The 62,056-nt window shown below is 33.8% G+C and overlaps 3 protein-coding genes across 7 annotated transcripts; 1 reads left to right on the top strand and 2 right to left on the bottom strand.

Moving 5' to 3' along the window:
- Positions 1-3,514: 3,514 nt before the first annotated feature.
- LOC132626007 (callose synthase 3-like) lies at positions 3,515-22,588 on the bottom strand. 2 transcript variants are annotated; one of them, XM_060340708.1, is made up of 36 exons: positions 22,434-22,588; positions 19,766-19,990; positions 19,151-19,251; positions 17,821-18,717; positions 17,651-17,727; positions 17,471-17,564; positions 16,281-16,400; positions 16,069-16,186; positions 15,104-15,438; positions 14,963-15,015; positions 14,808-14,868; positions 14,078-14,159; positions 13,945-13,994; positions 13,751-13,837; positions 13,006-13,143; positions 12,780-12,874; positions 12,589-12,673; positions 12,099-12,259; positions 11,879-12,002; positions 11,634-11,734; positions 11,412-11,541; positions 11,184-11,335; positions 9,182-9,291; positions 8,885-9,040; positions 8,629-8,697; positions 8,353-8,539; positions 8,124-8,277; positions 7,742-7,861; positions 7,551-7,669; positions 7,357-7,440; positions 7,062-7,174; positions 6,722-6,951; positions 5,639-6,436; positions 5,510-5,560; positions 4,993-5,178; positions 3,515-3,961 (listed from the first exon to the last, which is right to left on the bottom strand). In XM_060340708.1, the coding sequence occupies exons 2-36, from the start codon at positions 19,947-19,949 to the stop codon at positions 3,713-3,715; spliced, it is 5,871 nt and encodes a 1,956-aa protein (XP_060196691.1). In that variant the 5' UTR covers positions 19,950-19,990; positions 22,434-22,588; the 3' UTR covers positions 3,515-3,712. The 2 variants fall into 2 exon arrangements, with proteins under 2 accessions (XP_060196691.1, XP_060196692.1); XM_060340709.1 differs by lacking the exon at positions 22,434-22,588 and adding an exon at positions 20,084-20,155.
- Positions 22,589-35,889: 13,301 nt separating this feature from the next.
- On the top strand, positions 35,890-47,344 carry LOC132626006 (uncharacterized). Of its 4 annotated transcripts, none has more exons than XM_060340707.1 (9): positions 35,890-36,676; positions 38,534-38,763; positions 39,002-40,359; positions 41,442-41,670; positions 41,941-42,577; positions 43,756-43,900; positions 44,674-44,934; positions 45,471-45,786; positions 46,889-47,344. In XM_060340707.1, exons 2-9 carry the CDS (start codon positions 38,562-38,564, stop codon positions 46,897-46,899), a joined length of 3,159 nt encoding a protein of 1,052 aa, XP_060196690.1. In that variant the 5' UTR covers positions 35,890-36,676; positions 38,534-38,561; the 3' UTR covers positions 46,900-47,344. The 4 variants fall into 4 exon arrangements, with proteins under 4 accessions (XP_060196690.1, XP_060196689.1, XP_060196687.1 ...); XM_060340706.1 differs by having other exon boundaries at positions 36,061-36,676; positions 43,756-43,867; positions 46,882-47,344; XM_060340704.1 differs by having other exon boundaries at positions 36,067-37,205; positions 46,882-47,344.
- Positions 47,345-48,425: 1,081 nt separating this feature from the next.
- LOC132629265 (uncharacterized) lies at positions 48,426-49,992 on the bottom strand. The gene is made up of 2 exons (XM_060344970.1): positions 49,564-49,992; positions 48,426-48,458 (listed from the first exon to the last, which is right to left on the bottom strand). Exons 1-2 carry the CDS (start codon positions 49,990-49,992, stop codon positions 48,426-48,428), a joined length of 462 nt encoding a protein of 153 aa, XP_060200953.1.
- Positions 49,993-62,056: the final 12,064 nt, after the last annotated feature.

Here is a 62,056-nt window from a genome sequence, read left to right as displayed (position 1 = left end):
TCTTCGTGAATTTACTTCTTTATATTTTGACACCCCTTAGTAAAAATTCTGGCACCGGGTATTAGGAGCATTACCAGGTATGTAGGGTTCTATCTACGTGTGGAACATCTTTGTTCTTCCCCATGCCATGTTCTTCCATGATTATGTAAGAGTTCACTAAACTAGGGTTTTTAGCCAAGTTCATGATAACCCTAAGTCCATGCACCATGATTTACCACGTTTGAAATATATATATATATATATATATCTGTTGTTGTATTCCTAATCTTCCATTTTGGCTATTGGGAATCCGTCCGTAATCCATGAAAGTCCATGTATTGCATTCCATGGGTTCCTACATGCAAGTCATTAAAAATTGTGCTTACTTTCATGAATATCCTACATGTCTACACGTTTTCATGCAAATAAATTATATAATCTTTATCCATGATTATGAAACAAGATATCCATGTTATACTACAAGTCATGTTTTTACGAAATTCATGGGCTTCTTAGCCAACTTTATCATGTTCATGTTTTTGGGAGTTGCACAGATTACCGAGAAGGTTTTATACCTGAAACTACGTATGCCAACGTAGGATAAGGATCGCTCCGCCCAGTAGGACGATTGCTTCATATATTCCCCATTGAGGAATATAGATCCATTAATGTGATGTTCATGTCTTGTACCCTGGCAAGGTACAAGATAGCTTAGCTGATCGGGCAGAGATCAGACGCCACGTGTCAACGTGGTGGTTACATGTCGGTTATACTAATGCTCTCCCACAGATATTTTTACTCATGTTATTTACATATTTATTCATGTTCATGCTCATGACCAGGTTTAAGTTTCAGTTTCAGCTCTTATCATGTTATTTCATGTACCATGCTTATTTCATTCAGTTGCTTTACATATCAGTACATTCAATGTGCTGACGTCCCCTTTTCTATTGCCCGGGGGCCTGCATTTCATGATGCAGGTACGGATTTACAGGTCGCCGCATCTGCTCAGTAGGATTTACTCGTATCAGCTTGTTGGTGAGCCCCATCTTATTCGAGGTGTTATCCTTATTTATTTTCATGTCATGTTTAGCAAGTTAAGGTATGCTGGGGGCCTTGTCCCAGTAAGTATGTTTTACAGTTCAGATTCATGATAGAGGTTTCACAGACTGGTCAGTCAGTTATGTCAATACTCAGAGTTGTGTAGCCATCTTTGGCTTAGTTCAGGATATTTCCGCATTCACTTTTTATACAAGTATTTTATTAAATATATTATGACTTCTCATGTTTTGTTAAGGCTCATCATGTTTCATGTTATATTCCGCTCATGTTTATGCCCCATGTTGATTCAGCAAGCCATGTGGTTCGCTCGGTCACATGCAGTCTGGCACCGAGTGCCGTATTATGCCCAGGCCATGGTTCGAGGCGTGACAATACCCATAATGTATCTGTCTTGTATGAAAGTGCAATTCTTATTCAAAACCAGTCCAGATCTATGTTTATACCCAAGTATACAATATTGTATAATTGTGTATAAATATGTATAAGTGCGTATTTTCGTGTATAATACTGTACAATTATATTTTTTAGTGTATATACGTACACATTATACACTTCAAACACCTATATACATAATGTACCTGTCTTTTGTATTTCAGTGTATAACACTCTATAAAGGTGTTTTTGGGTCAAAGCTTTGCAACATAAGTTTTGGGCTATTTTTTTTGCAATGTATGTGAGCAAATTGTAGATTGCTGAAATTTTCCGTTTAGTTATTCCACATTCTATACTGCATGGAATAATACATAGATTCTTTCATAACTTATACATATATTAGTTATCAGTGTTTCTAGATTACAAACCAAGCGCCGTATTAATTTTATACATGAGTAGTGATTGTGGGGTGAGGAACTCTTTAATTTGTAAGCTTTTGTGTTTGTTAGTGGTAATGTTTACAGTCTTACCAAAAAAAAAATTATACATCAATAACTTACCTCTTAACCAACCAAATATGGTATGACTTATGCAAGATTTAATACCTGTGCAACTCACCTCCAAAGCAGCTGCCAGACGAGTCTTACCCTACATGTTAAGCTTTTCATGTCTTAACCTTTAGTATGCTCTCTTTCATACTTCATTATATGTTCAATTTAAATGTCATGTATATTGCTTTTCTCTCTCACCTACATATAACTGTTTATGTGTTATACATGTAATTTGCTTCTATCAATTATTTATAAATCCTCTTATATGCATATAATACATGTTAAACTAATAATGTCATTACCTGTTAAATAATATTTCTTTATAATACTTCCACATTTAATTCTTATATTTATACGTGTCTTGTTGATCTTCGCTCTCACCTATACGATTTCTTTTATGTGTTATACATATAACTTGTCTCTATCAACTGTTTATACATGCTCAAGCCACTTCGTCTTTGTCAAGTGAAAATATTGTTCTTCGTTGGGAAGATCATGTCAATTGTGTAATCCTCTAGAGTCTAGAATATTTAAGGCTGTTTTATTTGCTAAAGTTGTGTCATGCGTGAGAAGATAATAAGATGGTTTTTGTTGGGAAGGAATGAAACTCTTGTAACATGTCTATGCGTTTCGTGAAGTGCAAGCTATCAATGTGTGGATTTCCATGGAAGAAGAACTCCATGCATATTTGCCTGAACTTTAGTCATACGTGCTTTAAATTCATGCACAAGTGCCTGAACTTCAACATGTGTAAGAAATTCAATCATATGTGTTGCCTCTTAACTTCAAACATCTTTTAACTTTCAGACATAAAATTTAACAACTTCAACTCCGCATGTCTGAAGTTATTCCAAATAACTAAACTTACAAAATGTTACTCTATTAGCTTTAGAACATACTCCCTCCGTCCCACAATAAGCGTCACCTTAACAAAAAAAAAATTATCACATAATAAGTGTCACCTTAGAAAATCAAGACATAAATTAACTAGTTTTTCTCAACTCTACCCTTAAGCTAAAATGACAAGTTAAAGTAGCATCTAAATGATGATTGAAAAAGCCACATAATAACTTAATAATGTTGGATTATCAATGTCAAAAGAATTACTACTTGTGCATGCTCTAATAAAAAAGAAAAAGTAATTTGTCTTTATTATATAGAGGCAATTTGATAAACTTCACATTTCATTATTAGTTTCTTAATATACGTGTTTTTAGCTAAAGTGACACTTATTATGGCATGGAGAGAGTAACTTAAATAGGGCCCCCAAATTCAGCTATTTGCGCACTCCTCCCTGTAATAAGTCAGTTAAAAACAAAACCAAAACCTAAGCCAATTTTACTTAACTAATTTTTGTTATAGTATCTTTGGTACATACAATTACATCAGAGGCAAAAGTTTCAAATGATCAACTTTGATGACATTGTTTTTTAAGAGTCCTAATAACAAAATCACTGTGGAGGAAAGTCGCCTCAAGTAACTGTCTAAAATCTGTTTGTTCATGACGCTTCTGTTTTCAATGCATGCAAGTCAGCTATAAATTGAGCATCTTTTCCCCTCATCAATGCAAAAGAGATTTCATTAAGAAATTTCTCAATGGCTTTTACAAAAATGGAATATGGTATTGCCCAAAAATACTGCCATTACCACTACATAATTACAAAAGCAGCAGCTTACAATAGGAATGAACAATGACAAAACATCGAAGGATGAATGTTAATAATGTAGCTCTGTTCATGCCAGCAATTCTAGTCCTTGTTTCTAGATGATCGATCTTTTCGTTGTCCACCAAGAATACGAGAAATCTGAAGACCTCTACTGAACGCTTGGTTGAACAGCATACGAGTTTGGAACTCAGACACAAATGGAAACCATGCCAGAAAAGCAACTGGAGTGAATAGAAGCAATCCCATCACAATCTCGTAGCCACGAGCTAGAGTCCGAACTGATCCCCAGAATCCAAATCTCCGAACAGCAGGCTTCAATGCTTGAGCAATCTGAAAATAAGAAGATGCAAGCAGAAGGAAATTACTAACAGCCTAAACTGCAAACAGGTTTCCTTCATGCACAAAGGCTGTAATGCCATCTCAGGTTCTTCAATAGTCGTACCAATATAAATGTTGTATTTTAAAACAACAACCAAATGTGAACCTTCTAATGTATATCAAGTGTTATCCTATTCTCCTTTTATCGGAATTTTTAGATTTTGATCACCATAACTCTGCTGTGTTTACACATCTTTGGTTGAAGTTCACAAAAAGAAAAGAATTATAGTTGAAGTTGAAAAGAGTACTTGGAAGTTAACGTTGTGTTTAAACATGAATTTTACTTGGGAAAAAGTTAAAAGAATTGCAAGTACATGCCATGAATTTTACTTAGAAAAAGTTAAAAGAATTGTGAGTACATGCCATTATATATAGTACTTGAAATACTCAAACAAGTTTTTCACTATCTGCAAATACTGAATTATTATTATCTATGGCGAAACAGTCTACTTAAAGCTTTTCAAAGGGTATGTTTGCTTCCGATTGTTTAATGAGTAATATGTTTGGTTTGCAACAGCATTAACTATATTTCTTAAAGTATAACTGCGTATTATTTCCCTTGCACTCCATGTAAATGGGAATTTTACTTATCTCTATACTAGTACAGATAGCTTAGTTTGTGCAGGCGTTAATATTGACTAATTCCTATCGACGAACAACATTTAAATGCAGCCAACAAAGAGGAGTACCAAATAGACCCTAAAATTTCCTTATACAACGAGTACGCCTCAAACCCAAGCAAGGTGGGGCCTAAATTTTCTTCATTGCAAGAAAATCACGCGTCATATTTGTATCCTTTTCTATGCTCTGCTCAGTTATTAATGGATCAACAATTCCGAGTAGAATAAATAGCACCAAAAGAACACTTGTTAGTGCTATGACATAAAAAGCCGCCGAGTATGGAAAATTTTATTGGATCACCGATATGAGATGTTAATGTTTAAATCTGGATAAGAAAAACATAAAAAAGGATGATGACTAACCAGAAGCATGCCCCAGCCAGTTGGCAAGAAAGCGAGAACACACACCAGCATGTCTTTAGGAGTCATATGGAGAAGTGTCATCAGAATCACCAGTGTTGCAATAAATGTTAAGAATATCAATCCCTTTATAAGACGGAACACGAGTTGCAGATTTGCACTGAATTTTCGCCGACCAACAGATATTGTCTGAAAAATATAGAAAAATAAATCAGAAAAAGATAAAAGCATAATAATACTTGTCAGGGTATGTTAATTTAAAGGGGTGGTTATTAACACTTTGTGTTGGTCATTGTTATCAAAGCAACAACAAAGAGAAGTCAGATGAGCCCATCCTATTTTATTTCGAAGCATTCCATATTTTTCAGGTAAAAAAGTTGAAAGTATCTCAAGTTCGAAAACAGTTTTCAGATATATAGAGATCCTTCCATTTCCTTTTGGATATACAATGAACCATCGGATGTCACAAGCAGAGAAAAATGCTCATTATTTTTGTATCATATGAAGAATTTGGTCTTACCTTCATGACAAATAGTACCAGAAATATTACCAACCATGATGCACCATAAACCTGTAATTCATGCAGAAATATTAGAATAGTGAACTGACGTCTATTTTAGAGCAAAAGAAGGGTTGATCCAAGGCATACCAGGAAACTCTGATTTTTTATTGTGATCTTCAAGTGATAGACGAGCCCATACTGATAGATAAAGAAGCGCAAAGACAACAGAATTTCAGCAACAATACCACGTATTCCGGAATGCCTAAGATGCTCTTGTTCCTCCTCCCACCATGATTCCCAACTTTTCTCTGGTGGAACACCAATACCTCCTCTGTTACTTATCCATTTATTCCAATCAGTCCAATCATCAACTATCTTTTGCCATTCAAAACCAGAGGGGTTGAAGAGGAAGGGAGCAAAGAGCCAGGTTCCCACCATGAACCACATCGACACAGTGATCAAGATATATGCAATAGCTCCTCTATATTCTTGTCCAAAAATTTGATACACAAGTAATAATATCATCAACTCGAGGCCCTTGACAAAGTGGCTACGAGAGTAGAACCGATAATTATCAGCAAACTTGGCATGAAACACCACGAAACCACGACCAGTAGGCCTGTATTTTGCACCTCCGTGAAGCAATGTTCTTCCATAATAATGGGTTTTTGTTCCAAGTGAAAACGTGAAGAATACTGGTGCCAACTGCAGTTGCATCAGTATGAATTCACTGAGTGCTGTGCGGAATCCCTTTTCCAAACCAATCTCCATCATCATAGGGAGGGCCATCAAAAACCCAATTTGCACAAAAGACTGCGAAGCAAGGGCCACTTGAAGAGGTTTGTTGTCCCGGATAGCTGGTTCATTACTGAGCCCTTCCTCAAGTCCACTGAGGACAAGGTAAAGGCGTCCATAGAGGAACACATACACGGTGAGGACTGTAATCTGCAGGGCCAAGCAGGAAAACTTATTTTTAAAAAAAGGGCATTTTTTTCATTTTTGGCCCGTATGCAAAAATTAATTACAGGCACTAGCCAAAATATACAAAATCTATACACTGACTATGTATATGATATCTATATTAAATGTATATTTATGTATATTATGTGTATATATATACTTGATATACAAGATATATACATTTGCAGGATTATTCTTTAGAGTGGTCCAAAAATGTAATCATCCCTTGGAAAAACCAATCAATAAACAGTGAAGGTTGAGCTAACATACCAAGGTACTGAAATAGAATCCAATGGTAGTGAAATAACATGATAACATTCTGAAATAATCAAAACGATGTCCAAGCCTGTATAAATCTCGACTCAGGGTCTGTTCTCCATTGCCATTGGCAATTTTGGCCTCAAATAGAGATATCTGATTAAGTCCCACATCCCTCCCTTTACCAACTTGAATGTATTCATGGTGAGTAACATTGCCTTCACGAAGTGTAGAATTAAATCCTACAAGAACCATAATGAAGAAATTAGGCTCTCAAGTCGAATTTCATAAGTAGGAAAAAGACAACCATTAAGGTAAAGACGTTCAAATTTCACACAGTTTGTGGACCTACCAGCAAATATATCCTCACTTAAGTTGATAATCTTAGAAGCTTTACTAACCCCACCCCTTGTAAGGTGGAAAAGTCTGTCAAAAATATCAGGGTGGCCATAATGGAATCGAACCCTGCAGAAATATAAAGTGGAAGTTGTTAAATATGAGTCGGGAAAGAGCCAACATTCATATCGGAGATCGGACTTTGACTTGGACAAATAGAAACAAAGTTCTCTTTTATAGAATATTTGTTAAAAACCTTGCTAAATTAGAAACAGAAATAAGGATGAGCACTGGAAATTTAAAGTTCTTACTTCAGAGGGTTTGCCAACAGTCTCTGACCTATTGTCACAAAACTTGTCTCTTGATTTGACATAAACCAAGCGAGAGAAGAAACACTGCATCAGACCAAACAAGAGATAAGTAATGTTCCAATAAAACAATTTAATATACTACTAATACTGAAAAAGATTCAGGACGCACGAAATACTATTATAACAATTGTTACCTTCCAGTAAATATGTGCTCCCTCAGCCCCAGTATCGTAGGGAACCTCACACCATCATGTTTCTTAAGAAATTCTTGGAGCAAATTCCTCACTTTTAAGGCTTCCTCCATATAGTTATCCTAGAAACAGATATTTAATGTAATGAATTGGAGAGATTGAAATCAACATCTCGTATTGTTATAATGACATACCTGATTCATATCTATAGTCTGCAGCCCTTCTCCGCGAGTGAATATAATAGCATGATTCTGGTTTTCAGGCTTTCCCTCACCCAAGATAGCAGGACCTGGAAGTTTTATGCGGTAGATAACCTAAAAGCAGAAAACAGAATTAAAATTTAGAAGGTATTGCCAATAATTATAGAAAAAAAAATACCGTTCTGGCTAGTGCAACTTCACAAGAATGTCTAAATTGCTTTGTAAATGGCATTTCAAAAACTGGCTTTTGGGTTAAGCTATATGACTCCTCAGTGACCATGTTGCTCCATTCATAGGGAATGATATCTTGACTCTTTTCCTACTAAAAGAAATATATGTAATAATCATGACATATTATTTCACACTTCCTTCTTACCTGATCCAAGTTTTGACCAGGCTCAGTAGAATGTGAATTTGGCAGGGCAGCTTTGACCAGAGTGGAATAGTAGACCTTTGGATTAATTTTCTTGGACTTGTCTTTGCTTGGTGCTTCAATCTCATCAATATAAGCAACACGCATAGATGGGTACCTGTTAACGAAAATATATAGAGGTTGTTAGCACATTGCCTTATCAGATGGACTATCTAAAAGAGTTGACACATACGTTGTCATAAGCCGAAGAATATCTTGTGCACGTGGATCACCAGATCGCTTGTGAATACCATATAGCTGGCATGAAACAACATATGTGAATTTCATATCAGCAACTGCTTGACATTGTGCCCACAGAGACCTCTCTCCCTTCATCTGATCCTCATTTAATTCGATAGCCTTATACCCCTCCATCAAATCTGTTATCAAAAAAAGTAAACGACTTCTCAATTCAGGTGAATACGATGTTAGAAGGTAACTCAAGGATTCTTTGATAGTAGCCAATTACCATCATCCTGGGCCATATCAAGGAAAGCTTGAAGCTCTAGAGCTCTGCGGTAATACATCATCCCTCTCACTAGAAATCAGACAATGCATCAATGTGTCAACAAATTGTAAAGGAGTCTTACTATGAATTGCTTTAGGTGGAGTGAGGAAAGGATTTCAAAGAGGAAGGGGATGAACTAGAAAATATCAGTGTAATAAAATGCAAGAACATAGTCTTCTTTATCCTCGTATGCACCAGACAAATATCGACTCCATACCAGTCCTTGTTAAAGTTTGTCCTCTATATGAAGCCCAATGACGGAGGTTTTCTTCTAACTCAGTAGCCCGGTTTTCGTCTAACTCAGTAGACCATTTAAACCTAAGGTCGTCTTCAGTGGTGCAATCCACACGCTCAAGAAAATTGTTCCATTCATCTGTACGCCACCATTATCAGTTTAGTGAAAAAGGAGAAGGAACCAGAAGATTACATTTATATATTTAACAGACACAGGGAAAAATTACTAGCAGTAGATTTTGTGACGAGCATCTTGATAAATCAAGGTTAGCAACCAAACCTGGATAAATTTTCTGCAAATAGAACAGAATGGAAACACCATCTTCATTTTGTTTATCCAAATCATCTGATGAGAAAAGCACCTCCTCCGTGTAGTATGGGCTCAAGACACTAAAGTAAGAAAGATCAAGAAACAAGTCATCAACCTCTTGTGATAATATAAAATCTCCAAAAATAAACTATATTCTGCATTCCATGACTTAAGTTAATATGAATAAGATAAACCAACTCACTTATGGTTGAAGCTGTTGAAATTGTGTGAACATCCTAGTATAAGCTTGATATATTAGAGAAAACACACTTTTACTTAATTATGTCTTCAACACGGCCCCTCATGTTGATAGTGATTTGCACATCACATGTTAGGACCTGATTCTTTTTCATGGGAACAGGTGAAAATCCTTTTGATAATGAGTGGTGATGAACTTGAAACCAAGATCTCTGCCTGCTTTGGTACTACTTTAAAATTGAGGCACCATCTTCATCTAATAGTTTATTAAACCGTTAGAGAGCACACTTTTATTTACTTAATTATATCTTCATAACCTATTAGAATTGTCCAACAATTGCTTATTCTCCCCGCTTTATACTGTAGTTTGTTGTTTATTCACAATATCATTCTGAGATTGCTGCATTTGTTAAGACGTTTAGTGGTGGATAGTAGTGTATAATCCTCTAGTTCATGTTGTGCGAAGCTTTAGGCTTTAAATGAACATTCCTTCATTGATCTCTATGAAGATGGATGACACTAATTGTTAAGAGAATGGACCTTGGGCCTAACTCAAACTCCAAAGGCTAGCTCATGATGTGAGGACTGTCCAAAACAATAATAAGGAGAGAAAACAACTCATCCCTCCACCAATGTGGGATACTTAACACTCCTCCACCAAGCTTGCCAACTAGGAGCCCGTTTGGATTGGCTTAAAAGTTGCTTATAAGTTACTTATAAGCTGTTTTCAGCTTTTTTGAGTGTTTGGCTGGCCAACTTAAAGTCATTTTGTGCTTAAAATAAGCTCAAAAAAATAATTGGGCCCATTTGACTCAGCTTATCTAAAGCAGTTTATAAGCTGAAAACAGCTTATAAGCCAAAAAAAATAAGTTAGACTACCCCAACTTATTTTTTTTAACTTATAAGCTGCAAACAGCTTATAGGCATAAGCCCATCCAAACAGGCTCTAGAGCTTGGAAAGCTAGCTCATGAGGTGAGAATTGCCTAAGACCATATAAGTAGAAACAACATATCCCCCTCAGCCCAAATGAACATGTCTAAATGTTTGCATTTCCTTTACAACAAATAATTCTCAACCCTCACTCTCCAAATGCTACATTTTTCAAAGTTTTTAGAATTTTTCAATGGCGGTATGCGAGTGGCTCAGCATGTCAACCCAATGAATTAAGATAAAGTGCTTTTACATTATAACTCACTACCCATTTCCTTACTTTCCGTAATTTCTATTTCAACATTCTCTAAGATTTTCTGCTTTTGGGACAAGCACTTTCCCCCTTAAAACCCCCACTATGTAAATATAAAGACGATCCGTCCACTATAGGCACACCACGAAACCTCATTTGCTCTGCCCGTTTTCCCTAATAATGAGTTCCTGCCTCGTTGACTTAATATACACTAGAACCGCGATGTTAAGAAATGAATGTTGGGCCTAACTCACCTCAAAAGCTAGCTCATTAAGTGTGGATTGCCCAAAATAGCTCATAAGGAGACAAGCGACCCCTCCCTTAACCAATGTGGGCCAACTTAGCACCTCTTCACACGCCCGGGCCTTCTAATTGGAGTGTGGACACAATAATATGAGGCCCAACATTGGAACACACAATTGGAGATAACGACATTGTCAAAACTACCTATAATCAACCTCCATCTTCAGCAACAATCACTTACCAAAAGTAATTGTGAAAATAAACATGAAAACACGATATCATTGGCGTGCACCTATTGATAACGGGAAAAGATAAAGACCATCAAAAAACAAGTCACGAGGACTTACGAGAAAGAAAGCATATTGCGGACTTTTGGTGCTGAGGGCATGTCCATGAACAAAGAATTGGAAAAGAAGGATATTCGCCTCCTAGCTTCTAAGTTGGATGGTACATCCATTGCAGACTCCTTTACTGTAAGCAGCAAATACAACCTTTTGATCTGTCGAAAAATAACAACGGTCAAAAAAGGAAAATGAACACTTAACTGCAAATATATTTCCCCTGACTTGACCTACCTTCTCTGTCCAAGCTTCTGATTCAGCAGGGGGGAATTTGATAGCTCCAGCAGAAGCAAATAACTGATATTGCTGATCGAGAGGGACCACTCCTTCATATCCTGGGACTCCATGTATGGAATCTACCAAGCTGTTTGGTTGAAAAGAAAATGTCCAAACAGAATTTATTCACCAAATTCATGAATAACCTGTATGATTAGCGATTATAGGCCAGAGAAAAACCTTGATACGTGATCTTCCATCATAATATCTCGCGTAACAACTTCTAGCATATCTTGGAATAGAAGTACAACTTGATCCCTGTCCTCCTGCCTATTTTCTAGCTGTAATTTTTTTTTTTTTTTTTTTTAAAAGTTCAGTTTCAGTTCAATATTCCCAATCTATCAGCAAGAAAAATTGGATGTGTAGAAATATCCATAAAAGTGACAATGAAAAGAATTCAACAAGAACGGACTTTGAAAACCTACCAAGTACTTGATGAGCTTAACAAACAGCTCATAGAGACGGGGAAGAGCACTCATCCTGAATTCACTAATTAAGTCACCAGCCTCAATATGCTTGTCAACTTCTGAAAAGATAGACTCTATAACCCTAAATAAAAACACATATTGAGAAGTTACAACGTGCGCAAAGCTTTCAGAGCAAAGGAATAGCAGCATTAATCACTATATTCTTGTAGAAACTTACTCCTTCTCACGACGACCTGAAACCAAAACTTTTATCACATTGCGAAACGAAGCATAGCACTCACAAACAGCAGATGACATATATGGATCAGCCTCAATCCTCTTTTTTAGCTCACGGTCCTTTCCGTTGCTATCCTTAGCCATATCCACTGCTATTGGAATCTATTCATACAATTCGAATGAGTCAGAAAATCAAGTGAAACAAATATGCTATCAGCTACTGAGTTTTGGATGAAGGCAGGAATAATCGTTCGGAATACACAACTATACTAAACCCCACAATACATCAATACTAAAAAGAAGACCAAATAAATCCGGTCTAATCAAACCGAATGCACAATCATTTACCAACACTGCGAAATAAGTTTCCCTTTTAGTGCCAAATTTAAAAAGTAAAAATCTTTTATTGAGATGCAGCAAGTATGAGACAAAAAACTACCCCTAAAAAGAGAGAGAGAGAGAGAGAGAGAGAGAGAGAGAGAGAAGAAAACCTTGCTAGCAAGCAAAAATGGTGGCCACTGCACGAGATCCAACTCACGATCAGCCCAGTAAGGAACAAGCAAAAGGTCCATCTCACTGAAAATGAATGCAAGCATAACAGTAGTAAGTAAATGCATAATTTCAATTGACAAATAATGATGACGGAAAGGCCAAAATGATGTGTGTGACATTTAGAACTTACCGATTGCTAATAAGATCTTCCTCCCTAAAACTTGTGATTATTTTATTCCATAATTGAGCAAACCTTGCAGCTTCCTTTTCCTTGTTGGATGGCTCCTAATATATGATGACATTACACAAAACTCACAAGTTAAACTTCCTGATCACTTCCTTTTCGTTATTTATATGCTTAAATAAGTTTATATATTAGATATTAGAGACCAATGACAAGGGAAAAGAAGCCTAACCCTGGCGAATTTTCGAGAGAATGTTGCTTTTAGTCCTTTCTTTTTAGGTTGCTCACTCTTCTCCTCTGGTATCAAACAAGCATTAAAAGCACCAGGCAAAGACGAAAACCTGGACCTCAACATTCCTAACGTTCGAATCTGAAAGCAAGACAAGACATTAGAGGCCAACAAATAAACGTATAATATTTCCTCAGAGCAATCAATCCATATGTAATTCTAAGTTAAAACATTAAACATCAAAGTACAAGTCTGCAAATAGCTGCTGGTGAGGTTCAAATCACAATTTGTCCAGAAACAACTAGCAACAGCAATTGGATTAGCCTCTAAACTTTACTATGCCATGGCAAATAAGAACGAAAACTGAAAAGATTCTAAGCTACTGCACATAAATTAAAACCAAGCATATGATTCCTTGCATAGCTTAAAAAGAAACGAACATAAGTTGGTTACATGTTCAGCATTTTAATATGAGATTTTGTTACTGGCACTATAGTCAATCAGGTTGCTAGAAAGCCAACCCAAAACAAGAATGGTCACATCTCCTGTTTATTAATGACAAAAGCAAATCTAAATCTATTAGCTTCTCATCTTATTTTGTTAGAATTTGCAGAAACAGCTTATACTTAAAAAATGAGCAATCTATATTATGTTCATTTTTCAATTAGAATCCAAGATTATCTACCCACAAGAAAATCCAAGATTAAGAGACAAAAAGACCACAGAAGTGAAGCAGTTAACCACTAACCTCTCCAAGCTTACGGAATGCTCCATAAATACCACCGAATATTGTAGAGAATATGGCATACCATATCTGAGCATCCATGAAATAAACCTACAATAAAGTAAATCCGAGCAGTGTTTTAGCTAAATTGGAACAAACTACAAGTATTACACCATGCCTCTGTTAAAGATTATCCAAACGCAGGAGGAGAATCTTACAAGGATAACTGGAGCCCAAAGAGCGATAACAACACCAATGTTGCTGCTTGCTGCAAATCAAAATAGCCACATTAGGATCACGAGGAGAGGAGCATAATATCAAATATCTCAAAGTTCAAGTCAAGTTCATTACCATGGGGGAAAAATTCATGCCACTGGTAAGTGGTAATGTGGACACTCATAATCTTTCTTGTTGGTTCCACTAAAGGCTTTATCTGCAGCAAACAACTTTTCATTGTCAGTATAACTCGTAAAGCAGGCAACTTTTATGAACAGATTATATTGATTTGTAAATAAGGAAATAAACGTGAGGAACTGGGTGCATTTTTGCCTTTTAGCATCTACTACTCCTCTCCTTCATCAGCAATTTCTTGTTAAATGCTTATTTTAATAAACCAGAAATCTGGTCAAACATTATTTTTGTATTGTAAGTATTACAGCACAACATTTCCATTATTTGCAAGAAAGCCAATCTATGAGCACAAATCATTTTCAGGAGAAATGCTTATTCTAGTGAATCCTAAAACCATATAAGGAGACCACAACCCATTTCCTCAACCAATGGGACTTGACAGCAAAAAAGCATCATACATTCATACTTAGCAGAAGAAAGTCAAATACCAATTTATAAAACACTTAAGTAGGACAAAAATGTCTCTAAAATAAGACAATAACAGCTATTGGCTAGCACGTAAGAAGCTGATCCATATTACAACTCAATCTTCTAATTTGAAAGTGACATTGTCCTTCCAAGAATCGAATACATCTAAACAGAAATCAATAAATAAAACAAAATGCTTCAAGATTATATCGCTTGCTTTGCTAGACTAAAAGGTAAAAGTTGACAACAGAAGAAGCATTACCTCTATGTAAAAACTGAATGCTAGTTTTGTCGCGATCAAAAGTACCCAGAACATAGTGTATCTGAAATTTCGAATAAAAAGTGATCAGATGATTCAGATATAAAGTAGAACCATCAATCTGAAAGTTTAAAAGCTTCGACTTAGTGGTGTCATACTTGAACAATGAAAAGGTGCTCTCATGCATTCCTCTACCAACATACAGACGAGGCTGCCATTGATAACAAAAATTGTATCAGATTTCTAAACAGACGAATAAGTGCTCTTACAAATGCACAAACGAGTCAGATAACATATACCTGTGACCACCACATCATCAGCATCACAATTTTGTAGTGTGATCTCTCTAGGAATCGACGAACGAAGGGGAAAAGAAAGAGCAGAGCAGCAAGCATATTGGGTGACAAGTAGATTACCACAGCCAGTATAAACAGTGAAGGAGAATCTGAGTTGCTGCCAAACCAATTTCTAATGGCTTGGGCAAATGGAGGAGGATTTTCCCACGTATAAGCATATGTAACAGGTAAAACGATCACCCAAGCAGCTGCAGATATGACCTTCAATATATATCGTAGTTTAACATAGAATGGCATGCTTCGCCTAGCCTTCCAATTAAGCAGCACATCAAGAGTGGCTGCAACAATTTTAATGTAAGTTATTGTGTCAGAATAGTGTGGCAACACAAAAATAAGAGCACTGCAGTGAGGTCCACTTAAAAAAAAAGTAACTTCTTCAGCATACTTTTGTCATTCGTGACTGCCTGTGTGCAATCAAACTGTATCTGTTTCGGTTATACCGCTTTCCCTGGACTAAAGGACATATATTCTAATACTCCAGAGCATCAAATGCTAAATAATTTCTTTTTAGTGACAGTTTTGCCCGGCCAGCTTATTCACAGACTAATTTACTGGATACCTTTTAACTCCGTGCCGAGACAAACATCTTCACATAAATTGGGACGGAGGGAGTAGTATTTTAGCTCTATCAAAATGCACACATAAAACATTTACCTTAAAAGAAAAAAGAAAAGAAAAACAATCCTTCATGTATATCCCATCACTTACTGACAACTTCCAATTTCATGTATTATCCAATCACTTATTGAGAACTTCCAACCCTATAATCCATGAATATTGCAACAACCATGATAGAAAAATAATAGTGCAGCAAGATGGGACAGTGGGTAGCAAATTATGAAAGAGCTTCATACATACAATAATACAGCTTTCTATGCTGCAGAGAAGAGAAATTAGTTATTACAAACCTTGCCCAAGCTTCAAAACTGCAGCTGTTATAAACACACTCAATACTTTCTTGAAAACACCTGAAGTGAAAACCATGCTCAGTTCTCCCGAACCATTCCAAGCAATAATTATCATTGCCTACAAACAATCAACACTTCCTTGTCTAAATTACATAGTCAATTACAAAAAGATAAAGGATGATCCAAACATGGTTTCAAAAAGAAGGAAATACCTGTAAGCACAATATGAAGAAGCTCCACATTCTGTCAAAGCTCCTAAAGATGTGCAAATATGAGCGTATCTCAACAAAATTAACTTTCCCCAGCCAGCGATCACTAGAAGGCTTGTTCTCCTAAATATCACAATAAACTTGATCTAATTAGTTCATGAGTTCATGTCGTCCAGGATAAAGTTTCACTGAACTTTCCAAAAAACAGCAGATATTCTGGTGCATTAATCACATAAGCTAATGGGAGAGAGCGCGAGGACATTAGTTCTGTAACATCATAAAATAAAGAAAACTACGATTTCAAAAGGAATGGAAGCATGAATACTTAAAAAAAAAAATGGCCAAACACCGGAAAAACAGTTAAATTCACATGCATCGCCACGATTACAAACAGTAAACCATGAGCTCACATATCAGAGTCACTGACAGCAAAGTGCCTTTAACAAAGCTCACAATTTTTAGACCACACCCCAACTCTAAATGATTAAAAACAAAACCTTTGTTATATGGTGAGTTGTATAAACTATAAACAATAACCACAGACAAATGGTGCAAATGGGAAGGAAAAACTCACAGCTTCATTAAGACAAAAAACACAAACTCAAAAATGTCTTCAACTACCAGAACTATGCATATTGAACTAATAAAAGGTCCTCTTATTGCACGTTGAAGTTCAATTACGTGCATTAAAAGAAAAGGTTCAACTATCAGAACTATGCATATTGAACCAATAAAAGGTCCTCTTATTGCACGTTGAAGTTCAATTACGTGTATTAAAAGAAAAGGTTCTGAGCTGCATAGACAGAAAACAGAAAAGATATGTTCCTCCATACTGTCAGTACTATTGCCTATTACACCAAAAACCTAGGTCCTCTACATAGCACGTTTTACGTTTTAATCTATGCAGTGGATGGAGAAAGGGACCCTCATATTGTCAGTGCAATGCCCTATTTTTCTAAGAAAAGAAGTCTACGTACTAACAAGTCAGAATCTTATTTATGTTGAGTAGCAATATAATCCCTCTTATAGCACTATTTAGTCGTTTCAAACTAGAGGAACCTGAAACAGCAGATGCAACTTTTATCCTCCCCTTTAAAACTTAATTTAAATCAAGAAACTCAAAGACAATAGATAATCAATTTCCAGAAAATAATGTGTGCTATTAAGATGGCTTCTGCAGCTAAAAGCTTTACCCCATTTCTCTCAGCTCGCTGTTCTTCTGCAGGGAGGCAAAAGAAATCAGCATCAGCGCGCATGGGCCAACCTAATCTGAAGCAGTCCACTGACCTACAGTGTTACACATAAAGTCAGAAATACACAAAATAATGGATAACTGAACCAGAAAAAAGGAACAGAACGGGAAGGTTGACTACCAAAAGTATTCATTTAAATCATCATAGTTCCTCCACTGGGAATGCTTTGCTTTTCCTCTTCTGCTTCTTTCAGCTTCCTGAAAATGACAGAAAAGGATGTCAAAAAAAAAAAATTCCTACAAGTTCTAAAGAAAGCTAAAAATGCCAAAAGTGATTTATTTTTGCAATACCCGTGCAATCACTTCATAAATAGGAGTGACAACTTTTCCCAAGAAAGCCTCCTCGTCCCCTCCATAGGCTGGCTTAACATTTTCACCTGTCATGGGACTAACATTGCCAGCTAGCATGCCATAGAGTTCAAATGCCATGTGATGGTAAATATAGCATAGGCATTCTGGCATGAACCTTAAATTTGCAGCTTCCCCCCATATGAGAAGGTACAACCCCATATATAATAATTTACGCTGCTGTACTTCCTGTTGTATGGTCGGCAACCATAAACTGCTTTTCCTGTCCAAGTACTTGCACCATTTCTTGTAGTTTTTGAAAAGCTTCTTCATGACTTCATTCAAAGCACGCTCATCCAACTTGGGTTGTTGGTCAGGTTTTGGATACTGCCGTATGTGTACATTTGCAAGTAGCAAAATGAGATGCTCCCTTTGATTTGCAACACTATCTTTCTGAAACCCAAACATAGCTTGAAGCCAATCAAGAATATCTTCATCTTTCTTCTTCTTGTAATCTTTGGGCCATGGAAGACCTCTGGTATTTCGGAGAGCGTAAACAGCAGCCTGAATCTCAGGAAATCTCATAATTGCCTGATTTACACTATCAGGATCCAGAGGAAGAATATTATAAGGGACTAAGATCTGTGTTTTCTCAGCAACTTTATCATGAGTTTCCAAAATCTCACGATCAACTTCTACTGATTGAGTCTGATTAACTGCTTTCAAAACCTCAAAGAGTACATTTGCAGTTTGGTATGCCTTGGTAAGTTGTGCACGATCTGCTTTCTCGGCAGCATTTTGCAAAGCTTGAATGTACTTTTTGTAGTAATGCTGGTAAAAGCTCTGCATTTCACGTGCATCACTTTTTTTAACCCTTCCAATCAAGGTTGGATCATTTTCCTGAAAAATAAATTTGTTACACTCTTACACGAATTATAGCTGGGCACAAACATATCTGAGGTCTTCAATCAAATTTGATTAATGACCACAATTCCCAAAGCTGATAGCAACAAATAGCACTGGGAAAAGAAAGAACGAAAAGCAATAGATAAGAAAATATTGGACATGGAAAGAATGGTGATTGCCCTGAAAACTCATTCATGACGGGCACATGACCTTTTTAGTTGGATACCTAAGTATCATCTAACATACTTTCTACAGGACTATACTGTTAACTCATCAGAACTTCAAGGACATGGAACAAACGGATAGCGCAAAGGAGATAAAACTTCATCGGAGAAACAGGTTGAATAGAAAATATTGTCTTAGGACAACTATCCTTTACGTGTGCCGATATATTTTTAGGGAGAGAAAAATGAATGATTTGCCATACCCTTTCAAGCCGCTGCAGGAGGGACGTTTTAAATTGCCGAACACCACGTCCACTTGAGGTGGGATCTAGCCGATGAGCTTTCTCAAAAGCATAAAACCGACCTATAAACAGAGTATTGATGTCTGAGTGTTAGAATAGAGAACTAGAAAGCATCAAAAGAATAGAGAGCTAGAAAGCATCAAAATTTACAAACAATAAACCTACTGTACTTAACCACTTCTCTACCCACCATCCTATCACACTTATAATGAGAAATGAAGAGAGCACTACAGCTGCTACCTGATTCTCTCCCAGTTATCACGTTACCAAAATGACTGAGCAGGTGTTTGACCATAGATTTCAAATATTTTTCACTTTTGGAGTTTATGAAGTTGGAGTTGAAGATGGAGTTGTGTTTGGTTATACTTTTTGCAAAGGAGAGAAGAGAGCACTTTATTTGAAGTTTATGAAGATGGAGTTGGAAATTTTATAACCAAACGCCGATTTTGAAATAAAGTGAAAAATTATTCCAGAAAAAAGTGAACAATTCTCATGGCCAAACAGCTCCCAAGACTTTCTAGATTACAAGTAAAGGTTCCACAACAAATAACTACAGAGATGGGCTCAGAAACTCACATAGATATGCAACACGCGGGTTACTGGGCTCAACTTCATTTGCAACACGAAGAATAGGAGCAATCTCTGCTAGAGACGATGGCACCACTTCACTGTCAATCATCGACTCGCCAATGTTCCCCATCGTCTGTGTCCGTGTTATCCGCCGCTGCAGCGACGGCTCCGGTCCCCCTCTCGACGCCATTATAATTAGCTTTCACACCTTTATATCTTCACTTAATAAGTCTGAATACAAATTACATTGTGCAATCACATTAGCAGCAATTCAATAAGATTAAAAGCCTATAAAAGGAACAATAACAGGCAACTTATACATACAAAAGAAAAACTCTTTATTGCAACAGGACGCATCTTACAGATTAACATCACGCTAAATAGCTGCATTTACCATTGCTTGTTAGTTCAATAGATGGTGATCAAGATTTTAATAAATAAAAGAGATCATATTTTTTACCAGCCATTAGCATAAAACCAACAAAATGTACCTAAAAAAACAAACACACCCACATACAAAAAAAAAAAGTGAAAATTAGCATAAAAAATCAAGAAAAAAAGAGAACAACGCATATAGAGAGCAAGATGGGCATCTAGTTCAGCAAAGAAACAAAAAAAGAGATTTAGCAAAGTTAAGCAGGCCAAAAAAAAGCTGCATTCACAATTGATTGTTACCTCAAAAATGGTGATCAAGATTTTAAATAAATAAAAAAGATAACACCAGCAATATGAACAAGAAACAAACACACCCACATAGCAAAAAAAAGGTAAAATAGCAATAGAGCTACATTTACCATTGCTTGTTAGCTCAAAAATGGTGATCAAGATTTTGAATAAACAACAAAGCTTACAACTTTAGCAGGACTTTATCACAACACCAATAAAATGTACAAAAAACAAACACACTCACATACCAAAAAAAAAAAGGAGAAATTTTGCCAAAAAAAAAAGAAAAAGAAATACAGATAGCAAGATGGGAATCTAGTGTTCAGCAAAGCTATGTTGCTCGGACTCTCCAAAAATGATGTCGCACCCGTGTCGGATCCTTCAAAAATGCTCTATTTTTGGAGGATCCGACACGCACCCGTGTCCATTTTTGAAGAGTCCGAGTAACATAGCAGCAAAGAAACAAAGAACAAAAGGATTTAGCAAGCAACAGAGCTGCATTTACCCTTGTTTGTTAGTTCAAAAATGGTAATCAAGATTTTTTAAATAAAAAAGATTACATTTTTACCAGCACATTAGCTAAAACAAACACATCCATATACAAAAAAAGAGAACAACACATATAGCAAAGAAACAAAAAACAAAAGGATTTAGCAAACTTAGCAAGCAAAAGAACTGCATGCACCATTGTTTATTTGTTCAAGAAAAGGAGATCAAAATTTTTAATTTAAAAAAAAAAAATCATATCTATACCAGCACATTGGCACAAAATGTACAAAAAACAAACACCCTCACATACAAAAAAGGTAAAATTTTGCATAAAGATTCTAGAAAAAAGAAAACAGTGCATGCAAGATGGGCATCTAGAGTTCAGCAAATAAACAAAGAAAAAAAGATTTCAGCAAAGTTAAGCAGGCAAATGAGCTGTGCATTTTCAAGAGATGGTGATCAAGATTACAAATTTACTAACTTATTAGCATAAAACCAACAAAATGTACAAAAAAAAAAAAAAAACACATAGCCAAAAAGGTAAAATTTTGCAAAAATACAGAAAAAGAAAACAGTACATAGAGATAGCAAGAAGGGGCATCTTAGAGTTCAGTTAATGTGTTAAAATCATAAAAAAAAGGATTTAAGCAAAGTTAAGCAAGAAAAAAGAGCTGCATTTACCCTTGTTTGTTAGCTCAAAAATGGTTATCAAGATGTTAATAAACAAAAAAGGTGAAAATTTGCATAAAGATTTATAAAAAAAAATTTAAAAAAAAAGACAACTTAGTACATAGAGAGAGCAAGATGGACATCTAAGAGTTCAGCAAACAAAAATAAACAAAACAATTGCTTGTTGGTTCAAGATTTTGAATAAATGAAAAAAGATTACATTTTTACCAGCACATTAGCATAAAACCAACAAAATGTACAAAAACAAACACACCCACATAACAAAAAAGGTGAAATTTTGCATAAAGATTAAAATAAAAAAATAAAAAATAGAGCAAGATGGGCATCTAGAGTTCAGCAAAGAAACAAAAAACATAAATAATTTAAGCAAAGAAAAAAGAGCTGCATTTACCCTTGTTTGTTAGCTCAAAAATGGTGATCAAGATTTTAAATAAATAAATAAATAAATGAAAATAACAGCAGCAAAATGAACAAGAAACAAACACACCCACATAGCAAAAAAAGGTGAAATTTTTGCATAAGGATTTAAGCAAAATAGCTACATTTACCATTGATATGGTCATCAAGATTGTAAATAAATAAAAAAAAATTACATTTTTACCAGCAAACCAACAAAATGTACCAAAAAAAAACAAGGTGAAATTTTGCACAAAGATTCAAGTAATAGCTACATTTACCATTGTTTGTTAGCTCAAAAATGGTGATCAAGATTTTAAATAAATAATGAAAATAACACCAGCAAAATGAACAAAAAACAAACACACCAACATGGCAAAAAAAAAAAGGTGAAATTTTTGCATAAAGATTCAAGAAAGATAGCTACATTTACCATTGATTGTTAGTTCAAGAAAATGAAGAGAACTAGCAAGAACCAAACAAACCCTAGTAGTAGTAGTAGTAGTAGTAGTAGAGAGAGAGAGAGAGAGTGGTTTAATTCTTTTTTTTGGGGAGGCTGCAACATTAAGCAACTTAGCAAGAAAGAAAGCAGAAATGGTGATGAGAGGGAATTTGGTGGGGTGGTGGGGTAGGGTGCGGGGTGTGGGGGTGTGGGGTAACGGTAAAGTAAATCAAAAGTTGGAGCTTACAACTTGTTTGGATGGTTGTTAAACTGTTACTTAAATTTTTAAATCTATGGATCTGAAGTTATAACGACGATATTTTTCATTTTGTATAATGACCGATTTAGTGTTATCACGTGTTACTTTATTTGTTTATTGTTATATAATAACGAAAAGTCTCATTTTGTGTAACGGTCGATTTAGTGTTATCGCGTCTTACCTTGACTGTTTATCGTTATGTACTGGCGAAAAGTCTCATTTTGTGTAATAGCCGATTTAGGTTATCGCGTCTTACCTTGTTTGTTTATCGTTATGTGACGACGAAGAGTCTCATTTTGCATAACAGTCGATTTAGTGTTATCATGTCTTACCTTGTTTGTTTATCGTTATGTGACGACAAAAAGTCTCATTTTGCCCAACTTTTTCTCATTTTTTTTTACTTATTATCTAATAATTTTGTTTTATCCTTTATCATAACTTTTTATAGTAGTTCTATCATGTATCCTATTTTTTTTAGGTTTATTCTTTAAATTATTGATATGTAACATTATGTAATGACAAAAAATAATACCACTTACCCAAACATTATACTCATCAAAACGATACAGCGCGACACAATAAAATGTAATACCATGCATTATGAGACAATATATGAAAACCATCCAAACAGAGTGTTAATGTGGAAAAAAAAAAAAAAAGGAGGGGGCATTAGTGGGGTGGTGAGGGTAGAGTGTGGGGAGGCAACGGAAAAGTAAGTCAAAATTTGGAGTTTAGTGTTAAAAAAGGTAGGACATGGGATTAGTGGGGGTCACTCTGTCAAGTATCGAGGTTACTATGTTTTTGGAAAGGCCCTTGTTCGGTGGTTATATTACTAATGTGCCATTATATGCCCAAGGTGAAATATGAGTTACTCTTTTTTTTTTTTTTTTTAAGGTTCTCATCGGTATGTTGTCTCATATTGGAGTTCAACTATGTCCAGATTCATGTTGCTTGCGTGGGGTCCTATTTAAAAAGCGTTTCCTATTAAGAGTTTTTTCATATTCAGGGCTCGAACTCGAAACTTCTAATTAAGAAAATAACAATTTCATCTGTTGCACCACATTCTTTGATGGTAAAATATGAGTTACTTGTTCATGAATAAGATTTGAAATAAAAGATTATATATCCGGGGTAATCTCACCTGATATTATAAATATTTATTTATTAACTTGATTTATTATTTTAACCTTAAACATGAAATGTAGAATTTGAAGTTTAAAATATAAGTTTTAACTGATTAGCACCCAATTGTCTGCCACCAAATTTGTGATTGTTCGCAAGTCGTTTTCCTTCTTCACTTTATTCATAATTGTCACATCTAAGATTACTAACTTATGTTGTGTGATCATTGCTTCTCGTGGAATAACTACGCTGCATGTATTAGGGCATCTCCACCCCCATTGCACCATTTTTTTGCATCAAAATGGTGCAAATTAATTCCAACCCATTGCATCATTTTTTGCACCAAAAAAAATATATTTCTTTTATATTCTTCTCTCTCTTTTATATTATATTGTTTTCTTTTACTTAAATTTTATTTTTAATTTCATAAAAAAAATCCTTTTTTTTTTACATATGCATCCCATGTAATTCATAATCCTTTGTTATATAATCATTTAATATAAAATTATTTTATACCATAAAATTTTAAATAATATAAATTGTAAGCAAATATTATACGTTATACATATTAATGGATAATTCAAATAAAAGTGAAATCATTGATAAAATATAATTAAATAAATACTATTACATTAAGGTAGAATTTATTTTAATTTCTACATAAATATTCAACTTCCATGATTAGTCCAATCAGAAAATAATCGACTTGTTGAGTTGTTGGCAAAGTCAGGTGCAGACAGGCAGCAAGATTTGGAGATGAAAGATAGAGCTTTGAAACTAAAAGAATTTAAAGAAGAAAATAAAATTTTATTGTCGCATTTAGATTCTATTGGTGATCCAAATATTCGTGAATTTATTCGACAAGACCAAAAATGAATAATGGATAAAAGAAGTCAACAATTTCAACAGCCACAACCACAACAATCTTCTGCCCCATAAACTCAATATTTTAATGATATTGGTGAATCTGGAAACAACCTACCAGAGTACTAAATTATTGTTATAATTTTCTAAATTATTATGTTGTTTAATGTATTTTCAATTTTAATGTATTGAACATTGTTATGTTATTGATCATTGTGCTGTTATTGAACATTGTGTTATATATTCGAAATTATTATGTAATTGAACATTGTGTTATTTATTAACAACATATTATATTTTATATTGCACTTTTCATTTTTGTGATGGTTATATTTTTTAATACAATTATAACTTATAATAAAATTAACTTACAATTTTATATAAAATAATATATACGAAAATTAATTTATAAAACTTACACTCCAAAATTAAGATGTAAAATTAATATTATAAGATATTACATAAAAAATAATTAGGTATATTAGGAATCTAAAATTATAAATTAAAATTTATAATATGTTAAATTAAAAGTGTTATATAATAAAAAAATATATATATTAATGAATAGTAATGGTGTAGATGAATAAGTATATTAAGAATCTAAATGTAAAAATTAAAATTTATAATATGTTAAATTAAAAGTGTTATATAATAAAAAAAAATATTAATGAATAGTGCAAGGTTGGAGCTCCAAAACACCATTTTTTGCACCAAAATAGCATTTGGTGCAAAAAATGGTGCAAGGTTGGAGATGGCCTAAGTTATATCTCGACTTCTTATAAAAATAAAGTGTATTTGACTATAATTATCCCCACTATTATAAGTTATTAGGTGTGTTAACTATCACTAGGTCATAAGTCAAAGTGAATTTTAAGATAGGTTTTCCTTCCTCATTCCTAGTACCACCACAAAGGCACAACTTATAACAGAGGCGGAGCCAAGATTTGAAGCTTGTGGGTTCGGGATGCTAATTCGTTTAAGTTACTGGATTCTAAAATAACAATTTATACCTATTCAATGAATTTTTCAAGACAAATACAGAATCTGAATCAACGTTACTGGGTTCGGATGAACCCGCAAGCAGTATGCTGGCTCCGCCCCTGACTTATAACCTAGTGTACTTTGAAATATGGAACTATTTGGTCGTAACTTATATTCGAATTATACTATCTGAAAAGCTAAATAAGCATTTTTTATTAAACTGATTCATTATTTCAACTTCAAATGTAAATATAGAATTTAAAGTTTAAAAAATAGGTTTGAGTTAGTTAGCTCGCTTTATGTCCAGAATCTAACTTGTGGTAGTTGTTTGAAAGTTGCCTTCTTTCTCACTATACTCTTAAGTTTTATCTAGTATTTACCAATTTATGCTGGACGATTATAACTTCTCCTGAAATAACCGTAGAGTCCTTTCATGTACTTCTATCTCGTATTCTTGCAAGGATAAAGTATATTTAACTATGGTTATCCCAACTATTATATTTATTACGCGAGTTGAAGCGAATTTTAAAATAGTCTTCCTTTCGCCATTTTTAGCACCATAATCATAACTTCATGTACTTGTTTGAAATCTTTGTTATCTTACAAGGCTAATTAGATCCCCTCTCCCTCCCCACAAATAAAGATTTATTAGTCTTGTGGAGTCCCTTGAACTAAGGTATTCATATTTTTAGTTCCTCTCGCGATATATTTTCATCAATCCTTATCTTCCGAAATAGGGGTAAGGTCTGCATACACCTTCACCGGGTATGTTGTTGTTGTTGTCTTCTAATTAGCAAAAATATAACATTTTTTGTTAATCTATCAAGCATAAATTTAAATTGGGATTTTGGCGCTCTTGTTGTATTACAAAATCTACACTATAAATTTCAAATTATCTAACTTATTGTTTTTTAATATGTCATCATCTGTAATTTGAAAAAATCAAATAGCTCTCAACAGTAAAATCTTAATTTTAATTATTCCTTTGAAATTCACAAAATTGATTGAAAGGATCTAACGTAAAATTGATAAGTGTTACAAAGCTAAATTAAGTTACTCTTACAATTACACCCATTAATAGCCACCATCACATAAAATAATTACATGAACATTTTCAAGGCAATAAGCTTAAATATGATATTCAACTTTCACTTAAATAACCACTTATTAAAAGGAAGAGTTTGACAATAGCGTTTTGTAGAAAACAAATTGGCAAATCTTAGATGTGAAACAAACTTAAAAAAAAAAAGAAAAAAAAAAAGAAAAGCATAACATGGACCACTTTATTAGTATCTTTTTGCAAAAAGAAAAAAAAAAGGAAAAAACATTTTGTTTATTGATGCATAATTTAAACTTTTAACACTCTGAGTCAAAAGTTGGCATTTCTTTTGCCAAAGCTACATGAAGTTATGTTCTATACGTAATCTTTGCTAAGTCATTGTATATATCTTCAATTTAGAAACTAAAGTGTTTTGCAAATTATTATATTAGTCCTGAAATATATATATATTGACTACTATTCATAGTATTGGTTGAAATGTCTTAATCAATCTCAGAATCCGCAAACTTTAATCACATGGTTAACAACGTTAACTTTGATTTTTTTTTTTTGTTTTTTGGACCAAACCTTTTTAATGGATTATTTACTATTTTCTTCATTTCTTTTAATGAAAGTTTCATCCTCCTTAAGTCATTGGTAAGTCTTTGTACCTAATTTTTTTTGTTATGTTATCCTTATAAAATATTAAAGCTAACAGGAAAAAATAATACTCCCTCCGTTTCAATTTATGTAAATTCATTTCTTTATTAATCCATGCCAAAAAGAATGATCTCTTTCTATATTTGAAAGCAATTTACCTTTATGTAATGATTTATAGCCACAAAAATATATGTGACTCATTTTACACCACAAATTTTAAAAAGTCTTCTCTACCATTTTAACTTCCATACCCAATCAAATAGGTTCACATAAATTGAAACGGATGGAGTATGAAAATGACTCTCGTCCCAGTCACTTGCATGGCTATTTTATATATCTAAACTATGGTGAGGAGGACACATCAAGTCACCTTAGATAACTCTACCAACTAGATTAATTACAAAAGTTGTCACGAAAATGTCCTCCTCTCAAAAAAACCTTCTTTGGTATTTTCAGTGCTTTGTGGGTAAATTGTTTAGTGGTCGTACCAAATGCTATCTTTATTTTTTGCTTTAATTATTGCTTTTGCCGGTTTGTATGACTCTTGTCATTAAAGGTTGTATTGACGCAGTCAACAATTTTTCACTGTTAACAAGAAGTCTCGATTGAGTTCTAATCACGAGAATGAAATAGTATTTAGTAATAAGGGCTCAGCTCCTAAAATGAGACTTTTTAAATCGAATTTGAATTAGTCGAATCCTGAAACAAATACTGAACATCAAGTGAGAAATATAAAAAAAATGTACGACTAGTGAAGTTCACTATTGTTTTGTATCTCATTCATTAGTTCATATTGTTACTTTGTTAGGAAAGAAAATAAATTTATTCAATTAATTGATGCCAAGTGGAGATGTGTGAAGATAACCCAATAGTTAAATACATTTAATTCGATAACTTTTTATCAGATTAAAAGGGCAATCTAGTTTTGATTCTATTAATACATTTTTAAAGGCAAAATAGGGTATCTATGTAATAAAGTGACAAAGTGTGGTCATTTCAAACGCCTTTATTCAAAATTCAAAAAGGTCGATTATCTTTTTTCTTTTTCCAACAAAAAGATCGATTGGTAGCCAAGCTGGAAATAATAAAAAGAGAAAGAAAAAAAAATCAGTTTTAAAAAAAAAAAAAAAATCTTTAGACCATTTTGCCCTCACTTCATTCACTCACCCAACTTTCGTTTTCAGTAAATACCAATCACCATTCAGGGTCAATTAAGAAAACAGACAAAGTAAAAAAAAAAAAAATCCACCTTCAGTTTTCACGAAATTAAAATGTTAAGTTTATTGGCGTTTGAACATGATCTGATTGAAATTTGAAAAAGAAAAGTATTTGAAATTAAGTAAATGAAATTTAAAATAGTGTTTGCAGGTGAAATAGAGAGTATTGAAAGTGAAAATTTGAAAATTTTAAAAACATACTTAATACTCCTCCAATCCAAAATAATTGATGTTTTAAGCCAGAATTGGAACAAATGAATTAAGAAATTCACTTATTTTTAAAAATTAAGAGGATATTTGACTAAAATACCCTTCATTCTGATTTTTTCTTTTCCTTTTAATTTGACATAATAGTTATGGGATTAGAATTGTGTCAAGGGCAAATTTGAAGAAAATAATTAAATACCTTCTTTATATTGTGAAACATCAATTATTTTAAATTAACTTTTTAAGGCTAAAACATTAATTATTTTGATTTGGAGGAAGCTACCTGTTTTTCAAACTTCGTATCTATATATTTCAGTTTGAAATTAAAATAATAAGCAAATTTGATATATAAACTGTTTAAAATTATCTTTAAAAATATTATTTCAAATGTAAGATAAGTATGGGGTAATTTAGTCATTTAAGGGTAAGATCCTCGGATAATTGTCGGTTTGTTGGATTTTCGAGGTGCTTTTTCTGCATGTTATACTGTGGGCCCACAAGAACAGCATTTAGTGCATACTTAAGGTACAATTCAAAATTCTATTTAGATTAAAAAGGGTAAACTTTATCAAGATTTATAATTATATATCAACTTTATCTAGTGAGATAAGAATATGTACTAGAGCCTGTTTGGATGGGCTTATGCCTACTCGTTCTCTCCCAATATATGTGGCACCATTTGACTTGACGAGAAATTTTTTTTAAAAAAAAAAGTTTTAAAATTTATGGTTCAAAATAAGCCTTGAATATTTATGTGACCATAAACTATTTCATAAAGTTAAATTGTTTCTAAATATGAAAAAGTGACATTCTTTTCTAAATAGACTAAAAAAAAAGTGTGTCACATAAATTGAAACAAAAGAAACATTAATTAGCTATGATTAAGTGGGAAAATTTGTATATACGCATAACATTGTTTATCTAGACGATTGGTAGTATAATTTCATTAGCGGGGTCTAGGGAGGGTAAGATGTAGGTACACCTTCACCCTACCTTTTAGGGTAGGAGAGGTTGTTTGCATAAACCCTTGGCTCAAAATAAAAATAGGACAACAAAATAGTAAGATACAAAACAAATGCAAAAACATATTGAAGAATAAGAAACTACGCGATAACTAAATAATACTACTAAAATTAAGACTATATGACAATTAAATAATACTACTAGAAATGAGGAGAGGAGTAGGCTAGCCTCCATCCCCTCCCACACAAAGTGTGACAATACTTAATTACCTACTAACCTTTTATCTTAATCCTTGACCTCCATACCTTTCTATCTAAAGTTAGTGTCATCTGTCAGCCGAAGCTGTATCATGTCCTGTCTAATCACCTTCCCTAATTCTTCTTCGGACTAGCTCAATCTCTTCTAGCCCTTGCTACCACCAACCTCTCACACCTCTTTTCTGGTATAAACAACCAATGAGAGTAAATTTTTGCCGATTATAAATTCCATTATTCATGCATGAGTATAAAAAAGTTTATCAAATCACTTAAAATAACCATACGTATTCAACTTACAATAATAAAAAACAAACTTTTATAACATATCAAAAGTCTTAACTTAGGTTTATTGAATTTAGCTAAGAGGATATGTTAATCACATGCTTCAACTATTAATATTATAAATTATTTGTTTAAGGCGTAGAAAAAATATTATAATCACCATGTCCGTGATATAAATGGATACATTAGGTCTACTTAATAAATAATACTAATACAATATCAATGTGATCACACACTCTTAGGAACCAAATAGATATAAACCAACAACCATTTATGTAGTAGGAACTAGGAACGGCAACATGGAATTGCTTGCGATCACATTATTTAAAATATAGCCGATCTTTAAAAATTACTTAAAAGTTTAATCATCATTGACTGTTTAAATTTGGTTGCTGTTGTTGCTCTTCCTCTGGTTTTTTTTTCCCTTCTTTTTCTTATTTGCAACTTCATGCAAATACTTGTATGATTTATAAATATAGATTCTTTGACGTTTTTTTGAATTATATATACATAGACTATAATAGATAAAATAACTACATCATTCGAGAAATCAAAGTTGAAAAATTGACCTAATAATTTAAACTTTAACTTTCAACTTGCAGGTCCGAAATTAGAATTTTCATACCCGTGATTTCAACTTCAAACCTGCATAACTGAAGTTGATTTCAAGGTGACTAAATTTTTAAAAGACTATAAATTCGGCTATTCCTTAAATCGGAATCCTAAAATGTGCTATTTGTAAACTTGCCGCTTAAGTATTAATCTGGCCCATTACTAGAATTTGAATAAGGCCCAAAGAAATAGATAGGCAGCTAGTTCTTTAGCCATTGGGCAATTTGCAGGATTGTCCTTCGCTGGGGGTGGTCTTTAATTTTTTCCCCTCAAATTAATGGTCTTTAATTTTTTTTTCCTTCGCTATAAATCTCTTGGTTTCGGATTCAAACCACCGCTCAGTGAATTATTATTTAAAAAAAAATAAATAATCGCAAGGTACAATTGGATTCGCACTACCCTAATATAGAGTTTTGGCTTCTTTAGACAGAGTTCCAAGGTAGAGTTTTGGGCCTTAATGCAGAATTTTACTTTCAAACCATTTTTTTTTACTCTACCTTAAGGTAGAGTTTTGTATTCAAAACTCTGCGTGAGACAAAATTTTGCATGCAAAACTCTGCCTTAAGGTAGAATTTTATCTTCATGCAATTTTTTATTTTATTTTTTTAAACAAGGCAGATGCAAAACTTTGCCTTGCGAAATTCCTTTTTTTTTTTTTTTTTTTACTGAGTTGGGGTTCGAACCCAGAACCTCGGGGTATCAGGCGAAGGACAAAAATTGGAGACCACCAATTTGAAGGCCAATAGTTAAAGACCACCAATTTGAGGGACAAAATTAAAGACCACCCCAAAAGAAGCACAGTCCGCGCAAAAAAATGTTAGCCATTTGCTGTCAAAACTTTAGTTGACCGACTAACCCCAATGACCAAGCTTCTAAAGTTAGTTTATTTTGAAAAGTGTTTTGTTTGAAAAAGTGCTTTTCCAAAAAGAACTTTTGTCAAAAAACAATTTATGTGCCAATTAATTTTAAAAACACTTTTGAGCAACAATTAATGTCTCTTAAAAAGTGCTTATAAATATATTTTCTCAAAAGTGCTTCTGGCCAAAAGTTATTTTTTTAGCTTATGAAAAACCGCTTATGCTACTAACCCCGAAGCACTTATTTTCTTCCAAAAACTTGGTCAAACACCTCATTTTTTTTTTAAATAAGCTCTTATTGGATAAAATAAACATTTTTTGAGAAAAATAAGCTTGACCAAACAGGCTATTATTAAGAGGAGTAAACCGCTCCGTGCCAAGAAGTATGAAGGCTCGAATAGGAAGCATGTGAATAAGGATACAAATCGTCATATCACATCATTTTGACGTATATCATATTTAGAGGCGGATCCAAAATTTAAATTTTATGGGTTCAACCTTAAGATTCTTAGTTTGAACCTGTTATACTTTAAAAGTTATGGATTCATATCTATTATTTATTGCAATTTTAATAAATTTTTGCACATGAATTTATGCTCCGCATCAAAAGTTGGGGGTTCAATACCTATCATGGTACATCCGCCACCGGATATTAATTAAACAGCTTAAACGTGGCCTATTTAAGAATAGAGAACAGGCCTCAAAGAACCATGTCAATGTTACATGAAAATATTCAAAATGCTGGGCCTGAAGCAACATCACTGCATGAATAATAGTTGGATTCTAACATCATGCAAGAACATGAAATAGAATCAGTTTGCTTTCATTGAACTACCAAACTCAAATGTGAAGAACCTCAACGACACATGATTTAGAGACCTCTATGTTCAAATTTAAAATATGATATCATGTTTTTCTTATATCAAGATATTTCATTTATTTACTTTTACTAGTATTATATATATATATATATATATACTAGTCCCATATCCGATTTTTTTTTAAATGTCGATTTGTCTATTTTATAAGGACTATACTTATGAATTGTGTGTTGGAGTGCGCCCCACTTTGCTTTGATGAATTTTATAGCAAATATTAATGTATCGTTATCTTTGATGAGTTTCACACGATTCCAAAAAATCTAAAGATGAAAAGACTCCTCGATTGCAAAACGTGAAGCATAATAAGAGGACACTCGCATAAAGAATAGGTTGAACATGCAAATTGAAGAAGTTTCATTATTTCCTAAACAACTTACAGATCGTCCTTAAGAACGAAGAATCTCAAAATCACATAGCAACAATATAACGAACAACACTCTTTCAACATATCTGAATAATTCGTTCTAATGCTGGTGACACAAAATTATCTGCACACCTAACTTAAACAATTTGGAGTTTGCACATTCTAAACACCGTCAAACCAAATAGTTGAGCCTTGTGCATTTGTAAATATTCATATCAATGTTAAACAAAAATCTATGATCCGCTTATTTCAAAGTGTGCACCATTTGCTGCGTTATGTGCTATCTCAGCGGTCGCGCGCCAAAAACCTACCCTTATTGAGTGTGTTGGTCGAGGAAGAGATCCAGACGAATCTTTCAAACAAACAAAATAGAAGTTGAACACAAAGCCATCTTGAGAAAAAAAATGGGGTGTGTTTGCGTGGGGGGGGGGGGGGGGGGGCGAGGGGGGGGGGGGGGGCGAGGGCGGAGAATAACCAACTTAATTTCGAGCCCAAACGACATTGAAGATGAGTCCACCAGTAGACGCCTAAACGACATTGAAGACATAAGGCTTGTCATGACTCACTATTGATTGCTTAATACATAACTAGGGAACTTATCCGCGCGAAAAACATAATGATGATTAAACTTCTGAATAACTTTTCCTAGTATTCGAATGTTAAAGATGACAAAGAAGTAGATTTATGTAAATAATTTTTTTGTTAAATTTAATCGGGATAGAAGAAAAAGAAGAACTATGAGGTTGCATTATCGTCTATAAAAATCACGTTTGTTGATATCAGACCAACAATAATTTAGGTAAGAAATAATGAAGTAGAAAAACCCACAAGTTTGTTGCCTACATACCTTTTTTGTATGAGCATATTTTGAAAATTCAAAAAATTGCTTCAAATTCACGGTATGTATACTTTTAAAATTCTATAAAATATGCTTAAGGGATCTGGCAATTCCTACCACAAACATGCCGGAATAGAAGAAAAATAATAATGAAAATTGAATTAAAAAAAATATAAGAAAAGCAATCCACTGAACACTTACCAAAATTTAAAAGTTAAAACCTATAATCGTAACTCCTCATCGGCATTTACTTTACATACTAATTTTCATTCTCATTGAATAGTCAGTTTTAATTAAGTATTTTTTATAGGTAAAATAGATCTAAATTTTAATTTTACTTTTCTTATTACACTTAAGAAAAAAGTAAAAGAGGAGATAGGTAAAGAAAGGCTTCTTATACTTGAATCCTTGTATATGATTTTTGAGTAAAGAAAATTAATAAAAATAAATGATAAAGCATAAAACTTTTTGACTTTTATTTATTTTTCATGTGAAATTAAAATTGTAGGCGTAAACCTTTTTTATCGATCGAGAGAAAAGTAATATGTACGCGTAGACTTTAGTTTGATCAACCAAAATGTTATCCAAACAGTAATAATGTATTCGTTAGTACCATTCCTCATGACTTTGAACGTCCTCTAAATCATAATTGATTCAAGAAATGATAAGCAAATACGAATTTAAACATCCTTTAAATCACAATTGCTCTAGGAAAAAGAAGCGACTTCTTCCGTAAAAACAAGTAATTCAAATATTGCAGCTACGCACACTAGTCAACCTGCCAAAAAAAAAAAACACAAAACCAAAATCAACGAAACCAAGAGAGAGAGAGAGTAACACATTAAATACAATTGATATTCCTATTATCTACTATACAAGCAAGGTTTCAAACACAATTCAAACGTACAGTATTTCCTAAAATCAACAAAAACGAATAATTACACTTGATATTACAACTTTCAACATTTACAACTGATAAAGTCTCAAGCACACATCAAAGATTCAAAATCCATCTACAATAGAAAAAGAGGAAAGATGATGAAAAAACTCAGAACAATAGAATATTAAAAAGGTATAGAGATGGATATTAGGTGAATAAATAATTAGTAACAATGAGAAAAGAAATAAATTTATGTAAAATTGAGCGTAATACAAAAAAGAACATGTGAGCTCTTTGCTTATCTACATGAACATGGATAGTTACAAAAAGAAACTCAAAGATAATAGTCAATGTTTTGATGGAAATCTGAAGCCGAAAAACATTGGACTTGAAGATATATGGAGAAGAAAAAGATGATAATGAACCTAAATTAATCCACCATTATCACCAGTATTGAAGGACCACAATAGACTATATTAATTGACCATAATAGAGCTCAATAAAAGTGGGCTTTTCAATTCAATCTGTTACTCGTTTTTGAGCCCGTTTGGATTGACTTAAAAGTTGCCTATAAGTTGTTTTCAGTTTTTTGAGTGTTTGACTGACTAATTTAAAGTCATTTTGTGCTTAAAATAAGCCCAAAAAATTAATTGGACCTGTTTGACTTAGCTTATCTAAAACAGCTTATACGCTGCTTTTTTTAAGCCCATCCAAACAAGCTCTTTATTTGGTTATTTGGGCTCTTATATCCTTTACTGATGAAAAACGAATATGATAATGAAGAGGCATATGGGGTGATTGTTAATCTTCTAAAATCAGCTTATTTTAAAAAGTACTTTTCAAAAGAGCACTTTTGGCGAAAATCAGTTTATGTTCGGCCAATTAATTATAAAAGTACTTTTAAAAAGTGTTTCTATTTGTATTTTTCTCAAAAGTACTTTTAAAAAAAGTGCTTTTGGGCAAAAACAGTTTTTTTTAGCTTCTGAAAAACTGCTTCTGCTACTCTCCAGAAACACTTATTTTCTTCCAAAAGCTTGGCCAAACACTTCAAAAAATAAGTACTTTTGGAGGGAAAATAAGTTTGGCCAAACAGGCTATAATACACATTCATGGCCAAATGAGATTGACTTTTGTTTTTCTTTTTAAATAGCACATAAATTAGATAAATTAGCTAAAAGTTTAAAAAAAAATGACAAAAAAAAGAAGAAAAAAGATAATTATATTTCTTGGCCAAAGAGAGAAGTGCCACATCACTCTTCTTTTGCGTAACTTTATATTATATATAGATTACGTTGGGCAAGCTTGAAGAAGTGATACGAAGCACTATCTTACGATGCAAGATTTGCCCATCATAACGAACTTAGCTCTTTTCATTAAAAAAAAAAAAATGCTGTTGAAACGGTTCAATTTTGTAAAGAGAATTTTTTTGAAAGCGATGGAGGGAGCGGCCGTTGAAACGGTTCAATTTTCTGGCCTGCTAAAACAACTAAACAAGCATGAGCCAAACAAAGCCTTAGATTTAATAACATTAGCATTACAGGTGTTGTACTAAGCACTAATATAGTTGTACCTTGAAACTGAAAGTGACAGTAACTAACAAATAGTACTTGTCAGTTTCTCTTTTGTCTTGTTTCTATTCCCTCCTTTTCTCTCCATTTGCTGCCTAGTGTAACCTTCACCAATTTTCTCTCTTTCTTTTTTTTTTTCCTTTTCTTTTGTTGTTTCCTTTGTTTTCATTTCTATCCAAATATGGCCTTTGAGTTTTTATATCATGAGCATCTCAGTTTTTTTGGCTTCTTTCTAGGAAAATTCTATACCTTTTTGTTTGTTTTCCTTAATCCAACATGCACATTAGGAAAATAAAAGAAAATCAGTGATTCTTGGTGGGTTTTATGTGTTTTTGTTGTTTGGTTTATGGGGTCTCTTGATGGAACATAAAACAAGCTAAAAGGTACTTCCTTTTTCACTATTGTTGAATAAGGTTTGCTCATATTTGTGTTTCTTGATCATGTTCTTGGTAGGTTTTATGTGTTTTTCTTGTTTGGTTTATGGGGTCTCTTGATGGAACATAAAACAAGCTGAAAGGTACTTCCTTTTCCACTGCTGTTCTTTAAGGTTTGCTCATATTTGTGTTTCTTGATCATGTTCTTGGTAGGTTTTATGTGTTTTTCTTGTTTGGTTTATGGGGTCTCTTGATGGAACATAAAACAAGCTGAAAGGTACTTCCTTTTCCACTGCTGTTCTTTAAGGTTTGCTCATATTTGTGTTTCTTGATTATGTTCTTGGTGGGTTTTATGTGTTTTTCTTGTTTGGTTTATGGGGTGGAAGATAAAACAAGCTGAATGGTACTTCCTTTTTCACTGTTGTTTTTTAGGATTGCTCATATTTGTGTTTCTTGATTATGTTCTTAGTAGGTTTTATGTGTTTTTGTTGTTTAGTTTATGGGGTTCTCTTGATGGAAGATAAAAAAAAGCTGAAAGGTACTTCCTTTTTCACTGTTGTTTTTTAGGATTGCTTATATTTGTGTTTCTTGATTATGTGGGTTTTATGTGTTTTTGTTGTTTGGTTTTGGGGGGGGGGGGGGGGGGGGGGTGTCTCTTGATAGAACATAAAACAAGTGAAAGGTGCTTCCTTTTTGCTTCTTTAAGGTTTGGTCACATAGGCGAATTCTGGATTTAAACTCTATCAGTTCACATGTTTAGAGAATTATGGGTTCAGTCCTACTATTGTTGCAAGTTTAGTGAATTTTTATAAATAAATTTATACTCCACATCGAAAGGCTATAAGGCCGCATCCGCCTCTATTTACTCATATTTTTATTTCTTGATTATGTCCTTTTTGTTCTTGAAGGTTATATAGTTGGAGTATTGACTTAGGATTATTGGGTTTTTGGTTAGAAGAGGGATGAAATTGGCATCTTAACAGTTTTCCCAATCCCAATTTCATCTATAAATATCAAAGAAAATCATTGGTTCTTGGTGGGTTTTATGTGTCTTTTCTTGGTTGGTTTATGGGGTCTCTTGATAGAAAGATAAAACTAGCCGAAAAGGTACTTCTTTTTTCGTATTTCTTGCCTAAGGTCAGAGACCGATCAACATTTGAAGTTTATGAGTTCCTACAAGTCAATATACAATAATAACTGGGTTCACGGTAAAATATTTATAGATAGTTGGTGGATTTCTTAATACATATACAAAGTTTGGGCAAAAGCTCTCCGTTGAGAAAATGAGTATATTTATGGCAACAAAGTAAGGTATTTGAATCTTGAGTTTTTTTCCCAAGGATTTTCCTTTCAGTTGATAGATAAGATACTTGGTTGAAAGTACGAGCCGCTTTGCTTAGTGAAGTATCTACTTTATTGTTTTTCTCTTTTGAATTGGATGAAGAATGTAACGCCTGCAATTAGGAGTTTTTTGCTTTTTAAGCAATTTACGATTTTGCTTGTGCAATTACTTAGGAGGAAATGATCATTTTTAAGGCAGCAACATTTTGTGCAAATAGGATCGACACTCTCTTCAAGGAACTTGTATATTGAAGTAGATGACAAAATCTCTAGAGAGTTACTAATATACCTTAAGATTTTCAGTTTCCGTTTCCCCTATTATTTTGATGTTTGTGTTTGTTATTTCGGGGAGAAAAATGAATATTGAGGATTCATATAGCTGACTCCAACTAATTTGAATCTGAAACATAGTAATAGTAGCCGTCATTGTGTGTTTGTTTCTTCTTTTTTCGGGATGGTTGTGGTAGAATCAACACTTCTGATATTATTTGGCATTGATCAATCTCTTTGTTGTCTTGCGTTTAGGTGAGTTGATATTCTAATCTGAGTGAACATGGCCATGTCACTGGAGGACCTCCTTGCAAAAGAAGGATTCAATAGCCGGATGTCAAAAACAATGCCTAGAACTTCATTGGGAACAAAAGCAAGAAGCGGACCTATTTACCGACTTCAAGAACCTCATACAAATGTTGCTTCGTCAAGCACAAGAAAGACAGAGAGAAGAAAATCTGATATACCCTGGCATGACTTAAAAGGTATGACCGCGAGGGACTGTTTTCATTTTTGGCCCGTCGGCTGAAATTAATGACGGGAGCTAGCCAAAATATAAAAAACCAATACATTGATTACGTATATGATATGTATACTTGTATATTTGTGTATACAATATGTATAGTTGATGTATTCTTACACTTACCATACAAAACCTATACATTTGCTGGCTATTATTCTTTTGAGCGGTCCAAAAATGTAATTATCCCATTTTGTTTGCAGATGGAAGGTCAAAGAAGGAAAGTAAGCATAGAATGGGCTCTTCCGATCTACCGTCGGATGTTAAGAGACTAAGCATTAGTTCTTCTGATGAGTTTCTATCTGCTAATGCTTCTCAAAACAGTGAGATAGTTGAGGTTGGGGAGCGAAATGACTCAAGATACAATCGTATATACTCAAATCGAACTTACAGAAGGGAGAGCGGTGAATCCTTTGGAAAACATGCACTAGAAACAACAAAATGTCTCAATAATTCTAGTAAAGAAATTTCAGGACATCCAAGCTTTAGAGATAATTATCAGAAACATATGGAACAGCCCGAGACCTCACATAGCAGATCAAGTAGAAGTTCGCTAACCAACAAGAAGTATGATGAGACTACAGCTATTCCTGCTCTTGATGAAGTTTCTATTCAGGCAGTAATCTCTATCTTAAGCGGGCATATAAACTGTTTCCTCCTAGACGAGGATTTTAGGACATCGCTTCGTCACAATAGTTTCGCTTCCTTAAATTTTGTTGGATTTGAAGAAGGCTTGAATACTGAAAGCAAGATCATAGCCACTCTTGAACAAGCTATAGAAACAGTAGAAAGAGCAGCAGAGGATTGTGCAAATGAAAAAGAGCTTAAGAAAGCCTCAGTGCAGCTTAGTGTAATAACAGGATTGAATTCGAACGAATTACGAGATCGATTTACGTCTGGAATTCCCAATTCTAAATTGGCAGCTTGTGCTCATTTGTACCTCAGTGTCATATATAAGATACAGAAGAAGGACCGTATTGCTGCAAAGCACTTACTGCAAGTTTTCTCTGATTCGCCCTTTCAGGCAAGGACTAATTTGTTGCCGGATTTGTGGAATCACATATTTCTTCCTCATCTTTCGCATTTGAAGGTCTGGTATAATTCGGAAGCTAATTTTCTCGGTGATCGACATAATAAGTCGAGGACACTGAAGCTTGTTGAGAAATTGTACAACGAAAATCTGGACAATGGGACTTATCAGTTTGCACTTTACTACAAAGAATGGCTAACTGACGGAGCTGAGATTCCTTTAGTTCCTTCAATTCAAATTCCTTCTATATCTGTTCAGCATGAAGTTTCCTTTAGCAACTCTTGCCACTTAAATAGTGGCGTTGGCGGTTTCTCACCTCAGCCGGTGGTCAGCAAAAAGTTGTATGATGAAGTATTCCGTCATTCACATAAACTAGGAGCGGAATCAGAAGAGAGCCAGGAAGAATGCTGTGAAATTAGTAAGAGGAGGCCCACTAGTTTTGCTGCCGAACATATGGCAGCATTGACATACTCTGCTGAAGTGATTAAGTGTATAGATCAAGATATTGGGTCTGGTGCTACAGTTGATTCAGTAAGTGTTGAACACGTTTCTTTAGAAAACTTAGATCATGATTAGACAAAAATGTGCAAATATATATATATATATATATATATATATATATATATATATATATATATATATTCTGTTGGTTAAAATCCTGGCTAAGTTTCTGCCACATTTTGGCTGGTGAGATTTGAAGCAAATGAAGTTCTACATGGTCCATTAAGACAATAAATTGGGGATGTTTGAATGGTGTATATATCTTAGCTCTTGTATTCCAACTTACCGTCGGATTCTTCAAAGTCTATTTTGTAAAACAACTTGCACTTTGTGGGTACTTTTACGCAGTTTCAGTCACCTGCATATCGTTGTTCCTTCAGTCGTAGATGTTATTTCTTAAATACTTCATTTAGGTGAGTGGAGCTCATAACTTTAGCTCTTTCCAAGTCACAATGACAGTTTCATTACACTTGAAATGGATGATAAGCTGTCTTGTTAAAGGCTCATTTAAGGCACTTCTAAGCCCCAAAGTTCAGGAGGGGCGCTATGCTTCGCCTCGCTTAAGCTGTGTTTAAGTGTGTACAGGGGATTAAGGTGTGTGCCTCATTGCCCATGAATTCAACTTGAGTCGAGAAGTACTGAACTATAAATATAGTCGGCAAAGAGATATATTAGTGTTAATGAAAACATTTTGAATGAATTTGTTACTTTTTTCTTGCATTACATATATATTTTTACTTCTTTTTCTTCATTGCGCCTTTCCCCCACTAAAGCTCACACTTCATTTGCATTTTACGCTTAAAGCCTCAATAGACCTGTAACACTTTTTAAAGCTTTTCGCCTTTGACAACACTGATGATAAGCTTTACATAAACATATGTGCCTTTTCTTTTGCTGTTGGTGTTACCAAATTAAGACATGCAGCTTGATTGTACTTTTTAAATAGTGTTTACAATGAGGAAAGTAAATTAAAGTTGTCAAATCACTTTAGTAGTTCTCTGTGCAGCTCTAAATTTAGTGAGTTAGGATCTATGCTTGCCAAACATTATTATTCCTTTTCAGATTTTGTATTACATAGACGAGTTAAACTCTGAGGGTGTTCTGATGTGTAGTATGGTGCATCAACCGCTCGGGATGCAGCGGGGGTATTTGGAGCGAATTCTCCAGAAGAAAAAAATTTCATGGAAATATTTGGAAACTCTGATATGAAGGAAACATCTCCACTAAAGTCCAACATGCCGGATTCATTTGCACCTGCAAATCTGACCGAATTCATATTCAACAGGATAACAAAAGCAGCTTCTGAGCAGGAGACCGAGGAGGTAGTGCTTCCTGCTCAAGGTACGTGAAAGTCATCTTTGAGAGTGTTCCCTCCAGAGGCAGAGCTCCAAGCCTGTCTACGGCTTCGGCAGAACCTAGCAGATTTGGCCCAGACCCTGTATTTGTGTTTAAAAATTCACTTAATATATATAAATAATTTATCCAGAACCCAATAAGCTGTCTTTTCTAGAATCTAGAACCCATAAACTCAAAATCCTAGGTCCGCCTTTGGTTCTCTTTATGTTGAGTAAGTAATTAATTGCTTATGATGATGCTTTTCAAAATGTGTAGGAGTCGATTATGAAGATTATGTCGAAAGACCTTCCATAAACATCCCACAAGAATTTGTCTGCCCTTTGACTGGACTTTTTTTTGAAGATCCAGTTACCCTAGAGACTGGCCAAACCTTTGAGAGAGCATCTATTATAAGCTGGTTGTTGAAAGGAAATAGAACATGCCCCGTAACACGAAGATTGTTAGAATGTCAACGCGTGCCCCATACTAACTTTATTTTGAAGCGCGTCATCAACAATTGGAAGTCAGAACATTGGAGGCACCTTCTGGCTTATTTCTCTAAGGTTACCGGTAATTCAGGGGGACACGGTTGGTTAAAGAACGAAACAGCTGTTTCCATATTGGAACATCTTATTATTGCTTTAACTCAGGATGAAAGAAGGGTAACTCTAGAGCAGCTTATATCCGTAGGAAGCTTACAGTTTCTCATCCAGAGATTTAACTGTGGAAACGCTAGCGAGAAGATATGTGTTTCCGGGTTATTTTGCTCTTGCATTGTGGCTGATACCAATTGCAGAAATGTAGTAGCCAGAAATGTTGATAAGATGTGGCTGCTTAATCTTCTTCAGAAAGAAGAGTTGGAATCGAGAAGATTCGCCTTTTTACTCCTGACTGAACTCATTTGCCTTAACAGGTACTTGGTTTTCCAAATCTATGTTGCGCGGACTCTTAAAAAATATGGACTGATGAGTGTTTGATCCTCCAAAAGCTATGCATTTTTGGAGAATCTGACACAGATGCGGCATCATTTTTGGAGGGTCCGAGCAACATAGTTCCAAATATATTCTTATAATCATGTTGGCTTCTCATTTATTCACCTCATGGCATGCATAGTACTACAAAAATCTCTGGAAAGGAACCTTCTTTATCCCCTCACTCCTCCGTGCTATCGAAAGTACTGATAGCGTTATCACTGTTCCAAGAAATAGCCAGAACAGAATCATGTTCTGTTTTGGGTAAAAATAGAAAAGCAGATGAATATGTGATACTTCATTGAAAGATAAAAAGTTCATGAAATTCATATTAGTCTGGGCGAATTTGCATGGAGAAGACCGAAGTGTATCAATAGAGATTTAGAGCACAAGAAGTTGAAGCTCAAGAGCTCTTTCTAGCAGATGCACTGTGACAATACCTGAATAATGTGACATGCATATTTTACTTTTAAAGAAAAACTGATTCTATTACTTGTGAACTTTCTCTCATCGAGCATGATGACACATATTTTTTCCATTCTTTGTTGAGAAGTTAAACGATCTGGTTAGAGTTGTAAAACAAATACATCTGAATATATTTTAATGTTTCTTTTTACCAGGGTGTAAAATGGAAATGTCGAGACTATATACACTTTTCAAGAAAGCTGTTACTTTTTGGATAATTGTATTAGATTATTTGATCCATATGTCCACATGAACCCGGGTCACAGGTTCGAGCCGTGGAATCAACTACTAATGTATGTGTCAGGCTATACGTTGCTTGGACCTTCCAAAAATGTCTCCACACCCATGTCGGATCCTCCAAATATGCATAGCTTTTGGAGGACCCGACACACAACTGACAATATTTTTGAAGAGCCTGAGCAACATAGGTGTCACTTGTTAGGGTAGGCTGCCTACATTACACCCCCTTAGGATGCGACCTTTTTCTGGACCCTGTGTGAATGCGGGAGGCTTCGTGCACTGGGCTTCCCTTTTTATCTTGCTTGCAACTAAGATACTGAAATACTCTATATTGCTGGATTATGATGCAGTCTTAGGGTTAATGATATTATATTGCTTTAGCTACATAAACTCTTACCGCGCTCCCACATTTCAGGAGAAAAGATGCAAAGTTCTTCCTAAAAGGCCTTCACAAAGACAACATTGTCAAAGCGATGACCGATTTGCTGATGTATCTCCAGGACTGTCCATGTGAACAGAGAATCATGGTTGCTGTGCTGCTTTTGAACTTTGATCTTCTAGTAGGTTTCAAATCAGCGTATTAGTGGTCTGCTCTTCTAGACATCTAGCAAATTTAGATTTTTTCTTTTCTTTTGATAGGTCATTTTGGTTTTTTTTTGTTTGCTAAACTCCATGTCCTTTCTAATCGTGTTCCTTGGTTGTGCATAGCACTTCTCTGAAAAACTTAGAATTGGTACAGGACATAGGGTTTGCCATGACCTGATTCCAAAGTATTAAGAAAGAGACGCAAAGTTCATTAATTAAAGTATAGCTCCTAGTCAAAATTTCCATAGTTTTTTCTGTAATTTGGTGACTGAAGGTTGTATGTTGTTCAGTGCATCAAGTAATTTATCTAACTCACGGAACGATGGAGTGGATATTACTTACCATTAGTTAATGAGTACGGTAAGTCCATTACCTTTAGAGTGTGATTCTGCAGGCTTAGTATTTTACACCTCATGTTGTAATAATCTAATTTAGAGACGAAATATGCACTTCATTAGTCAAAACATTGGTTAAGAATTGAATAAAAACTAGCGTATGTATTAACGTCGCGGATTCTTATTTTGTCTTATTATATACCAGTATTGGAGTGGCATGTGTTTGAATAAAACGGAATGGATATAGATGAATCATATAGCCGATCCCAGCTGGTTTGTGATTGAGGAAAAGATGTTGTATCTTTTGTTACTTGTTTAAGAGGCAGGCATAGTGTTTAAGAAGAGGCAGGCATAGTGTTTAAGATCACTGTTACTTTTAGTCTAGGAACTGACTTTGTATTTGAATCTTCCAGGCAGACACAGATATGCCCAACACATACAGAGATGATGCGGTTGATGCTATGACTATGGCCTTAGAAAGCAGCTTATCGGATGAAAGGAGCAGAGAAATATGTTGCAAAGCACTACTTATTCTGGGAGGGCATTTTTCGTTCTCCGGTAAGATTATGACAGAGGATTGGATCCTAAAGCAAGCTGGTTTTCTTGAAGGTTTTGGAGTGGAATATCCGGACGAGAAAGAGAACAATGTGCTGGTTGATGCAACCGTTATGATGGTATGTTTTTTTTTTTTGGTTCATAATTCCTCTTTCAAAATACAAATTACTGCTCAAAATATTCAATATGCCATCTTGTGAGGAAAAATCGAGCCTTTCGCTCAGTCAGTTTGGGAAACGTCTTATCCTCCCAATGCTGCTTCCTTTCGTCGTTCCCAAATGTGTCAACTCGTGTAATAGGTACCTTTCTTTTATGGCATATTTTTTAAATCCTACAGCAGCTTCTTTTCATCTCGTTGTGCCCTCTTTGCATTTCTTAAGTCAAGAACCTCTTTTTCTGATGGTTGTTCGTTATGCGTCATTTTGCCCCCTCTTGGATCAACCTTTGATGTGCTGGCCAAATTTTGCTTTGTGCAATAGGAAAAGCTGGTAGCAGATTTTGAAGTCCTTTCTCGCTTGTTTTGACACAGACTGTCACATAATACTCTAATTCTCGAAACGTGATTTCAGTTACATTTTTGCTGATTCTCCGAGCATTATGAATTGTTTTTCCATGTGTTAAAAGTGTACTTGACCAAAGCGCAAAAAACTGTCAGATGGAGGATGAAGAAGAAGAGGCCAGGGAAAAATGGTTGTTAAATGCATCAGCGTTACTTATTGGTAGTGGAAAGAAGTCATTTGTGGAGGCTCTCTCGAAGTGTTTAGGTTCAGGAAACTTGGAAATGGTCCGAATCTGTCTAACAACAGTCGCGTGGTTGAGCTCAGCGCTTGCTTCAATGAACGACTCAGAGTTTGAAATATCTGCATTTTTAGCTATTATCAATCAGCTGATAGAATGCTTACAACATGGTGATCTGGTTGAACATAAGGTTTTAGCTTCAATGTCTCTGCTTAACTTCAGCAAAATTCAAGGTTAGCCCTTTTCGTTCCGAGCTTCTGTTTAAGACTTTTAAATTGTAGTAACATGTTGATTAGCCGTCCCTTCGGGAACATCCGATAAAATCGGAATGATACAGAGGTTGTTTAGCTGATACAGATTATAGTTTCTGGATAGTTTAGTAGTTAATAAGACTGAAATTGGACGGTTCTACCAAGAACCCCAAGTCGCTTCTTGTTACACTTCACTATGCTTAGCTTTTCAAGATAATGTATGTATTTGGTAAGAAGGAAGTCGTTTTCCGTGATTTTTTTTTGTAGTGTTTGGTTGGTAAGTGAAAAATATTTTCTTGAAAAAGTATATATTAAAATTAATAATAATATTAACAAATCAAAGAACGTTATGATGAGATTTTAGTGCTAAAGATTAGTTGTAATGTTTAAGTGTTAACTGAAGTAAGTAATATGAATTGAAAAGTTAAAATTGTTGTAAAAGATGATTTTCGCCCATAAGTGAGGAAAGTCATTTTAAAGTTACCAGTTTAAAAAAAAAAAAAAAGTGAGGACAGTAATTTTCCAGGAAAATGGAAAATGTTTATATTGATAACCAAACAACAGAAATTGACTTCCTTACATTTTCCTAGAAAATGACTTATGTCACTGCAAATACACCCTAGATCTCATATATTTTGTCAAGTATTTCCTCCCTAGTTGTCTTTATTTACCAAATGTCACTTCTGAAATTATTAGTCGGCACCAATTGATGTCACAACCAAAAAGGCACATCAGAGACATAACTTTTCTCAAAGGGGTTTGGTATACATTCACAAAAACAAAAAACAAAAAACAAAAAACAAAAAGGGACAAATACAAAAAGGGGCAAATACAGCAAAGTGTGGGCACAGTGCTTTCAGATTTGACTTGTTAGGAAATAAGAGAACATGCGACTCTTAAAATGGTTTCAAACTTTTCAAAAGTGCCACTAGGTGAGTGTCGGTTCGTCTAAAAGTAGTGCATTTTTGGAATATCTGATAGGGGGGATGACATTATTTTTGTGGAGTCCGCTCAACATAGATTTCAACCTCACATTTGTTAATTTCTATCTTTTCGATTCTAAGGTTTTGCTTATAGAATGTAGGATCTTACTGATGATGATAGCAGAAGATTTTGTTGGTCCTCTAGAAAGCCTTGTTGAAGTTACATGGACAGCAAAAGAGCTTTATGCCATCATTTCCAGTTGCTAGAGGTGGATTTTAAACTTTGGTTGCCTGAAAGGAAGTCTTAGCCTTTGGACCAACAGTAAAGTTGTTTCCACACGAGCTACAGGTAATGGGTTCGAACCGTAAAACCAACCACTGATGCTTGAGTTTGAGTACACAGCGTATGTTAACCCCCTTGGGTGCAGCCTTTTCTCCGAACCCCAATGAACTCGGAATGTTTCGTGCACTGGACTGCCATATTTTTTTGCATGTAAAGTCATTTTCGTTTAGCTATTCGTTTCTTCACAAACAAAGAAAAAGTTACATTTGTTGATTGTAAATCATGTGAATAAACAAGATGAAGGCTTTCAGTCTACCTGTATTTCAAACTGCTATGTCTAAATCTTAAATAAGTCATAACGTTTATGTAGCTATCAAAAGTTCATCATTAAAAATAAAACAGAAAGTTTATATGTTAACCTCCTTGGGTGCAGCCTTTTCTCCGAACCCCGTGAATACGGAATGCTTCGTGTACTAGATTATCATATTTTTTTTGTATGTAAAGTCATTTTCATTTAGTTATCCGTTTCTTCACAAACAAAGAAAAAGTTACATTTGTTGATTGTAAATCATGTGAATAAACAAGATGAAGGCTTTCGGTCTACTTGTATTTCAAACTTCTATGTCTAAGTCTTAACTAAGTCATAACGTTTATGTAGCTATCAAAAGTTCATCATTAAAAATAAAATAGAAAGTTTAACGTTACATGTTTTCAAATATAGAAATGTGTCTTTTCTAGAAAATAAACTAGTAAAGAATTAGGAGCGCATATAAACTAGAATGAAACGGAGGAAGTAGAGATTTGGGTTCAAATTTTAGTTAAAAAAAATATGAAAAAATATTAGGTAATGTTTTTCCATTTACCTAATTTTGAGGATAGGATTATGCAGTACTTGCGCTGTTGACACAACAAATATCTAATAAAATAGTTAAGATACATATAGAGCCCGTTTGGATTGGCTTATAAGTTGCTTATAAGCTGTTTTCAGTTTTTTTGAGTGTTTGGCTGGTCAGCTTAAAGTCATTTTGTGCTTAAAATAAGCTCAAAAAAATAATTGGGCCCATTTGACTTAGCTTATCTAAAGCAGCTTATAAGCTGAAAACAACTTATAAGCCAAAAAAAATAAGTTAGACTACCCCAACTTATTTTTTTTAGCTTATAAGCTGTTTGCAGCTTATAGGCATAAGCCCATCCAAACAGGCACATAAACTGATCCGAACATCATTGTTATACTAAAAGTAGAGGAAATTGGACCAAGAAATGAGTACTATAATATTCTTTTATTAGTACTAATATTTTGACATATATGTCAAAGTTTTACTGCTAAAACACAACACTAATACAAGTGTACCCCTAGAAAGGGTAATTAACAGGAAATTATCTAAAACAAGATCTGGAATTAAGCACTTCATTTTTTACTCCTTCTCCTCCTTGTATAGCTCAATCACCTGAAATTATTAATTAACATAACAACAACATTAGGACCTATGTTCCAAATATTAAAATTTCAAAAAAGAGACTTTCCAAACATTTGTACATGTAGAATTTAAAATTGCAATAAATAGAAAAAATTAAGAACAAACATTCAATTTATAATTTTATACAAAGTTAATGGTTAATATTGACACCTCTAAGTTTATATACTTCTTAATTCAAAGAGAAAAGAAAATGGATAAGATATGTTCAAGGTGGCCCTAATTAGTCTATGATGAGGACCCAACCATTTATATATACAATCAAACCTCTCTATAACATCATTGAGTCCGAAATTTTTCAGCTGCTAGAGAATAGCTGTTATACACCTATAACAACATTGACATTTAAATAATACTTCGCTGTTATAGGCAAAAAAAAATGCATAAAATCTAATTTTCATTTTTAATTGTCAAATTCTAAGCTTAATCACACTTTGTACAACGAAGGAAAATCATTTAATAATAAAAAAATATATATATTCATATGATATTTTTTGTCATAAATAGTGTATTAAATGATCAAATATTTGGTCAAAATCTATACACTTATTATTGGTAATCATAGATATTCTATTTATATAAAGATGATTAATTATTATATTACCAAAAAAAAAAAGATAGCTGTTATATGGGGGATAATTTTATAAAGTGCTTATTGTTATAAAGTTGGTTGTTGCTATTATAGGTGAAATGTTGTTATAGAGAAGTAAAATATAACAAAAAAATCGGTTCCGAAAAAACTTGGTTGTTATAGAGAGGTGTTGTTATATGCGGGTGCCGTTATAGAGAGGTCTGATTGTATTTATTATAATCCTGGCCATTTTTATCTGTCATTTTACGAAAAAATCTGTTCCAAAATATTTATCATTTTAGAAATTCAGAAGGCATTAAATTTTTCCATGAATTCCACCCTTAGTGTAAAAAAATATAATCATCAATTCCTCATGTAAGGGCAAAAAATAAGGGTGATTTACTCAAGTAATACACCTTATATAATAAGAATGATAGTAGATAGTAAGTAACTTTTTTTAATGAGTGTGCCAAAAATCTTAAACGAGAGATAAAAATGATAACGTACTTGCACACCCTTGCAAGGGCTATCGACATCACAATAAGTTTTGAGAGTGATCAAGACTCCATTGTCCAAATCCTCAACATACTTATAGCAAGGGCAACTAGTGCCTAGTATGGTCTTGAATGTTGGGCAGCACGTATCAATTGAAGTATTGTTGAACATGCACATCTCCACCTTTTCTTTGTCACTAGTTGAGCAGCTAGTCGGAGCATGGGTGGGAGGAGGGTATGGCCATGGCCACGGCCACGGAAACGGCCATGGTCCTGGCCACGAAAACGGCCATGACAAATAACGTGGGATATCCCATGGCCAGATTTGTAACTCGTTCCCGTCGTCGGCCACGGCCACTTCTCTAGCCACGACCACTTGTTGGTGGCTGCAACATAAAATTGCAGCCACCATTAACATCATGAGCACCTTTATGGTTACCATTTTTTCACTGATGAGTAATTTGTGTCCTACAATGAAGAGATATGAACCATCTATATATACAAAATAAATTGTTGGTGTGACTATGATAGGTATGGTTCTAGTAATTTTCAAATGATACACATTGCACAAAAGTTTAAATTCTATAATATTACTTTCAAAATGTCCCAGACCATTATCAACATTGTAGTATATCGTTGAAAGTTTTTAAAAAGAGAATTTTACAGGATTTGATCACTAATTTTAAAGTTGTGCTCATAACTAACATTACTTTTTGTTTATTCCAAAAATGACATATCTTTTTACCTTTTTAGCATATATAAAGAATCATGCAATGATGATAAATTTAAACAGATCCACGAATTAAGGAATTAATTTTGATCATTATTAATCTTTAACACTCTCTCTCATCTTTATACTAAATCTGTACGTTTCCCATTCCAAATATGTGGGTAGCATTCAAAGATTTTCCAAATATTTTTACTACTTTTCTTTCTTACTCATAACATTAGTTCATTGTGGGTAGTTACTACTTCCTCATGTGAGTTACTAGTCATTTGTAAAAATGAGTAAATCCACTATTTATACACTTCTATAATTTATTTATTACATACCCGGAGAATACCTAATTTTTTCTTAAATATACATGATTTTGTAATGTACATAAATTATATATGCACAATAAGTGGCAAAATATATCTTCTATAAATATTGATAAAATATACATGGAATACATAATAAGTACAAATAGTATATTACAAATAAGATACTTGATTTATTTATGAGATTATAAAGTACTATATATTAAATTATACATAATTTATATACTATATATCTAAGATTTTCTTATTTATACCACACATATATATCCTAAATTTTTTCATGAAATATAAATTTTATATTTTCATAATATGTATGATATATATTATAAACAAACAAATATATAAATGGTACAATATATCCTACATAAATATAGTCCACCTTTTTGAATTTTGTGACTTTTTTATAATAAGGTACTCCCACTTTTTCTTGTTGTCTTTTAATTGGATATCATAGGGATGTAATGAAGAGAAATCCACTGTAACTCTGTAAGGAAAGGACAATTTTTGGAGAGAAGATTGTGGAGGATTGCTTGGGTTGTTTTAGCCTTTAATTTCGTGGAATTAAATTCATTTAATATACAGGTTTCCTCTAATATGGTAATTGTTATTTGGCTATAATTGATATAATCATTCTTATGCTAAAAATCAGAAGTGTCTATTTTAATGTTTGCTTATTTACGTTCTCTTCTCCTTTAAAAAAAGATGACAAGAAAAAAAGACTACACCTTTTTTAATTCCTTGAATATTTTATGTTTGATATTTTTGTGGTAAAGTACTTGTCATTTTACGTACGTTAATCTTTTACGCATTTTTAAAGAAAATATTAATAATAAATATTATTTTATTAATTTAATCTTATTTATTCTATAATATTTCACTATGTCAATCTCACCCCTGGCTAAGAGTAAAATTGCAAAAAACTCATTAATTAAATCTTGAAATTCTATAATAAATTAATTTGAAACAACTATTTCTGAGGATCAATTGATTTTTGTAATCCTTAACAAATTCTTCATTTCCTTCATTCATAGCTTCCTTCAATATTATCAGCTTTCTCTTTAATTTGTTTTTGGCTATTATCTATTTTGCCTTAAAAAAAAGGCAGACAACGTACTAGAACAAGTCATATTACAATGATATATAGTTAAAACTGATGTGACCTGTGCTTTCAACTGAACCTAATATTTTTAATATAAAATATTAATATATATATGTAAAAATTCACCAAAAATTGAACATTATGCTTGAATGCACACATCCGATCAGCCTGACTTTCGCCAAAGCCCCCCCCCCCCCCCCCCCCCACCACCACCACACCGAGCCTTTCTCCTTCACAAGTCTGAATTTTTCGCGTTATTCCAATCAGGGGTTTTGAAAAGGGCCAGTAGGAAGGATATATATTTGAAGCACAAAGATAGAAGAAATGTCCTTTAATTTGATTGTCCGGTAACTTAGATATTGTACTAGTATATATAAGCATACATCATATGGCAGGATAACATTCATCATTTTCTTAATTAGAGAATTTTGGGTTCGAGCTTGAAAATGAAGTCACATCTGATAAGGAGCGTACCCTGATGGAGGAATTCTCCAATGCAAATTCGGGGCAAAGTGGGTATGAAATTAGTCGGCGAATCCGAATTATAGTATCACGTGTAACAACATTTGTAAATACACTTATTTTCATTGGTTTTGTAACAAATTTTCAATGAAATTGATAATGTCTTGAACCACTGCACCAACTGTGTTTGAGGAGTCCGGAACTTTTTTAACCCAAAAAATAACGTTTGGAACCAAACTAACCTTTTTTTTTTTTTAAAAAAGAACCAAACTAGGCTTCACGCACAGAATATGCGCGTGAAAGGGCCAAAGTCTACATTTACACTTTGGTCCTTTCATGTCACGACCCAATTTAGGGCCATGACCGGCGCTAAGGGGTAGGATTCCCAAAGCAAGCCTTGACGAGAAATTGCAGAAAATCGAACAGGGTTTCCCCTGTTTTTGTGACTATCCAAAAATTTCCCTGTCCCAGAATCAACAATAAAAATAACCAATACCAAGCAAGCAACCATAATCATCCTCAATTAACTATTCTCGACATAATAATACTAAAACAATCTCCAAAATATGGGAGGAATACCAAATACTAGTCAAAAGTCTTTTATAATCAACGAAAATGACTATGGAGCAACTCTAAGAGTTCAAATGAAAAGACCATGATGAATAAATAAACTCTTCGCCAACGCGAACAAGTGCGGCGTTCACCAGGAAGTTTCAACTCGGACTCTTCAGTTAGCAAAATCTTCACCAATGTCACCTGCGGTCCCTGGAAAAAAAAATTAGCAAGGAGTGAGATGCTTGCTCAGTGAGAAATAACACTTAACCACAACCGTTTTTATTGGGGACAAGTCAGAAAACATGCTTATATAATATTCGATAAATATCATGAAATAAATGCCCTATTGAAAAAACGGTAGCAATAACCAATCTTGTCTGTTTTCATGTAAGCAGAAGTCATTTAACAATTCAGTAATAAACTCTGTAAACAATGTCATATCAACTCTTATATTTGGGAGGTTTCCAAGAAAAGATCATGTGATCTGTATCATGTGGACCCCTTCGTAAAAGGAGTCAAATATAACTGTGGGTCCCCACTCGAGGGAAAAATGCTAGTTCTACCTTCTCAGTAGTGAGGGTTGTAACTGTAATCTGTAAATACAAGGTGCACCAGGTCTAACGAACCCTTCGTTAGCTACAGGATCCTTCAAAGTCTCCTCCAATTAATATTTTTCTTTGTAAACAATAAATACTCATATGAAAGTATTTTCAAAATAATACAGGGAAATTTCAATTCATATATCATGTAATTTCTTTTTAGAAACGGTAATCATATCTCAAGTAATGGTAAAAACAATTAGAAAAACCTGTAAACATCTCAAGTAAACTATTCGGTACCATATCAAGTAAAAGACTTGTCCCACATACAATTTCAAAGCATCAGTAACACATTTTATTTCAAAATCATGTATAAACCATGAAGGTTATGAAAATACAAATTGTGGTAAGATTACTACTCACAGTACTCTTGTCGAAATACCAAACATGCCGCCTTGAGCAGTTCGCGCGACTTCCTTCGATCAATCTATAATCACATCATATCGAGCTCGTGTTAATTTTTGTTTAGGTTAAGTCGTAACTAGATTTAGAATACCCAACCCTTGGGTGTCATGTTTGACTCTCAATTCGCCGAATTATATCTACCCATGCTATGAGTAACTAAATTAGTCCATAATCTATCAACTTCGGCCTATTCATACAATTTCTTCATTCCATTCTTTACCGAGAAGTACCTAAATCAGTGCTTAATTCCAAAACCAATAACCTTACTGCCTTTCATACTTCTCTGGGGTATTAAAATTTCATTACCCGACGTAACTAGATACGCTACTAAAAAACTGGCAAAATTCGACGGACAAAAAATCGACGGACTGCGTCTCTTTGAAAAAACGACGGAAAACCGACTCAGTGCGTCGGCTTTGTGTATTTCTAATTTTTTTTATTTTTTTAATTAAAAAACCGACGGACAACGTCGGTTTTTTCCGCAAAAATTTGAAATTATATATCTGCCGACGTCGGTTTTATTAAAAAAATAAATAATAATTAATATAAAACCGACGGACGACGTCGGTTTTATTTTTAAAAATATTTTAAATAATATTCAATTCAATATGTTTTTTTTTTTAAATAATAAACAATTTTTTTTTTAGGAAACCGACGGACAGGGTCGGTTTCCTATAATTTTTTTTTTTAATTTTTGGGTCAAATCTGGTCAAACGTGCGGGAAAAACAGACGGACAGGGTCGGTTTTGTCTGTCGGTTTTTCTTTAAAAACATTCCAGACGGGTTTTCATACCCATTTCTTCTCCTCTTCCCAATTAAACTCCCATTCCCCTCAAACCCTAGCTACCCGCCGCCCCCCCCCCCCCCTCCGCCCAGCCCCGCCGCCCATTTCCCCGCCGCCCAGCGCCGCCGCCTGCGCAGCCCGTCCCCACCAACCCCAGACCCGTTTTGAAGTTAATTAATTGAGGTTAGTTTCTCTTAAATTAGGGCTTTTAAAATTCTTTTAATTTTAGTTTTATTTGTAGATTTTAGGCCTAATGCTAATCTATTTAGCTTTGTTAAACATCATTTGAATGTTATTAATGTTGAATTTGTGAAAAAAATGTAAATTTTATTTGACTAGTTTAGTTGTCTTTTTTATTTTTTGGCTTGAGATTGTGTTATATTTCATGTTCTTTGTCAATGTATTTGTGTTAGCTTAGTTATCATTCTTTGTAATATTATTGATGTTGAATATGTGCAAAAATGTATACTTTAATTATTTGACTAGTTTTTTTTGTTGTTGTTGGATTGTTTGTTAGAATTCCATAAGTTATTAGAATTGTTATTGATCATTCCAAATTAGAATTGGTTGAGATTGTGCTTTTCAAAGTTAGAATTGTTAAGTTATAGTATTTCTATAACCTCAATACTAAAATGTAGATTTTATTTCTCTAGATTTACTTTTCAATTTTTAGAATTGGTTGGAATTGTGCTTTTCAAAGTTAGAATTATTAAGTTATGTTAGAATTATTAAGTTATAATATTTCTATAACCTCAAAACTAAAATGTAGACTTTATTTTACTAGATTTACTTTTCAATGAATTGGTTGGGATTGTGCTTTTCAAAGTTAGAATTGTTAAGTTATGTTAGAATTATTAAGTTATTATATTTCTATAACCTCAAAACTAAAATGTAGACTTTATTTGACTAGATTTACTTTTCAATTTTTAGAATTAAAGTTAGAATCCATAAGTTATTAAAGTTAGAATTGTTATTGAGAATTCAAAGTTAGAATTGGTTGGGATTGTGCTTTTCAAAGTTAGAATTGTTAAGTTATAGTATTTCTATAACCTCAATACTAAAATGTAGATTTTATTTCTCTAGATTTACTTTTCAATTTTTAGAATTGGTTGGAATTGTGCTTTTCAAAGTTAGAATTATTAAGTTATGTTAGAATTATTAAGTTATAATATTTCTATAACCTCAAAACTAAAATGTAGACTTTATTTGACTAGATTTACTTTTCAATTTTTAGAATTAAAGTTAGAATCCATAAGTTATTAAAGTTAGAATTGTTATTGAGAATTCAAAGTTAGAATTGGTTGGGATTGTGCTTTTCAAAGTTAGAATTGTTAAGTTATAGCATTTCTATAACCTCAATACTAAAATGTAGATTTTATTTCTCTATATTTACTTTTCAATTTTTAGAATTGGTTGGAATTGTGCTTTTCAAAGTTAGAATTATTAAGTTATGTTAGAATTATTAAGTTATAATATTTCTATAACCTCAAAACTAAAATGTAGACTTTATTTGACCATATTTACTTTTCAATTTTTAGAATTAAAGTTAGAATCCATAAGTTATTAAAGTTAGAATTGTTATTGAGAATTCAAATTTAGAATTGGTTGGGATTGTGCTTTTCAAAGTCAGAATTGTTAAGTTATAGCATTTCTATAACCTCAATACTAAAATGTAGATTTTATTTCTCTAGATTTACTTTTCAATTTTTAGAATTGGTTGGAATTGTGCTTTTCAAAGTTAGAATTATTAAGTTATGTTAGAATTATTAAGTTATAATATTTCTATAGCTTCAAAACTAAAATATAGACTTTATTTGACTAGATTTACTTTTCAATTTTTATAATTAAAGTTAGAATCCATAAGTTATTAAAGTTACAATTGTTATTGAGAATTCAAAGTTAGAATTGATTGTCGGTGAAAGTAGTGTGTCGCAGGAATATAGTCATGTCCAATATGATAGAGTTAATGATATGGTTAATGATGCTTTTGGCGTACAGTGTGGGTTTGAACCTGGGCAAAATTTTGAGGAACCTCCTAATGAAGAAGCAATGCACTTCTATCAAGAATTAGAAGAGGCTAGTCGTCCACTTTAGGTAGGGAGTCAGCATTCTAAGTTGTCTGTTGCAGTTAGAATGATTAACCTCAAATCAGATTGGACTGTTGCTGAAGCTGCTGTGGACTCAATGATTAAGCTTGTAAGGGAACTAGTTAGTCCGGAATTCGACATACCTAAGAGTTACTATGAAGCAAAGAGATTGTGTTAAAACTAGTTAATGGTACTTTTGGTTGGACATTTAAATATTTCTGAACTTTGAAGGTCTATTTAGATCGTATTTGATGTGTTTAGATAGTGTTTGATGTGTTTTATTATTACTTAGGGTGATTTTATGTGTTTTATTATTACTTAGGGTGATTTTATGTGTTGTAGCTCTTTTAGAATTGATTTGGAGCATTTTAATGCTAGTTGTGAGCTGCTTTTGGTACTGGTTTCTGTGCAGGTGTGGCTGTAGAAAATGCAGGAATTGAATACAGGAAATTTTTCAGAAAACCGACGCAGTTCGTCGATTTTCTGGAAATTAATTTTGGAAATTTTCCAGAAAACCGACTCAGTCCGTCGGTTTTCTGGAAAATAATTCTGAAATTTTATGAAAAAACCGACGCACTGTGTCGATTTTGTATTTAAAATAAAAAAAATTTAAATAAAAAACCGACGTCGTGCGTCGGTTTTTCCATAAAATATATATTGTTTTTATATAACATAATAAATCAGAAATTAAAAAAACCGACTCTGTCCGTCGGTTTTTTTAATTTTTTTAATTTTTTAAAATTATTGTATAAAACCTGACGGACCACGTAACCGACGCAGTCCGTCAGAAAAAACCGACGTGGTCCGTCGGTTTTCAAAAAGCGAGGCTATGTAAACCGACGGACCGTAAAGGGTCGGTTTCCCGCCGGTTTCATTGAAAAAACCGACGCAGTCCGTCGGTTTTCGTCGTCGGTTTTTCCCCTTTTTTTAGTAGTGATAAACCATAGAATAAGCTCGGGCAAAGTTGTAGAAAGGATTTACCTTGAGTCGAAAGAATTCTTCCACAAACTGTTGGGTTCAAGAACTTCTAACTTCCCGTATTTCTATCAATTTGGTTTAGTAGAATATTGTTAGATAACTTCGGCTTCTACAAGGTTTGCTTACTTCCTTTGTTTCTTTGTTGCACAGGGAAGAGTTTGTCTTCTGTTTGGTTTCCTTTATTTCTTATTACTCCCACTGATCTCAACCAATTATTATAAATTTTAAATAGGCTGACTCTAGTCTCTTAAATTGTTTCCAGTACGTCACTTCCTTGGCTTTGACCCAATTAGTTCTCCTTGTCTTTATTTTGGGCTAATGACTTATATTACATTTCACGCACAACATCCGTGCGTGAAAGGCGCAACAAAAACCACTCTTCTCTTTCATTTCCTCCATTTTCGTCCTTTCAACATACTTTTGCACTCCAAAAAATATGTCTCAAAGTTCCGAAACTTCAAAGTTTTTTATACAACCCGATATTTGTGAATGCGGTTATTACTGTAAGCTAAAAACATCAAAGACCCAAGATAATCCGGATCGCTCTTTTTGGCGTTGTAAAGTGCCCGAAATAAGTGTTTTTGTACATTTTTTAGTGTTTTTTTTCTTTTCTTTAAAAAACTGATTTTCTTGTAATGTTTATAGGATATGGGCGGTTGCAAACACTTGCGGTGGGAAGATAGCATTCACGTGGATAAAACGGTGGTGACGAAGTTTAAAAATCCACTTTTTGATAGAGATACCGCTAAGTTGGACTCGCAATTTAAGCTTGTGGAAGTTGAAGAAAAAATTAAACTTTTGGAGGTCTTGCTCACTGGTTCCGAAAAAAAAATGAATTTTGCTCAAGGCTAACCTTAGAAACGCTCAAGACAAGAAAATAGCTTTGAAAGAAAAACTTAAATTGTGGAAGATTATTTGTGCTATCTTGTTGTTGTTTATTACTTATATGCATTTTGTTTATTAAGTTTAATATTTCTATGGATTATATTTTTTTACTAGTTGTACCTTTTCCCCTATAATGTAATCCGCACCCTTTATGTACTAATTTATTTGTGTTTCTTGTTAAATTGTCAATTATTGAACTTTTTATGTACTATTAACTCTAAGGTGCTTATATAAATTAATAATAGACTGTAACAATAAAAGCAAATTAAAAACATGCCAAACTAATTCAAATTGATGACTTCATCATAAAATAAAAATACAAATTAACAGCCTTAGTCCGAAACTTAAATGACCCATAATCTAAGACAGTGAGCCTAAATAGACCCTGATCGTCATCAGAATAGAAGTCCTCAATATCGTCCTCGGAACGATATTGGTGGTCTCTTAACACACATCTTTTTTCAAGAGATGTTAGTTCTCTACCGGTTGATGATACTTGTTCTTAGGCCAACTTTAGCATGTAAAATCTACAACGTCTTGCTAGCATTCTGTTGTTTTCTTTTCTAATCCTTTGTACGACAAACTCTCAAGTTTCTGGACTTACTCGAGGCATGGTTATTGAGTACCATTGTTGGGATTGGAGCGTTGAGATTTTTCAAGTCACGAACAAGACGTTCTGATTCGGCAAGCCGAAGTGACCATTCTTGGCGTAACCCGCAATAATATTCTCGCCGTAACCCGCAATAATATTCTCGCGAATTTGAATATTTCACACTGCAGAAATCATCATTACGCTTAATAAGAAGGTAAGGATTCAATTCGTCTAGTTTGAAATCACTGTTATCACTCGAAAAACTGCTATGAGTTGGACTCTCATCATCATTACTATTTGGTTCTTTTGGAAGGAGTAAAGACCAAGCTGCGTTTCTACTACTCGACATTAAATACGTTGTAATCTAACAATAAAAGAAAGGGCTACTTATATAGTTGCAAACCCCCAAGTACCCTCGGGAAAGGGGGGGGGGGGGGTCTTTATGACCCTACCTACTTACCTTATTATAAGAAAAATATTAATCTTCATCGGACATTTCACAGTCCGAATCCCACCTGGATCTAAATCTTGTGTTAGATTGTACACTATATTCTACCCTAAGGTAACGTATTTGCATCCGATTGTTCTCTTCGCGAAAACGATTAAGCAAAATTAAACTCTTGTGGAGTTCCACGAGGCATTGACATAGCACATTTCTTTGGGCGTTTAAGCCCTATTGAAGCTAACTTTTGCTCTAGTGCTTCAGCCTCCCCAGCACGCCAATTCCACTTCTCTCTCATTGTTTTATTGTATTCTCGACTGAATCTTTTGTTAGGGTTATTTGAGTAATGAAAATCATCATCATCTAGTTCCCATGTCCTACCCATTGCTTCAAATATGTTTGCTGGAGTAAAACATGTAATAGAATCATGATTACCAAATTGGTTGTAGAATGTCATAATAACTCGTTTTAAAGTGAATACTAGTTGTTTGTCAATCATGTTATATATAGTATTACATTTTTTTACCGTTTTATTTGAATTTAATTCATTTTGCGCAACATTTCAACGCGGAATATAACATGATTTGACAACACATCATGGTTGAAAAATACAGCTTTTTTATCACATATAAAGGACTGATTTGACAACACATCATGCATGCCAATTTCAGTTTTTTTGTGATACCTATGCTTGATTTGACAATACATCATGCATGCCAATTTCAGTTTTTTTATGACACATAAAGGACCGATTTGACAATACAATGCTGCATTATTTGATCGTTTTATTGGACATTAATTCATATTGCGCAACATTTCAATGCGCAATACAAGTGTATTTACACCCCATGTTTGATTTGACTACACGCCATGCATCCCAAACTTACTTCGGAGCACTTTACAACCCCTAAAATGACGATCCAAATGTATATGTATACTTGATATAATGAGCCGATATTATTGTACGCTAAAAATATATATTAAGTTCTATATAAAATATTTATATTCCGACGTTTTGTAACGTGACTAATCTTCGGTCAAAGTACGAAAAAAAACTTAAAGATAACAAATTTTCAAACTTACTTCGAGGCACTTTACAACCCCTAAAACGACGATCCAAACATATATGTAAACTTGATGTAACGAACCGACATTATTTTACGCTAAAAAAATATTAAGTTCTATGTAAAATATTTATATTCCAGTGTTTTGAAACGTGACTAATCTTCGGTCAAAACGTGACTAATCTTCGGTCAAAGTACGGGAAAAAGCTTAATTTTGAGTTTGATTTCCAAAGAACAAAGATTGGGGTCGGGGAAAATAGGATTTCACACACAGATTCTGTACGTGAAGCCTAGTTTTTTTTTTTAAAGGGTTAATTTGATTCCAAATGTTATTTTTTGAGTTAAAAAAATTCCGGGCTCGTGTTTGAGAGGTTTTGAATTGGAAGCTGTTTGAACAAATATCAGTTTTAAAATATTATTTAATCCCTCAACAATCACTTCAAAAGTTTTTGATCATTATCTCTAAAATCTAAAAGTGACTCAACAATCACTTTCAAATTTTTATAGATCACTCATTCTGAATCTAACTGTATGAATATTACTACTCCCTCCGTTTCAATTTATGTGAACCTATTTTTTTTTAGTCGGTGTCAAAATAAATGACCTCTTTCCTAATTTGAAAACAAATTCATTTTATGCAATGATTTACAGCCACACAAATATCCAAGACTTATTTTGAACTACAAGTTTCAACAGTCTTCACTTTTTCTTAAATGTCGTGCCCAGTCAAATAGATTCACATAAATTGAAACGGAGGAGTATAATCGTTTATAGTACATATTCAACTATTCATTATATTGTCTTGTCAAAAGAAAAATCATTGTCTTCTTGTGGTTGTTAAGCACTATTGTCTAGTAGTTCTGTGATGAACTGTCTTTTTATCTTGAAATAAGAAAGAAGAAATTAAAAAAGAAAGAATACAAAGCATCCGAGGATGTTGGCCTAATAATATTAGTTCAGAATTTTTAGTTTCATGATCACAATTATTTGTTTATTCAGTTTTGGATGGATTATTCATATATATTAAACGGAAAAGGGCCAAAAATTTCCAAGGACTATCTCAAAAGGTCTAAAACTATCCTTCATCCACATATTTTTCTAAAAATACCCATTTGCTCTCCTTTTTGGCTCATTTTTACCGTTAGGGGTGGTTTGGTATCCAAGCTGAATTATTCCGGGATTATGATCTTGAGACTAATTTATCCATCTGAGAGGTGAGATAAAATAATTCCAAGGTTAATGAGAGAAGGTGAGATATCCACCGTTAAGTTTGGAATTGATTTTATATTATGTTTGGTAGAAGTTATAAATTAATCCCAGGATAAATTTATATCTTCCACCAAACATAATACAAAATTAATCCCAAAATAAGTGATGGGATATCGCACCTTATACCGTGCACCGAACGACCCCTTAAAACTAACAGACCTCTTTTATTTATTTTCTAATTCTTTTTTCCTCTTTTTCTTTTTAAAGTGACAATCGAGGCTCAAATCTGTCTTATGCTCTGGTA

This window comes from Lycium barbarum, chromosome 2 (assembly GCF_019175385.1).
Source record: "Lycium barbarum isolate Lr01 chromosome 2, ASM1917538v2, whole genome shotgun sequence".
In the NCBI taxonomy this organism is placed as follows: Eukaryota; Viridiplantae; Streptophyta; class Magnoliopsida; order Solanales; family Solanaceae; genus Lycium; species Lycium barbarum.
The sequence above is the reverse complement of the archived record's forward strand: the minus strand, read 5'-3'. Positions and strand labels throughout refer to the sequence as shown.

Excerpts from the sequence above, each read along its gene's own strand:
- LOC132626007 (XM_060340708.1), bottom strand. The coding sequence starts at position 19,949 with ATGGCGTCGAGAGGGGGACCGGAGCCGTCGCTGCAGCGGCGGATAACA. Across the intron at positions 9,292-11,183 it reads CGCAATATGCTTTCTTTCTC|TGTCTTGAGCCCATACTACA; the intron begins GTAAGTCCTCGT and ends TTCTTACTTTAG. Across the intron at positions 8,540-8,628 it reads TGATATGGCCCAGGATGATG|ATTTGATGGAGGGGTATAAG; the intron begins GTAATTGGCTAC and ends TTTTGATAACAG.
- LOC132626006 (XM_060340704.1), top strand. The coding sequence starts at position 38,562 with ATGGCCATGTCACTGGAGGACCTCCTTGCAAAAGAAGGATTCAATAGC. Across the intron at positions 43,901-44,673 it reads TTTTGAACTTTGATCTTCTA|GCAGACACAGATATGCCCAA; the intron begins GTAGGTTTCAAA and ends TGAATCTTCCAG. Across the intron at positions 44,935-45,470 it reads TTGATGCAACCGTTATGATG|ATGGAGGATGAAGAAGAAGA; the intron begins GTATGTTTTTTT and ends AAAAACTGTCAG.
- LOC132629265 (XM_060344970.1), bottom strand. The coding sequence starts at position 49,992 with ATGGTAACCATAAAGGTGCTCATGATGTTAATGGTGGCTGCAATTTTA. Across the intron at positions 48,459-49,563 it reads GCCCTTGCAAGGGTGTGCAA|GTGATTGAGCTATACAAGGA; the intron begins GTACGTTATCAT and ends TAATAATTTCAG.